Source organism: Lactuca saligna, chromosome 9, assembly GCF_052625555.1.
Source record: "Lactuca saligna cultivar CGN05327 chromosome 9, ASM5262555v1, whole genome shotgun sequence".
Classification (NCBI taxonomy): domain Eukaryota; kingdom Viridiplantae; phylum Streptophyta; class Magnoliopsida; order Asterales; family Asteraceae; genus Lactuca; species Lactuca saligna.
The window spans coordinates 170301362-170373450 of record NC_136425.1 but is presented as its reverse complement, the minus strand read 5'-3'; the positions used below and the strand labels follow the sequence as shown (position 1 = coordinate 170373450).

General features: G+C 39.2%; 2 protein-coding genes and 1 long non-coding RNA gene across 3 annotated transcripts; all 3 read right to left on the bottom strand.

The window, feature by feature from the left end:
- Window positions 1–33093: 33093 nt before the first annotated feature.
- LOC145018623 (protein disulfide isomerase-like 2-3) lies at window positions 33094–36098 on the bottom strand. Its single transcript, XM_078976496.1, has 5 exons — window positions 35943–36098; window positions 35746–35845; window positions 35520–35658; window positions 34883–35093; window positions 33094–33362 (listed from the first exon to the last, which is right to left on the bottom strand). Exons 1-4 carry the CDS (start codon window positions 36083–36085, stop codon window positions 34996–34998), a joined length of 480 nt encoding a protein of 159 aa, XP_078832622.1. The 5' UTR covers window positions 36086–36098; the 3' UTR covers window positions 33094–33362; window positions 34883–34995.
- A 6082-nt stretch (window positions 36099–42180) lies between these two features.
- On the bottom strand, window positions 42181–43057 carry LOC145017969 (protein disulfide isomerase-like 2-3). Its single transcript, XM_078975912.1, has 3 exons — window positions 42853–43057; window positions 42578–42677; window positions 42181–42488 (listed from the first exon to the last, which is right to left on the bottom strand). The coding sequence occupies exons 1-3, from the start codon at window positions 43017–43019 to the stop codon at window positions 42336–42338; spliced, it is 420 nt and encodes a 139-aa protein (XP_078832038.1). The 5' UTR covers window positions 43020–43057; the 3' UTR covers window positions 42181–42335.
- A 3002-nt stretch (window positions 43058–46059) lies between these two features.
- Window positions 46060–47421, bottom strand: LOC145014239 (uncharacterized). Its single transcript, XR_013665455.1, has 4 exons — window positions 47145–47421; window positions 46913–47059; window positions 46308–46412; window positions 46060–46166 (listed from the first exon to the last, which is right to left on the bottom strand). It is a non-coding gene; the product is annotated as an uncharacterized LOC145014239 (long non-coding RNA).
- Window positions 47422–72089: the final 24668 nt, after the last annotated feature.

The window sequence follows — 72089 nt, the reverse complement described above, 5'->3', positions numbered from 1 at the left end:
TATATGTCTTCTGTGCCATTTGGGCCAAAGCTTTATTGATGCATATCAAGTATTGAAATCTTTATGTCTCATTGAAAAGTATATCTTTGAATAAAGTCTTTGATTGATATGAACGCGTGTCACATGATCTCACATATGTCTTGTTACTCTTCTTTGCCTTTGCCACGTTGAAGTATATATATGGCATAACGTTATATTGTATCTATTATTGAACTCACTAAGCGTCACCGCTTACCCTATCAATGTTTAACAATTGCAGGTGATAAGTAACTTGTATGTTTACATACTATTGAAAGATTTAGAATAGTTTGTAATAGTACTTTTGTACTACAGATTATGTTTGTATAAATTATATGTCTTTTGTGCCATTTGGGCCAAAGCTTTATTGATGCATATCAAGTATTGAAATCATTATGTCTCATTGAAAAGTATATCTTTGAATAAAGTCTTTGATTGATATGAACGCTTGTCACATGATCTCACATATGTCTTGTTACTCTTCTTTGCCTTTGCCACATTGAAGTATATATATGGCATAACGTTATATTGTATCTATTATTGAACTCACTAAACATCACCGCTTACCCTATCAATGTTTAACAATTGCAGGTGATAAGTAACTAGTATGTTTACATACTATTGAAAGATTTAGAATAGTTTGTAATAGTACTTTTGTACTACAGATTAAGTTTGTATAAATTACAATATCCTGGGTAGTTATGTAATATGTATATATATATATATATATATATATATATATATATATATATATAACACTTTGTAATAGACGGTTTGTATCCAATAGTTTGTAATTCCCTTTTATCAATCTAAAATATTACTTTTATGAATATGCAAATAGCATGTTTTGTAGTAATGATATTGTGAAGTATGAAAGTTTGGGTCTTTCAAAAATACGAAAGTTGGGGTCTTTCATGTTAGAAGGTTGATGAAAGTGGTGGTGGGAGATTGACGAAATCAAAATTTAGGGCATGTATTTGTGTATTTTTTTAAGAACATAGATTGAAGAAATCAGAATTTAGGGCCTGTATTTGAATGATTGGTTTCCGATTTGGGATTTGGTCATTCCGACTATTGGCCTAAATATCATATGGCGAAGCTATAATCGTCGCCTCAAACCAACCCACAATCACAACACGATCTCCCTGTAACTTCCATCTCCTCCACCACCAACCCTTTCCGGTGACTTAACCTCATCTACCATTAACCCTTGAATTCCAGTTCATCGGCTTGGATCTCGTTGGCGAGATGGTATCGGAGGAGCAAGATCTTGCTTGAGGTTGTAGTGGTTGATGGCAGAGTAGCATATCTTTCTAGCCACCAAATCGATATTCGTTCTTCGTTTTCTTGTTTTAATTGATCTGTGTAATCAGTATATTACGAATTAACTATTGATTTAATTGAGGAGCCATCAAAATTGATTTCAGTTTCATGAAGGTGGTCTTGGTTATGTGGGTAAAAGAAATAACACTCACGGTTATGTGGGTAAAAGAAATAACATTGTCACACCCTCGAACCAAACGACAGAAACGTCCGAGGGCTCACGTGACTAAATTTGAATATCATCACAATGAATATACATGAATCATAACATAAACATCACCATGCATCAATATATTACAACTGGCATTGTTCACATCAAGGACATTGTTTTAACATTACAAATCCATAACATAAAATGTTTGATAGTTTTCAAAAGCACAACATACTAACATACTTGGTACTACTCCTCCGCTTACCTGCTACCTGAGAATACAAATTATTTTGAAAAATGGTCAACATATGGAATGTTGGTGAGTTCATAAGCAGGTTTGATATGAAAATTTTTTTGTGTAGTTTGAAAGAAAACAACCTAGAAAATCCGATATTTTCTTAAAAGACCATTGTTTATATAAAAGTGTGAAGATCCGTAAATATGCATGATGATTTCAAAACATGTATAATTGAAAAACTTTGTATTAAAAGTACCAGTGAAAAATGTTGAACTTCCCCAAAAAACACGATGTTTTCCGAAAATAGAAATATCATATAACGGTTCGAATTGTTATCCCATCACGTGAATGATTTTGACTTACCTTGATTACTTGATTTATATTGGATTTATTTATGTGACTCGTTATAACCATGCATGATAATGACTAGTTCGTCTGTCTTGGCACTCTGGTGAACGCCGTAATTGATCTTAAGATTTTGTCACCCTAGTCTGGCCGAGTCTAACTGTAGCGAACAGCTGAGGTGTGGGGGAGTCACCCCCGTATATATCTATACACAAACTTTCGCTCTCCCTCCAGGAGACTTTGATTATAACTACAAACTACGACCGACACACGTTGGTGCCACCCATTATTACTCACTAAATCCCAATTGACTTTGATTACTATTGATTATCGACCCGTATTTGTTTACTTAGATTGACGATAGGCCTAATAAACGAGGAGAAGAGGATTACAAGATCCTACTATTCCCGCATATTATTTATGACTATTGATTATACGAAGGACACGCTGGCACATTTCACATTTGATTTACTTGGACCTTACTAGCAATGCTAATGGGCCACTAAGGCCCAATAGCACTTAAAAGCCATTGATGGTCCCTTAAATATGAAATTGGGTCATAGAAGGCCCAATAACATTTATAATTATTCTTTGGGCCCAAAAATCATGTTAATGGGTCACAAAGGCCCAATAAGCATGTTTGGAACTTTCAAGCCCAAAGAATTTAATGTTTACTTATTTTAAGAATTGTATAATTGTTGGAAGGTTTGATTGAACGATTGTTCTTTTTTTTGTATCGACACTAGACCGGTCAATTTGTTTATAACGATATTTGGATTATACGTATATTCATCTCTCTATTTTCATGAGTTGTGACTTTTGGTATGTAACAACGCAAATTTTCAAACAAAATTTTCATTTAAAATAAAGTGATTTTATTCAACTGAATATGATTATTCCAAGTTTCATATCAAAATACAATCATAAAATCCCCAAGATCTCAAAATAACAACAGTGTGTACACATCACGCCGGCGCCTTCCCACGGTCCTCGCTAGTACCTGAAACACATACATAACAACTGTAAGCATAAATGCTTAATGAGTTCCCTAGTATACTACTTACACATATACGCCTTTCCAGGCCCTGACCTTCCGATCTTCAACACAACGCCTTCCGGCCCGTAACATAATCACCAGCTGATCCCGAACGCCTAGCGGCCGAACAAAAAGCTGATCCCGAACGGGTACCCTCGCCGTACACCGTAAGAACTCTCCCACTAGGGTCTCGTATAGTCACCAGCTGGCGCTCACAGTCGATGACAGCGCTGAATCGACTCAACCAGTCCATGCCCACGATGACACAGACATCACCCATCGCAATAGGAATTAGGTCAATCGGAAACTCAACCCCGAAAATCTCTAGTACGCACCCCCGAAGAACCTCCGTGGCACAAATCACCTTCTCGGCCGCTATAGAAACGCTCAGAGGCCGACTTAATGGCTCACGACTACTGCTGATATGCTGACTAAAAGCTAAAGATACAAAGGACCTACTCGCACCCGAGTCAAATAACACTAGAGCAGGCATAGAGTTCACAAGAAAAGTACCTACACATATATTAACATAAGCATAACATTTCGACTTTAGATAAATACATGAATTACAGCATACCTGCTACCACATCGGGCGCAGCGCGGACCTCCTCCGCAGTCAGCTGAAAGGCTCTCCCGCGAGCCCTCGGGGCCTCGACCTTCGTCGGTCGAGTCTCAGTAGTCCTGGTAGTAGGTGTAGATCCCTGACGAAGCTGCGGGCACTCGGCCTTCCGATGGCCTATCTGTTTGCAATGAAAACAAACCATAAACCCCTTAGGACAATCCCTGGCAATGTGTCCTTCCTTGCCACACTTGTAGCAACCACCAGCTCGACATGCTCCCTCATGACCCTTGCCGCACTTTCCGCAAGTGCGGCCCTTCGGACCTCCCGTCTTCAAATCAGCGGACTTGGTCCGCTTGGCTGCCGGCTGAGACTGAGCCGGCCGCCGGTCCACCTGCCGAGACTCGGCCTCCTCCCTGGCCTGGGTCTCCAACTCGATCTCGCGCTTCCTGGCATTCGCCTGAAGCTCAGTGAAAGTACGATAGGTGGAGTTTGACACAAACTCCCGGATATCCCTCCTCAAAACGCCTAAGTACCGGCTCATCCGTGACTGCTCTGTAGACACCAGCTCGGGGCAGAACATTGCCCTCTCGTGAAACTTCCGTGTGACCACCGCAACCGAATCAGTACCCTGCTTAAGGGTCAAGAACTCCTGAATCAATCGTTCCCTCTCCACTGGGGGAACATACTCGTCCCTGAACATGTCAGTAAACCTCTCCCATGTCACTGCTGTAATCTCCGCCAGAGTGAAGTTCGCCGTCACGAACTTCCACCAATCCTTCGCTCCCAGACGGAGCTGGTTCAAAGTGAACCGTACCCTCAGGTGCTCCGGGCATGAGCAAGTGTAGAAGCACCCTTCAATATCGGCGATCCACCTCATCGCGGCAATCGGATCCTGCGTCCCATCGAACTCAGGGGGTTTTGTGTTGCTGAATTCCCGGAATAGCAACGAATCGCCCCCTTGCGGCCTGGCAGCGGCCACAGCTGCGGTAGCGGCAGCGGCTGCAGCCTCAGTCAGTGCGGCGTACCGCTCTTCGAACGTCTCCATCAGAGTGGTCTTAATAGACCCAAACATCTCCGGGATCTCAGCCCGGATCGCTGCAGCTACCTCCTCCTGAATCATCTGACGAATATCCTCGTCGCTCACACTGCTCGAACTCGCCCCGTGGCGTGTGGTAACCATGATGTCTCTGAAATACAACATAAAATTATCAGAGACTCCATCAAGTACAATTGTACTCGATAACGCAACCCTACTCAGTCTCCGATATCCAGGAATTCTTACTTGGGTCTTCCACCGACCCGGTGTCTTCGGTAGTACGGGCCCAATACTACGGACCACACCGTATCAGCATTCGTCCCAAATCTTCCTCCCCAAACCCCGAATAGTGAGTACTCTACTTTTGATATGCACTATCTACCTGCACGCTACCAAATATCTCATATCGGCAAACTCCCTAGACTAAGGCATCACAAATCAGGCCACTCTAGTCCTATAATGAATACCTAGTCTTCTAGCATGCATAACAATTCATAATTCATTGCATAACATAACATTGTAAGGTATTCTGGGGATCTTTACCGTTCGGGCGCTGGCTGATCGTACACACTGCTTCTTTCTTGTTTACCACTTTACCATTTATAAAAGTTTATGCCTTTATTATTTCTTTTTAAAAGATTTTCCTCAAATCCTCGGTTTGAGTTCAGTTACACCCGAAGGTACACCCGAATCCCTCAAACCAAGGCTCTGATACCAATTGTAACAACGCAAATTTTCAAACAAAATTTTCATTTAAAATAAAGTGATTTTATTCAACTGAATATGATTATTCCAAGTTTCATATCAAAATACAATCATAAAATCCCCAAGATCTCAAAATAACAACAGTGTGTACACATCACGCCGGCACCTTCCCACGGTCCTCGCTAGTACCTGAAACACATACATAACAACTGTTAGCATAAATGCTTAGTGAGTTCCCCAGTATACTACTTACACATATACGCCTTTCCAGGCCCTGACCTTCCGGTCTACAACACAACGCCTTCCGGCCCGTAACATAATCGCCTTTCGGCCCATAACATATTCACCTTCCGGCCCATAACATATTGCCTTCCGGCCCATAACATATTGCCTTCCGGCCCATAAACATACACATCACATAATACATTTATCCTAACACATATAGCACATATATCATATATCATATCCGACCTTTCGGTCACATAACATATTGCCTTCCGGCCCATATAAACATACATAGCACGCATAGCAATTACCTTTCCATTTATAGCACTTATAACACATATCATATCCGACCTTCCGGTCACACAGTCAAACCCTTCCGGGTACAGTATAGTGAGAAGACTCACCTCGTGGGTAATGAAAGCTAGCGACTCCTGAAATCACTCGCACTCGATCCGCCGAGCTACAGACTCCCTATAATATCATATATCCCTTATTAATACTTTTATCTTTCAAAACAACTGACCCTAAGAAATCACATGTAGGTCAACTCTGGTCAACGGTCAACGGTCAACGGTCAACTCGACCGGACTCGGCGAGTGCTAAGGCGACTCGGCGATTCTAGACGTCCTCACCAAATCCTGATGTTCCCTTTCTACTCGTCGAGTATCCCTCTTGACTCGACGAGTTCCTCGTGGAAGAATCGCGGGGCCACCCCGACTCCACTCGCCGAGTCTGAAGAACAGCTCGACGAGTCCCAGTTATGCTCCAAGCTACTCGCCGAGTCTGTTCATTGGACTCGGCGAGTCCATGCCATGCAGTCGATCAAACTGCTTCCTGAGATCAGTATTGTCCCGACCATTCATAGGTTTGGTCCTCCTAAGTTGGTACAACACGTAAGGCCTTCATTTAGGTGCTCATGCTACACCCCAAGGCCTATAATTTACATTCTGACCTAAGGCATAAGGATTCCAATCCAAAACCTCTCTTAATTCCCGAAATACACAGGCATGGGACATTCTGGACCTCTAAAGGTCCTAATACAGGGTTATAATCGTTTGGGAAACAAGGATAACAATCAATCTAGTCACAAAAGGGTTCCATAAACCCTAAATCCATGCACACATCAACATAGCAGATTAAAATCTTAATTGTTACCTGAATAATGCACTCTCTGTGTCCCCAATCCTCAGAACTTGATTCCCTTGCTGTTCCTTTAGCCAAACCCTTCTCTTCCTTGCACAATAACTTCTTCAAGATCACCAATGGCCTTCAATCCTTGCTCCAGATGCACACAACCAATTAGGGTTCTTCTCAGTAGGCTAAAGACGGACAATGACGACCTATAAGTTCATTATATACGTTCCAAAACCAAACGGCTAGGGTTTCTGCTGAACAGTGCAGACTCGCCGAGTCCATATCTGGACTCGTCGAGTCCAGTCGCGAACCCGCGACCAAGTCTGTGGTCCTACTCGGCGAGTCTGGCTCCAACTCGCCGAGTCCCCTCCTAAAACACCCCAAAAACAATATTATGACAATACCTGAAATTTCGGGCTGTTACATGGTATTTTTTACTCAAATATCTTAGAAATAAAATGATTGGTTCAAAATGTTGGTTTGACCCCTTTTAGCCCTTTTTAATTAAAAATAACCATTTTTGGTCTTTTATACAAAAAGGACGTTTTAAACCCTTAAAGCATTTTCTTGACACATTTGACCTATAGGCTTCCTCAATTGATATTTTTAGCTCAAAACTTATTCTTTCGCAGTTTTAGCCCTTTCAGAAAAGTGATTTTCGGTTAAAGCCCAAACTTTTGCAACTTTTACAGTTTTGGTCCAAAATCCAAAAAGTTTACATTTTTTTTTATCCTTTTTGGAAAAGAAAAGCATTTTAACCCTTGAAATAGTTTTGTTTAACTCTTTATCCCCTGTTTTAAGGAATTTATCATTTCAGCCCTTTGAAAATCATGTTTTTCGCAACTTTGGGCTTAATGGGCCGAAAAGCCCAAAAATTGGCCCATTAGGCTAATATTTACATTTCAAGTCCTTTGAAGAGCCTAATTTTCCTAAAAACATTTATTTTAACTGTTTTGACTCTTTTGACCTTCAAGAAACCATGAATGGCAACTTTTCACCCAACTTTTGTTTATTTGACAATTTAAGCCCAAAAATTGGTTTTAGGTTATAATATGTTTATCATAATCTTGGATGGTAGTTTTCTGTACTTGTTTAGTGTAATTTATCTTAGTTCATGTTTGTTCTCCTACTTATGCCATAGATTTTGTGATTTCTTCTCTTTTGTTGCATAGTCACAAGATAAACACTTACAATCACACATACATGCATAAAATCATACATAACACACATATACACATAGATCTACACATTTTATTTGTATTCTCCCCCATAAAACTTGTAAAAAACGAAAATAGAGGGGTATGAACTCACCTTGAGTTTGTGGGTTCGGTTTTGAAGAAGAATGGAAGATGGTTGATGCTATTCTCGGCCTAGCAAGCTTCTTGGAGGATCTTTGGCTTAGATGTGCTCTAAGATGCAAGATCACGAGTTTAGATTGATTAGGAGGAGATTTTTGATGAAATGAAGTAGTTAGATCATGGATTTAAGCATCAACTTACCTTATATGATGACTCTTAGGGATAATCCTACTTGAAAGCTCTTAAATCTCAAAAATTTGATGAAGAAGTGAAGGAGTTGTAGTTTGTTCTTGAGAGTGTTTAAGTGAAAGAAAATTATGTGTGTGTGTTACTCTTGGATGAAAAAGAAAAATAAAGGAGAAGAGAGAGAGTTAAGTGATAGGTAATTGGAAATATGAGATGTTGCATGGATATCCTATGTGCTATTGTGAGGTGGCAAGTAGAAAGGTCAACTCCTTTCTCCCATATTTTGGCCTAATTAGATGATTTTTGTCCCAATTTGCCTTTGGGGAGGGTTCACGGCCCAAAATAAGTCAAGGAATGAGTTTTATGGCCTTTTTAAGTTAATTAGATTTATTATGGCTCATTAGTGTATTTTATTTCGTTCTAGGCCCATTATGGATCAAAATGTTAAAATAAATGAAGGTGGATCCAATTAGATCCCATTTAAAAGTTCTAAGCCCGAAATATTCAAATTGGAAGGTTATTGGTCCATTAGGCCCAATAAGAAAATCCTAGTCCAAAATGGACTTAAACCGGGATTTCTAGGGTTTCCAATTCTTTGTTGACTATTTGAAGTGCTTGTATAGAGTGTTTGATGGGGATTTTGTTGTTATTGAATAAGCATCATACATGCTTTCACATTTTTGGTTACCAAATGATATCATTGTTGTTGTTACAAAGCCTCAAAATTCCTAGTTGTGACATCATCCTCCCGTTAGACAGAATTTCATCCCGAAATTCTTTTGAAAGCTAGATTTGAGAATGTGTGAATAGGTGAGGGTACTTATGCTTTATCTGGTCTTCGTGTTCCCATGTGAATTATGGCCCACGCTTCACGTTCCACCGTACCTTCACAATCGGAATGCAACTTTGCTTAGTACACTTCACCTCCATGTCCATGATTTCGACTGGTTCTTCGACGAACAGGAGATTCTCGTTGATTTCCATTTCTTCAAGGGGGATGAAGAGGGTTTCATCGGATAAAAACTTTTTCAAATTGGAAACATGGAACACAAGATGTACACTGCCGAGCTGATTGGGTAGCTGCAGTCTATACGCTACTGGACCGATTCGGTCAAGAATCACAAAGGGTCCGATATATCGTGGATTCAACTTTCCCCATTTTCCAAAACGAATAACCCCTTTCCAGGGAGAGACTTTTAACAACAGTCGATCCCCAACTTGAAACTCCAAGGGCTTATACCGTTTATCAACATAGCTTTTATGTCGGTCTCGTGATGCTTGTAGTCGAGCTCTAATTTGAAATATCTTCTCCGTTGTTTCGCGTATGATTTGCAGTCCCGTTAATGCATTGTATGATGTCAGTCCTCTCGCTAGCTAGGTGTCACCTACCTCAGCCCAACACAACAGTGATCTGCATTTACGTCCATACAACGCCTCGAAGGGAGCAACTTTGATGCTCGAGTGATAACTGTTGTTGTATGAGAATTCGATTAAGGGCAAGTGGGTATCCAATGACTTTCCAAAGTCTATCACACACGCGCGAAGCATGTATTCAAGTGTCTGAATGGTTCGTTCGCTTTGCCCATCCGTTTGTGGGTGATAAGCGGTGCTTATGTCGAGATGTGTTCCCAGTGCTTGCTGAAGTGACTGCCAAAAACGTGAAGTGAATCTACTATCTCTATCTGAGATGATAGATACTGGCACTCCATGGAGTCTCACAATTTCCTTGATGTATATCCTCGTCAACCTATCCATCTTGTAGGATTCTTTTATTGGCAGGAAATGAGCGGATTTCGTCAATCTGTCGACTATTACCCATATGGTATCCATTCCATCCGTTGACTTGGGTAATTTGGTCACAAAGTCCATAGTAATCCTTTCCCATTTCCACTCGGGAGTTACTGGTTGCTGTAATAATCCCGAGGGCTTCTGATATTCTACCTTCACTTTAGCGCAAGTAAGGCATTTGCTAACATAGGTGGCAATATTTTCCTTCATGTTGGGCCACCAATAAAGTTTCTTAATATCCAAGTACATTTTATCTGAACCTGAATGGATGGAGTATCGTGTCTTGTGGGCTTCATTCATGAGTACCTCTCTGAATCCCCCAAGTTTAGGGATCCAAATGTGGTTCATGAAATAATATGTTCCGTCCTCCTTCACTTCGAAATTCTTGTCCATCCCTCGTAACGCTTCGCTTGCTTTGTTTTCCGTCTTCATGGCATCGGACTGGGCTGCTCTGATTTGTGAGGTCAGGTAGGATTGAATGGTTATGGAGAGAGTCTTTACACGATGATTTAAGTATTCTTTCCGACTCAAGGCATCAACTACCACTTGTAACATCCGGGATTTCAGGTATATTAATTATTCTTTTTATTTTAAGTTTTGTGGAAGGACTCGGCGAGTTGGTGCGTAGACTCGCCGAGTTGAGACGCGATTTTTCACCCAGATTGATGCCCGGACTCGGCGAGTCACCTTGGTGGACTCGGCGAGTCTGCGATGTTTAATGAAACCCTAATTTCTCGGGTTTGAGGCCTATTTAAAGGGCCTTAGGGCCGTCATTTGCGCTCATCAGTCCCCAAAGTGAGATCCTAGAGCATTTGAGTGATTCAAGTGAGGGAAGGAGCCATTGTTGATCTTGGAGTCATTGTCTAGCAAGGGAAGAGGAGATCTAGCCAAGAGGAAGCAAGAGAGGGGTGGATTCTTGAAGAACTGAGGTCCAGGACATCACAACTGAGGTACCATTTCGAATTCTTCTTTGTAATTGTGATGTTCATAAAGATTTAGGGCTTTTGAACCCATTTGTGGCTAGATCTAGTATCCTCATGGTCCCTTGGCGAGTTATGGCTCTGAATCTGGACCCATAGAGGTCCAGAGCACCTCTTTAATAAGCTTTATATGTATCCATGGAGGTTTTGGGTTGGGATCAATGTATTTGAGGCTAAAACACCATTAATGAGCTATTTGATGCTTAATGAGCACCAAGACTTGGACTTTACGTGGTCAATAAGCTCAAGGGGACTGGATCTATGAGTTAGTAGAGTGGATCTGACCTCAGAAGGTCGTTTGGGGTTGTGCATGGAATGCACTCGCCGAGTCCACTCCCAGACTCGGCGAGTTGGTGCGGGTTGTCCAGTGATTACGAACCAGGGGTTGAGTAACCAAGTCGGGTGAGTGACTCGGTGAGTTGGAAGAGATTCAGAGGGATCGGGTTCCCGTAGGGACTCGGCGAGTCCACACCAGACTCGGCGAGTCGGGTCAACCGTTGACCGTTGACTAGAGTTGACTAGTTTGACTTTGTAGTGTTAGTCAGCCAGGGTCAAGGTAGTATTAAGTAGAGATATGCTTGTGTTGTAGGAGGACGATAGCTCGGGAGATCGAGCACTAGTAGTTGTGAGATTTACGAGTTACCGAGATACACGAGGTGAGTCTTCTCACTATTCATTATCTTGAGTAGGTATTTCGAGTTGACCAGAGGGTCTCATGTTCTATGTATGAGTTTATGTGTTGTCTTAGAGATTTCGTGCTATGTGTTAATTGTATGCTGTATGGTTATATAGACCGGGTCGGAGGATCCAACGATTCTGACCGGGCCGGAGGGCCCAACGAGCTATGACTGGACCGGAGGGTCCGACGAGCTGCGGGATTGGAGGGTCCCATTGAGACATCTTGACCGGAGGGTCGGGTTTAGCCTTGAGTGGCGTATTTGTGATATGTGGTATTTTGGGGAACTCACTAAGAATTTATGCTTACAGTTGTGTGTTTGATGTCTCAGGTACCAGCGAGGACCGTGGGAAGGCGAAGGCTTGACTTGTACACACCCACACCGATGGAGTTCATGTTAGAGAGATCTTGGGATTTGTTTTGAAAACACTGTTGTTATGGATTTGAGATTTTGATATGTTATACATTTTGTGGTTTGAAAATGAAAAATTAAATTGGAAATTTTATGTTGTTACAAGTTGGTATCAGAGCCTTGGTTTGAGGGATTCGGATGCACCTTCGGGCGTATTTGAACTCAAACCGAGGATTTGAGAAATTTTCAAACAAAACTAGAATTTTCTAAAAGAAAAAGAGGTTTTGGAAACAAGCAGAGTGGAAGGTGTGTACGGTCAGCCAACGCCCGAACGGTGAATCCCTAAAATACCCTAACATTATATGTTATGAGTTATGAGATATTATGTTGTGCATGCTAGAGAGGCTAGGTATTCCTATTAGGACTAGAGTGGCCTGGTTTGTGATGCTTTAGCCTAGGAGATTGCTGCTGCTATGAGATACTTTGAGAGTGAGTCGGTAGCAGTGAGGAGCTTGTGAGAGGTCTACTGAGGGTAGCCAACGCATAGCGAGAGTAGAGTATTTACGACTTGGGATCCTAGGAGGAGGACTTGGGTTGTATATTGATTCGGTGTGGATGATAGTATTGGGCCCATACTATTGAAGACACCGGATTGGTGCGCAGTCCAATTAAGAATCCTTGGGGTACCAGAAGTTGAGGATGATTAAATTGTCAAGTGTGTGTATGTTCGAAAGTGTCCCTAATAGTTCTTATGTTGTATTTCAGAGATTGATCATGGTCAGGACACGCCATACCACCGAGGGCAGTGGGGTGAGTGATTAGGAGATCCGTCAGATCATTCATGAGGAGGTGGTTGCTGCCATCAGAGACGAGATTCCGGAGATGTTTGGGTCTATCAAGACCACACTGATCGAGACGTTTGATGAGCATTACGCTGCTTTGACTGATGCTGCTGTTGCTGCAGCCACAACAGTTGTTGCTGCTGCGAGACCCCAGGGTGGTGATTCGTTGCTGTACCGAGAGTTCAGCAACACAAAACCACCAGAGTTCGATGGTACACATGATCCGATCACCGCCATGAGGTGGATCTCAGACATAGAAGGGTGTTTCTATACGTGCTCATGTCCGGAGCACTTGAGGGTGCGGTTTGCACTCAACCAGCTTCGCTTGGGGGTGAAGGACTGGTGGAAGTTTGTGACCGCGAGCTATTTGACAGCTGAGCTGACTGCAGTGACCTGGGAGAGGTTTACTGTGATGTTTCGTGACGAGTATGTTCCCCAGGTGGAGAGGGAACGTTTAGCCTAGGAGTTTCTGACCCTCAAGCAGGTACCTGAGTCGGTGACAGTGATTACGAGGATGTTTCATGAGCGGGCATTGTTTTGCCCGGAACAAATGTCCACTGACAAGGCTCGCATGAGCTGTTATATGAGTATACTAAGGAGGGACATTCGTGAGTTCGTGGCGAACTCGACTTACCGGACATTTTCCGAGCTCCAGGCAAATGCCCAGAAGAGGGAGATTGAGCTTGAGACGCAGGCGAGGGAGGAAGCCGAGTCTCAGAGGGGTGATCGGCGACCGGCACAGTCGCAGCCGGCCGCCAAGCGGGCAAAGCCCGCTGATTCGAGGACGAGTAGTTTGAGGGGCCGTACTTGTGAGAAGTGCGGCAAGAGCCATGATGGATCATGCAAGTCTGGGGTATGCTACAAGTGTGGAAAGGAAGGGCATTTCGCGAGGGATTGTCCTAAGGGGTTCTCGGTTTGCTTCCATTGCAACCAAACCGGCCATCGGAAGGACGAGTGCCCCCAGTTTCAGCGGACAGTGCAGGGATCCGTACCTGTAGTTCGAGCTACTGAGACCCGGCCAGCAAAGGCCGAAGCACCGAAGGCTAGGGGGAGAGCCTTTCAGTTGACATTGGAGGAGGTCCGCGCAGCACCTGACGTCGTGGCAGGTACATATTCTTTATTTATTCATGCTGAGTTTATATTGTGATAATTATATGTTATGCGTAGGTACTTTTCTTGTGAGTTCTGTACCTGATTTAGTGTTGTTTGACTCGGGTGCGAGTCGGTCGTTCGTATCTGTGACTTTTAGTCGGCACATTAGTATTCTGAGGGAGGCGTTGAGTCGACCTCTGCAGGTTTCCATAGCCGATGAGCGTGAGGTGTGTGCTACCGAGGTGATACGTGGATACGCATTGGAGATCTTCGGAGTGGAGTTTCCGATTTATTTGATACCGATTGCCATGAGGGATGTTTGTGTTATAGTGGGCATGGATTGGTTGAGCCGTTTCGGGGCTGTCATAGATTGCGAGCATCAGTTGGTGATGATCCGAGATCCTAGTGGGGGAGTGCTGACAATTTATGGCGAGGGGACTCGTGGTGGTTCGGTATTCTGTTCGGCTGCCAGAGCGAGGCGGAGTTTGCAGCAGGGCTGCAAGGGATTCGTGGCCTATGTGACGGATGTACGAGAGGCCGTTGGGAGGCCAAGTTCAGTGGATGATGTGCCGATAGTGCGTGAGTTTCGGGACATGTTCCCTGAGGAGCTGTCGGGCGTACCTCCCGAGAGGCAAGTGGAGTTTCGTATCGATTTGATTCCCGGGGCCGCGCTTATCGCTAAGGCGCCATATCATCTAGCGCCGCCAGAGATGCAGGAGTTATCCTCACAGTTGCAGGAGCTGTTAGGGAATGGGTTCATCCGTCCCAGTAGCTCTCCCTGGGGAGCGCCGATCCTTTTTGTCAAGAAAAAGGATGGTTCACACCGAATGTGCATTGATTACCGGGAGCTCAACAAGTTGACGGTCAAGAACCGTTATCCACTACCAAGGATCGATGATCTATTCGATCAGTTGCAGGGGGCATCTTGGTTCTACAAAATAGACCTGAGGTCGGGATATCACCAGATGAGAGTTCGGGATGAGGATATCCAGAAGACGGCGTTTAGGACTCGTTACGGGCATTACGAGTTCGTGGTGATGCTATTCGGGCTCACCAATGCACCCGCGGCATTCATGGACCTCATGAACAGGGTGTGTAGGCCAATGTTGGATCGATCGGTAATTGTATTCATTGATGACATCCTGGTGTATTCGAGGACCAGAGAGCAACACGAGGAGCATTTGAGAGAGCTCCTCGGAGTTCTGAGATCGGAGAGGCTATTCGCCAAATTCTCCAAGTGCGATTTTTGGTTACGGGAGGTCCAGTTCTTAGGGCATCTCGTTAACCATAATGGGATATTGGTTGACGTAGCCAAGATCGAGGCTGTGATGAGTTGGGAGGTGGCGAGGTTACCTATGGAGATCCAGAGCTTCTTAGGGCTGGCAGGCTACTATCGGAGATTTATCAGGGACTTCTCCAAAATTGTTGTGCCACTTACCAAGTTAACCCGGAAGGGTGTTACTTTCTCATGGGGTCCGGAGCAACAGACCTCATTTGAGACCCTTCGCCAGAGATTGTGCGAAGCTCCCGTGCTTGCATTACCGGAATGGATGGAGGATTTCTTGGTGTACTGTGATGCATCGATATCGGGGTTGGGAGCGGTGTTGATGCAGAGGGGGCATGTGATCGCGTATGCGTCTAGGCAATTAAAGCCTCATGAGACGAGATATCCCACCCATGATCTGAAGTTGGGGGCTGTGGTTTTCTCCCTCAAGATCTGGCATCACTATCTATATGGAGTTCGGTGTACGATATATACGGACCACAAGAGCTTGAAGTACTTGATGGATTAGCCAAATCTAAATATGCGTCAGAGGAGATGGCTAGATGTGGTAAAGGATTATGATTGCGAGATCCTGTACCACCCGGGCAAGGCTAATGTGGTAGCCGACGCCTTGAGTCGTAGGGCAGAGGGTGCCCTGATGCGAGATATCTGTTTGAGGTTGACGGTGATGACCCCGATTTTGGACACCATCCGAGGGGCTCAGGCTGAGGCTGCGAGATTAGAAAATCAGAAGAGGGAGCGGGTTGTCGGTCAGGTATCGGAATTTGTTACAAATGGTCGGGGACTTATGACTTTTTAGGGTCGGATTTGGGTACCGTTTGTGGGCGGTGCGCGTACTATCTTGATGGAGGAAGTGCATCGATTGAAATTCTCGATTCATCCCGGGGCTACCAAGATGTATTTGGACCTAAGGAAAGAGTATTGGTGGCCCTGTATGAAGAGGGATGTTGCATGGTTCGTCGAGAGGTGCCTGACTTGTCGTCAGGTTAAGGCCGAGTACCAGCGTCCGCACGGCAAATTGCAGCCACTGGAGATTCCTGAATGGAAGTGGGAACATATTACCATGGACTTTATCACCAAATTTCCACGGACTGCGAGGGGAGTTGATGCGATTTGGGTGATCATGGATAGACTGACGAAGAGCGCTCATTTTCTAGCCATCAGCGAGAGCTCTTCTGCGGAGAAGTTGACGGAATTATATGTGAGGGAGGTGGTATCGCGACGTGGGGTTCCGATGTCGATTGTTTCAGATCGGGATGTACGTTTTACTTCCAGGTTTTGGAAGCAGTTTCATGAGGAGTTGGGTACGAGACTGCATTTCAGTACCGCATACTACCCACAAACGGACGGATAGAGCGAGCGGACGATTCAGACGCTTCAGGATATGCTCCGAGCATGTGTTTTGGATTTTGGAGGGAGTTGGGACACCTATCTACCTTTAGCAGAGTTTTTGTACAACAACAACCATCATTCGAGCATTGGTATGCCACCCTTTGAGCTGTTGTATGGGCGAAGGTGTCGCACCCCCATCTGCTGGGGAGAGGTGGGGCAGCGGGTGATGGGTAGCACGGAGATTTTACTCCAGACAACCAAGCAAATTCAGCAGGTCAGGCAGAGGTTGTTGACCGTGCAGAGCCGCCAGAAGAGTTATGCGGACAGGCGTCGATCCGAGCTCGAGTTTCAGGTTGGTGACCTTGTGCTCCTAAAGGTCTCTCCTTGGAAAGGAGTGATACGATTCAGGAAGAGGGGCAAGTTGGGACCCCGGTATATTGGACCCTTCAGGGTAATTGCTAGGGTAGGCAGGGTAGCCTACAGGTTGGATCTACCTGCTGAGTTGGGGCAGATCCATGATACCTTTCATGTCTCGCAGTTGAGGAAATGTATTGCCGACGAGTCGGCGGTGGTGCCGCTAGAGGACATTCAGGTGGATGCGAGCCTGAACTACGCGGAGAGACCAGTTGCGATTGTGGATCGGAAGATCAAGGTTCTGAGGAACAAGGAAGTGCCTCTGGTACAGGTTCAGTGGCAGCATCGGAAGGGATCCGAGTTGACCTGGGAACCGGAGCGGGAGATGCAGGAGCATCATCTAGAACTATTTCAGGAATGAGACTTCGAGGGCGAAGTCGGATTCTAGTGGGGGAGAATTGTAACATCCGGGATTTCAGGTATATTAATTATTCCTTTTATTTTGAGTTTTGTAGAAGGACTCGGCGAGTTGGTGCGTACACTCGCCGAGTTGAGACGCGATTTTTCACCCGGATTGATGCCCGGACTCGGCGAGTCGCCTTGGTGGACTCGGCGAGTCTGCGATGTTTAATGAAACCCTAATTTCTTGGGTTTGAGGCCTATTTAAAGGGCCTTAGGGTCGTCATTTGTGCTCATCAGTCCCCAAAGTGAGATCCTAGAGCATTTGAGTGATTCATGTGAGGGAAAGAGCCATTGTTGATCTTGGAGTCATTGTCTAGTAAGGGAAGAGGAGATCTAGCCAAGAGGAAGCAAGAGAGGGGTGGATTCTTGAAGAACTGAGGTCCAGGACATCACAACTGAGGTACCATTTCGAATTCTTCTTTGTAATTGTGATGTTCATAAAGATTTAGGGCTTTTGAACCCATTTGTGGCTAGATCTAGTATCCTCATGGTCCCTTGGCGAGTTATGGCTCTGAATCTGGACCCATAGAGGTCCATAGCACCTTTTTAACAAGCTTTATATGCATCCATGGAGGTTTTGGGTTGGGATCAATGTATTTGAGGCTAAAACACCATTAATGAGCTATTTGATGCTTAATGAGCACCAAGACTTGGACTTTACGTGGTCAATAAGCTCAAGGGGACTGGATCTATGAGTTAGTAGAGTGGACCTGACCTCAGAAGGTCGTTTGGGGTTGTGCATGGAATGCACTCGCCGAGTCCACTCCCAGACTCGGCGATTTGGTGCGGGTTGTCTAGTGATTACGAACCAGGGGTTGAGTAACCGAGTCGGGTGAGTGACTCGGTGAGTTGGAAGAGATTCAGAGGGATCGGGTTCCCGTAGGGACTCGGCGAATCCACACCAGACTCGGTGAGTCGGGTCAACCATTGACCGTTGACCGTTGACCAGAGTTGACTAGTTTGACTTTGTAGTGTTAGTCAGCCAGGGTCAAGGTGGTATTAAGTAGAGATATGCTTGTGTTGTAGGAGGACAACAGCTCGGGAGATCGAGCACTAGTAGTTATGAGATTTACGAGTTACCGAGATACGCGAGGTGAGTCTCCTCACTATTCATTATCTTGAGTAGGTATTTCGAGTTGACCAGAGGGTCTCATGTTCTATGTATGAGTTTATGTGTTGTCTTAGAGATTTCGTGCTATGTGTTAATTGTATGCTGTATGGTTATATAGACCGGGTCGGAGGATCCAACGATTCTGACCGGGCCGGAGGGCCCAACGAGCTATGACTGGACCGGAGGGTCCGACGAGCTGCGGGATTGGAGGGTCCCGCTGAGACATCTTGACCGGAGGGTCGGGTTTAGCCTTGAGTGGCGTATTTGTGATATGTGGTATTTTGGGGAACTCACTAAGAATTTATGCTTACAGTTGTGTGTTTGATGTCTCAGGTACCAGCGAGGACCGTGGGAAGGCGAAGGCTTGACTTGTACACACCCACACCGATGGAGTTCATGTTAGAGAGATCTTGGGATTTGTTTTGAAAACACTGTTGTTATGGATTTGAGATTTTGATATGTTATACATTTTGTTGTTTGAAAATGAAAAATTAAATTGGAAATTTTACGTTGTTACACCACTTTAGCCTTTCCTGGGTGGTACTTGATTTTCACAATCATAATCGTTTAGTAGCTCAACCCACCTTCGTTCCCTCATGTTCAATTCTTTTTGATTTAGGATATGTTGGAGACTCTTACGGTCTGCAAAATGGTGCACTTGGTACCATAAAGTTAGTGCCTCCAAATTTTTAAGGCGAAGATCTCAACTCCCAACTCTAAATCATGGGCCGTATAGTTTACCTCGCGTGTATTTAGTTGTCGGGATGCATAAGCTATCACTTTCCCATGTTGCATGAGTACGCAACCTAAACCCTGATTCGACGCATCGCAGTAATCTACGAAGTCCTCCATTCCTTTTGGTAGTGATAATATTGGTGCGCTGCAGAGTGCTCACTTCAGAGTTCGGAATGCAACCTCTTGCTTATCTATCCATTCGAAGGGTACACCTTTTTGTGTAAGCATGGTAGGTGGCTTGGCGGTCTTTGTTGGGTCAAAATATGGTTTATACTTTACTTTTCTGGGCAATTGTATTTTACTGTAATATTTATGAATTTATGGTCTAGTTTACGGCTGAGTTTACGGCCGTAAACACCTTACGGCCGTAAGCTCATTTACGGCCCATTTGTTTCCTGCCCATGTTCCCCTAGTATAAATATAGGTATTAGGGTGTGAGGAATAATTTGATGAACCCTAGAGATTTTACGGCCAGAGAGAAACATGAGTTTTTATGTGTGTGCGAATCTTTTGTATCCGGATCTTCATTCATATCAATACATACAAAGATTCATATTCTTCTTCTTCTTCTTCTTCTCTTCTATTTGATCTGACATCATCCGTTTGATTGAGATTTCGCACCATCAAACGGATTTGATTGATACACAGGCAAATTAGGGACTTACAATTGGTATTAGAGCCTGGTTGTATCAGTCAAAAGGATTTATTGTTTCGTCTGGAATCTGAATAATTGGTGTTTCCGGTCCAAGCTTACGGCCGTAAACACCGAGTTTTTGGGCCATAAACCCTATTTTGGAGCATTATTTGATCTTATTTTCGAAATATTTTTACGTTTTTGGATAGATCTCGCAAAAATAAGGGGGGTTTGTTCTTCGTGTTTTTCATAAAAAAGGGTTTTTGATCGAGTTTTGGAGCTTCAAAGTCGAAAAATCGGTGTTTTTGGTCGGAGTTTGCGGCCGGCAGCTAGGGTTTCGGAGGTTCACGGCCCGAGCTTGCGGCTCGGAGTTTACGGCGTCGGCTTGCGGTCCTCGGTGGTTTACGGCTCGTACGAGTTCAGACCTCGTCCTCGCAGCACAACAACTTCCTCACCTCGCCTTCGCATATCAAAATGTATTAAACATAAGCGGAGGTGCCTGGGTTCGAACTCAGGACCTCTGGTTCATTACATCAGCGCTCTACCCATCTCCTTTAGCAGCGCTTTTGTTCCTCCCTTCGCAAATATAATTCAAAACCACTCCCTATCGCATCCAGTTTCTAAATTTTGTCACTCTTAACCCCAAAACTCAATTTCTTTTAATTCAAATTTTTTTATCCATAATAATAATAATAATAATAATAATAATAATAATAATAATAATAATAATAAATAATAATAATAATAATAATAATAATAATAATGATAATAATAATAATAATAATAATAATAATAATTTGTTTTTATTTTTGACTTTTATTTTTGACTTTTTATTTCAAATTTTGATTTTGTCTTTCAAGTTTGACCTTTGACTTTAAACTTTGACTTTTTCGTTTAACTTTTAAATTTTCAAATTTAGCTTTTCGATTTGACTTTCAAGTTTGACCTTTTCAAGTTTGACTTTTGAGTTTGACTTTTGAGGTTTATAATCAAAGGGTTTGACTTTTAAGTTTGATTTTGGTTTTTAGTTGTGCTTTTTAATTGGTTTTTGAGGTTAATAAGGGATTTGAAGACATGAAAGAGAATCGTTAGGATATGTTAAGACAAAATTTCAACATTTTCGATTATATCCCAGGAGAAACCCTCGAAGCTCAGCTGCAACGATTTACCACACTCACTACTGAGATGAATATAGCTGGGATCTTCTTATCCAAATCTGAGATAAACAAAAAGCTATTGAATTCACTTCCAAAATCGTGGGATATGAACGTAGCTATCATCAAGAAGACAAAAGATCTCAATCATCTTAGTCTTGATGATGTAATTCAATAACTTGATGCTTTGAAGTGTAGAGAAACAATGAGTTCTGAAAATATTTCGGTCACTGAAGTTACATGTACTCCAGCTTGTGAAGCCACGATTAAATTTCTTCAGGAACAAATTGATATATTTAAAAGAGAAGTTGAGGACCTGAGATATGAAGGATATCAACTCAGGAAACGACAGAAACCCCTGAAGGCTGAGTTAGAAGCAAAAACCAAGGACTTTAGGAAACTTCAGGAAGAGTATAGCAGCAAGTGTGAAAATTATGATTATGTTAAGAGACAACTTGCTGCTGTAACTGAAGAACTTGACGCTTTAAAAATTAAGTGTGGAAAAACTGATGTCAGTTTCAAAAATTATACTGCGTCAAGTCAGACAGTCGAGTCCTTATATGAAACCCAGTTAAAATTCAAAGAAAATCAAAGCAAGGGTCTAGGGTATGATAGTGTACCTCCTCCTTATAATCATAACTACACATCCATCCCTATGACGAAGAAAGAAATTGACAGGGAGGCACATCTTCAATATGGCAAACGATCTGGATTTGTGTCAGGAGGAGTTATTAATGTTGAAAATACTGATGCTTCTGTTACATGTGCAGGTGAAGTAGCAGAGGATGAGAACAAGGAGAGCTCTTCTGAACAAACAAACGACCCCTTGAACTCTAAATCTGTTGCTTCTAATCAACCTACCATTGGTAAATACAAGCCACCAATTCCAATGCAACAGAGTTCTTGTGGCAAGTGTGCATGTGGGAACAACAAGAGACAAGGAAAGGATATGCCACCAGGGGCATGAATAAATAACTTCACGGTGAAGAAAAATACTTGTTTTCACTGTGGAACACCTGGACACATTGCCAGAAATTGTCCAAATCGCGCATACGTTCCCTACTATGCACAAGGCTGGCAGAACGCGCCAAGAGGGAGATATTTCAAAAGAAACCCCCCGAGATCACGATCAAACATTGACGAGTGGAATGCCAAGAAGGTCAAGAATTCAACTCCCAAGGCCAAGAATCAATCTTCCAAGGCCAAGAATCCGAATCCCAAGGGGAAGAAGGGAATGTCGGCCAAAAAGTCAAATCCAAGAGATACTCCCGTGAAGCCAAAATCAAAGTCATCTCAACGGCCGACATCAAGTTCAAAAGCAAGTATTGAGCCACCCATCAGATCGAAAAAGGAATGGTTTAAACCCAACTACAAATGGGTTCCGAAGGCTCAATCTCCTAAATCAACTAACGACTCTAATATTTCAACATCTTCTATTTGTGATAAGCAGGACATGTCATGGGAGAGAGTATCATGCAAGGATTACAAAGGTCGACCCAGTTTCAAAATGGACTGGGTTCCAAAGACCAACTGATCCCACTTTGTGTCGGAGTAGCTATGGAGGCATATCATCATACTTCGGTTTGTTGGTAGTGGCTGCTCCTGGTATATGATTGGGGACATCTCTCAACTGTACAACACCCAGAACATTATTTGAGAGTATGTGTCCTTTACGAGAAGGGAAGAAAGGAAGGGATCACTCATGGGGATAGTACTTAACGATGTTAAGAATTTTTGGATCTGTTCTGAGATTACGCGTGCTATTCTCAGACCTTCTGGATGCAAATTCAATCGATGACTTACAGTTTGAGTTTTTCTTCTCTATACTCCTAAGTTTTTCTTAAGCTGATTTGCTTTAAAGACAAATTTTTGTTTTAGGATAGTTTAAATTTGCGCATTTACTTTCGTTTCTCTCCTATGCACAAATTTAGGGGAGAAATAAAAACAAAACAAAAATTAGAAAATTTTAAAAAATCCAAAAACATTAGAAAATCAGAAAATTAAAAAAATATGTTGGTTACGAAATGTGCTTGAGGGAGATGTTTTGGGAAGTGACATTATCAAGTGATAACAGGCAATCTGAGTCTGCGTAACGTACCCGAAGTTGAAGGGTCTATGCTCTGGTTTGATGCGTCGGTAGGCACGAAAGATTCTAAATGGACTTGACTAGGCAGAGTTGAACTTAGGAAATTTATAGACTTGACAAATTTTGACCTAGTTAGATACGTTCAGCCTAACAATATGATGCTCGGATAGGTTGAGCAGGGAGATATATATGGGAATCTACTCGTCACATTAATTGAACCCGTACTTGGAACCGTGGTTTAACTTTTCCTTGATGTGCGGATTCTGTCCTTAATTTTGGTTGGATGGGGCGACTGGTAAATTCCGATAAATTAGGTCAGTAGAATATCATTTTCTTTCTTTCCGTCTGTTAGTCATATGTTGTCTCCTTTGCGTGACTTCAAATCCGACCTGGTACACAACATATGCAACTCTATTTCTCTGCAGGTTATATATGTGAAATACTTCCTATCTATTAGCCACATGCTGTCTCCTTTGCAAGACCTCAAATCCGACCTGGTACACAGCATATGCAATCTTCTTCTTCTTAACCCCTCTGAAGTAGTAAGTAATAGAATTCTGAATCTCTTCGCTCTCTGAATGATTGTCTGCTTACCCGGTGTAAGGAGTACTCTGGAAGTTCTTGATGGCTGGGGCATATCAGGAAGCGGGAAACACATTCTAGTACAATTAAAATTGAACACATACAGATTGTTTATAGATTTCGCTGCTCAATTTAGGTGGACAACAATATCCCTGGTCGTCGTCAGCTGAATGTTCCTTAAGATATAGTATCGAGGAACTTAGGATCAGATATAATATCTAGGAACTTAAGTTCACCTTGTCTTGTAACAAATAGTATGTCCTAAATTTGTCACAATTTTTCGTGTTTAAGTGGACAACAATACTGACGATCGACCAGACAAATATGTGAATATGAAAGATACCGACAAGTGGATAAAGGTTGTCTAAAACTTTGACCCCAAATCACTCTTAAAGTTAGATATCATTTTTATTTTTGTTAAATTTGTCATAGTTTCTTCTAATTTAAATATTAGGGGAGAATTAAAAATTAAAAATAATGAAAATAAAAAAAAAATCAAAAATTAAAAAAAAAATCAGAAAAATTAAAAATCCAAAAATAGTGTTATTTCTGTTTAATTTCTTGTTCAGAAAAATCAAAAATCCAAAAATATTTTTGCTTCTGTTTTAATTTGTGTGCTAAGGTTTCTTTTAGTTTTGTTTTGTCTTGAAAAGTGATTTCAGGTATAGATAAGACTCATGGAGTTTATGTTGAAGTTTTCTGAGCCAAAGCCTCATCCGTGAGCATCGAAGAATTCTCATTCGAAGGAGTAAGAAATGAAGAATATTCTTTCAAATTCAACCTTTCAACCCCAGAAGCAAGGTGAAGCAGAAATTGAAGATTATATAACGGATTGCATTGAAGCCTCCTCAATCAGTCTGCTGCTATCATTGTACCTGCTGAAGTGATCTAGAAGATTTGTTTTCTCTGAAGATTCTCAAGCTGAAAGCGTCATCTTTCAAGAATCAGTATATCAAGCATCCTCACCCAATGTGCGTTCACTGTCAAATTCTGAAGAAAAGCCCAAGTGCTCCAGATGAAGTCATTCATTGAAGACTAATGCTGAAGCCAATCTCTCATTGAAGATTAACAAGAAAAGCCAACTACTTTTAGGGGGTAGCTTGTTGGGTCAATTAAGAAAAGAAAGCTATAAACCAAGGGGGAGATTGTTGGGTCAAAATATGGTTTATACTTTACTTTTCTGGGCAATCGTATTTTACTGTAATATTTATGAATTTATGGTCTAGTTTACGGCCGTAAACACCTTACGGTCGTAAACTCATTTACGGACCATTTGTTTCCGGCCTATGTTCCCCTAGTATAAATATAGGATTAGGGTGTGAGGAATAATTTGATGAACCCTAGAGAGTTTACGGCCAGAGAGAAACATGAGCTTTTATGTGTGTGTGAATCTTTTGTATCCGGATCTTCATTCATATCAATATATACAAAGATTCATATTCTTCTTCTTCTTCTTCTCTTCTATTTGATCTGACATCATCCGTTTGATTGGGATTTCGCACCATCAAACGGATTTGATTGATACACAGGCAAATTAGAGACTTACAGTCTTAGAGAAGTTTTGGATGAAACTCCTGTAATAACCTGCTAGACCTAAAAATTGACGAATTTTTGTGGGTGTCGTTGGGGTCGCCCATCCTTCAATGGCTTTGACCTTAGAAGGATCCACGTGTATCCCTTATTGACTAACAACATGACCCAAAAAGTTCACACTATAGAGCCAGAACTCACACGTAGAGAGTTTTGCGTATAGTTTCTCGGTTCGCAGGGTTTCTAGGATTTGTCGGAGATGTTGGTCGTGCTCCTATTCATTTCGAGAGTAAACTAGAATGTCGTCAATGAAAACGATGACAAAGTTGTCAAGGAATGGTTGGCAGATTCGATTCATTAGGTCGATAAATGCGGCAAGGGCATTCGTTAGACCGAAGGGCATTACGACGAATTCATAGTGTCCATAATGAGTTTGGAAAGCGGTTTTAGGGATATCCTCTTCCCGGACCTTGATTTGACGCTATCCAGATCATAGATCTATCTTGGAGAAATAGCTCTTGCCTTGAAGTTGGTCAAATAGATCGTCGATTCACGGAAGTGGGTAGCGATTTTTGACAGTGAGCTTCCTTAGTTCCCTATAGTCAATGCACATCCTAAAGGATCCGTATTTATTCTTAACAAAGAGAACCGGAGCTCCCCAGGGTGAGAAGCTAGGTCGGATGAATCCTTTGTCCAAAAGCTCACTGAGTTGGCTGGACAATTCTTGCATCTCCGCAGAAGGCAATCTGTAGGGCGATTTGACGATGGGAGTAGCTCTTGGTACAAGATCAATTCGGAACTCGACTTTTCTTTCTGGGGGTATTCTTGGAAGATCATCAGGGAAGATATCTGGGAACCAGCAAGCTACTGGAATGTCTCGAATATTGACCTCTTCCTTGGATTTATCCACTATATGAGCCACGAACGTCAAGTCTTTCTTTTGTAGATACTTCTATGCCTTAATGCACGAGATAAGATGAAGGTTCGTGTTGGGTTTGTCTCCGTATATAATTAGGGTTTCGCGATTTGGAAGGTGAAGGCAAACGGACTTCTCGTGACACATAATTTCAGCATGGTGGGGGCTTAACCAATCCATGCCAACAATCACATCGAAACTCCTAATGGAAACAAGCATTAAGTTTATTTGAAAGACGTTTTGGTCCAAGGTTAGGGTACATCTGATATAGATTTCCCTAGTGGATTCTGTTTTCCCATTGGCCATTTCCACCGTAAAGGTTTCATTAAGCTTCTGGGGTTGTTATTTTAACAAGTGTTTAAATCTATTGCTCACAAAGCTTCGTTCTGCTCCGATGTCAAATAGGATGCATGCATAAGTGAGGTTTAGGAGAAACGTACCGGTGACAACAGTGGGGTCCTGAACCGCTTCTCCCTAACCCATGGTCAGCACTCTTCCTATTCCTCTATTCCCAGGGTTGTTGTTGTTGGGGCAGTTTCGACAGAAATGCCCAGTCTTTCCAAATCCATAACAGGTGTGGCTCGGTCCTGCATTGTTGTCACTGTTGTTGGTGTTGTTGTTGTTGTTGTTGTTGTTGTTGCGGTTGTTGTTGTTTCCTTGTTGCTGATTCTGGGGAGGATAGGTCCTGCAATACTTTGCCGTGTGACCCTTTCGATTGCAACTGGTACAATGCATCTCTCTGCACTCTCCATTATGATGGAGACTTCACTTGTTGCACTTTGGGAGATTACCGGAATACTGTCTAGGAGCACTTGGAGTAGCTGAGACTGGAGCATGTGGTGCAAAGGGAACTTGAGTGGTTGCAGCATTAGCTGTCACTGTTTGTTGCTTCTTGGATGACTCCAAGCCTTGTAGCCCCTTTCTCTTGTTATTCTTTCTCTTCTTGTTGTCACTCTCCTTCTTGCCATCAATTTCCACTGGCTTCTCGCCCTTCTTGTTGTTGTGGTCGTACAGTTTCTTGGCCAAGCTCTTGGCACTATCGAAGGTTTCAGGATTTGCAGTTATCACATATCCTTGGATTGGGGAGGTTAGTCCCTAGATGAATCGTTCGATTTTCTTTCCCTTCGAAGTAATTATGCCAGGGCACAATAGAGACAGTTCGCTAAACCTTGATATGTATGCATCAATGTCGGAATTTCGGACGGTGAGATTCCATAAGTCCTGTTCCATTTTCTGAATCTCGCCTCGCGGACAATACTCGACCATCAACATTTCTTTCAACTCTACCCAGGGCATGGAGTTGGCTACGGGGAGAGTCACGGCTTCTACATGTCCGTTCCACAAGTGAGAGCTTGATCAACGAACGTGCATGCAGCAAATTTCACCTTCATCTACTCAGGGCACTTGCATATCTCGAACACCAATTCCGCCTTCTCAATCCATCTTTTTAGGGTTATCATTCCCCCGGTGCCATTAAAGGTTCGCGGCTTGGCATTGGTGAAATCTTTGTAGGAGCATGTCTTGGTAGGTCCTTGATTTATCCCGTTGTTCGAACATCCAGCCCCTTGTCCATTGACTCCACCATTGTTCCCTTAGTGGATTTGCACCATGGTTGCAGTAACTGTAGCAGATACAGCTGCTTGGAATGCAACTGAGTTGACTTTGGGTGGGGTTGGCCCAGGGTTTCCATAGGCTGGTCGTCGAGGCATCTTTCTGTCACGAAACGGAAAGATGTTGAGTGCCTAAGTTTTGTGGGTTTGTGGACTAATGACTAGGTTTATATCATGTATTTAAGTAGGTTCACATATCAACATGTAATCATAGAAGCATAGCACATAACAAGTAATAACATCACAACAAAACGCATATATATTTCCATTAATAATGTCCGTACTTTGATACATGAAAATTTGCTCAAAAGAGCATACATAAGGATATAAGTTCAGCAACATAACGACTCTACGAGTAGTGTAATCACTTAAACATAGAGTCGATGGTAAATAGCATAGATCATAGTACTAGCATAATACTAAAGATGGATACAGCTAGCCCTAGTCATGATGGGATGTGCCAGGGGGTGGTGCTGAGGAAGTGGATGCTCCCTGAAGGCGAGCCACCTATCGTTCCACATCTTGGAGTCGAGCCTCCCACCTTACCTGCCTCATGTGGAACTCTCGGATAACCTCTTGTGTCTCCTGCTCTGCATGCTCGACCCTGGTCCGCGTCTGGTGCATCTGATCAGCGGTACCTCGAGCTAGATCGCCAGTGTTCCGCAATCATCTCACCATGACCGGAAGTGCGCGATCAGCCGGTCCTCCCTCCCTCAAGTCATAGAACTCGCGTGACATGCCGAATGGGGGTTGCTGTCCCTGCTGTCTGCTCCACCTCTAAAGGTTGATACCCCAGGGGGGTGTAGGACCAGTGGGGCCCATCCGATGAGCGGGCACCCTAATCGGATAAGGGGTTGATGACTTTGGACTTCGCGTCCGAATCACCGTCTTCGTCATCGCTGTGTTCCTCCTCGAGGTCTTCTTCGACTTCCTCTTCTTCCAGGTCCACCACTGGCTCAGCAGGTCCACCCTCAACTTCTGCCTCGGGTTACTCTTCCGATTCCTCCTTGGGGTCTTCTTTAGGTTCCTCTTTGGACTCCTTCAACCACCCATTATTCCCCTGATCAGGGAAATACGGATCTCCGGGGTGATGGAAATCGGCCATGCAATCTGCGAGAGTGTATAAATATGCTAATATTATTCCTAAGATGTTTTAACTATTGTATAAATCGAGTTGATGTTCTCTTCTTGGTAATAAAGGGGTATGTTTTAGGTTTACCTGCCATCGCGATTTCCTCGGGGCATGTGATAGTTTTACCTCGGAGGAAATGTAGTTGATCAGACTACATTCACCCCTTAATACGACTATGAACAGTCCCGGCTTAACCGAGATGCTAGCATTATCTTATTTGATTTGGTATTATGTTATTTTTCCTATATCGTATAAGTAGGGGTGTTTTATCGTTGTGTTTTATTTGTTTTGTTTTGATCAGAGTTGTTTTGTCCCTCTTTGGTTTATAGTTGCATATCAATGTGTGGTTAGATATGCTAGTTCACTATAAACAGTGCTCTGATACCAATCTATCACACCCCCGAACCAAACGGCGGAAACGTCCGAGAGCTTACGTGCCTAAATTTGTTTTAACATTACAAATCCATAACATAAAATGTATACAAATCCATTGTTTTAACATTACAATGAATATACATGAATCATAACATAAACATCACCATACATCAATATATTACAACTGACATTGTTCACATCAAGTACATTGTTTTAACATTACAAATCCATAACATAAAATGTTTGATAGTTTTCAAAAGCACAACATACTAACATACTTGGTACTACTCCTCCGCTTACCTGCTACCTGAGAATACAAGTTATTTTGAAAAATGGTCAACATATAGAATGTTGGTGAGTTCATAAGTAGGTTTGATATGAAAAATGTTTTGTGTAGTTTGAAAGAAAACAACCTAGAAAATCCGATATTTTTTGAAAGACCATTGTTTATATAAAAGTGTGAAGATCCGTAAATATATGCATGATGATTTCAAAACGTGTATAATTGAAAAACTTTGTATTAAAAGTACCAGTGAAAAATGTTGAACTTCCCCGAAAAACCTGATGTTTTCCGAAAATAAAAATATCATATAACGGTTCGAATTGTAATCCCATCACGTGAATGATTTTGACTTACCTTGATTACTTGATTTATATTGGATTTATTTATGTGACTCATTATAACCATGCATGATAATGACTAGTTTGTCTGTCTTGGCACTCTGGTGAACGCCGGAATTGATCTTAAGATTTTGTCACCCTAATCTGGCCGAGTCTAACTGTAGCGAATAGCTGAGGTGTGGGGGAGTCACCCCCGTATAGATCTATACACAAACTCTCGCTCTCCCTCAAGGAGACTTTGATTATAACTACAGACTACGACCGAAACACGTTGGTGCCACCCATTATTACTCACTAAATCCCAATTGACTTTGATTACTATTGATTATCGACCCATATTTGTTTACTTAGATTGACGATAGGCCTATAAACGAGGAGAAGAGGATTACAAGATCCTACTATTCCCGCATATTATTTATGGCTATTGATTATACGAAGGACACGCTGGCACATTTCACATTTGATTTACTTGGACCTTACTAGCAATGCTAATGGGCCACTAAGGCCCAATAGCACTTAAAAGCCATTGATGGTCCCTTAAATATGAAATTGGGTCATAGAAGGCCCAATAACATTTATAATTATTCTTTGGGCCCAAAAATCATGTTAATGGGTCACAAAGGCCCAATAAGCATGTTTGGAACTTTCAAGCCCAAAGAATTTAATGTTTACTTATTTTAAGAATTGTATAATTGTTGGAAGGTTTGATTGAACGATTGTTCTTTTTTTTGTATCGACACTAGACCGGTCGATTTGTTTATAACGATATTTGGATTATACGTATATTCATCTCTCTATTTTCATGAGTTGTGACTTTTGGTATTTTTTACTCAAATATCATAGAAATAAAATGATTGGTTCAAAATGTTGGTTTGACCCCTTTTAGCCCTTTTTAATTAAAAATAACCATTTTTGGTCCTTTATACAAAAAGGACGTTTTAAACCCTTAAAGCATTTTCTTGACACATTTGACCTATAGGCTTCCTCAATTGATATTTTTAGCTCAAAACTTATTGTTTCGCAGTTTTAGCCCTTTCAGAAAAGTGATTTTCGGTTAAAGCCCAAACTTTTGCAACTTTTACAGTTTTGGTCCAAAATCCAAAAAGTTTACATTTTTTTTATCCTTTTTGGAAAAGAAAAGCATTTTAACCCTTGAAATAGTTTTATTTAACTCTTTATCCCATGTTTTGAGGAATTTATCATTTCAGCCCCTTGAAAATCATGTTTTTCGCAACTTTGGGCTTAATGGGCCGAAAAGCCCAAAAATTGGCCCATTAGGCTAATATTTACATTTCAAGTCCTTTGAAGAGCATAATTTTCCTAAAACATTTATTTTAATTGTTTTGACTCTTTTTACCTTCAAGAAACCGTGAATGGCAACTTTTCACCCAACTTATGTTTATTTGACAATTTAAGCCCAAAAATTGGTTTTAGGTTACAATATGTTTATCATAATCTTGGATGGTAGTTTTCTGTACTTGTTTAGTGTAATTTATCTTAGTTCATGTTTGTTCTCCTACTTATGCCATAGATTTTGTGATTTCTTCTCTTTTGTTGCATAGTCACAAGATAAACACTTACAATCACACATACATGCATAAAATCATACATAGCACACATATACACATAGATCTACACATTTTATTTGTATTCTCCCCCATAAAACTTGTAAAAACCGAAAATAGAGGGGTATGAACTCACCTTGAGTTTGTGGGTTCGGTTTTGAAGAAGAATGGAAGATGTTTGATGCTATTCTTGGCCTAGCAAGCTTCTTGGAGGATCTTTGGCTTAGATGTGCTCTACGATGCAAGATCACGAGTTCGGATTGATTAGGAGGAGATTTTTGATGAAATGAAGTAGTTAGATCATGGATTTAAGCATCAACTTACCTTATATGATGACTCTTAGGGAGAATCCTACTTGAAAGCTCTTAAATCTCGAAAATTTGATGAAGAAGTGAAGGAGTTGTAGTGTGTTCTTGAGAGTGTTTAAGTGAAAGAAAATTATGTGTGTGTGTTACTATCGGCTGAAAAAGAAAAAGAAAGGAGAAGAGAGAGAGTGAAGTGATAGGTACTTGGAAATATGAGATGTTGCATGGATATCCTATGTGCTATTGTGAGGTGGCAAGTAGAAATGTCAACTCCTTTCTCCCATTTGTGTAGTTGGGTCGAGAGAAGGAGAAGAAAGAAAAGAACCCAATTGGATGATTTTTGTCCCAATTGGTCTTTGGGGAGGGTTCACGGCCCAAAATAAGTCAAAGAATGAGTTTTATGGCCTTTTTAAGTTAATTAGATTTTTTATGGCTCATTAGTGTATTTTATTTCGTTCTAGGCCCATTATGGCCCAAAATGTTAAAATAAATGAAGGTGGGTCCAATTAGAGCCCATTTAAAAATTCTAAGCCCAAAATAGTCAAATTGGAAGGTTATTGGTCCATTAGGCCCAATAAGAAAATCCTAGTCCAAAATGGACTTAAACCGGAATTTCTAGGGTTTCCAATTCTTTGTTGACTATTTGAAGTGCTTGTATAGAGTGTTTGATGGGGATTTTGTTGTTATTGAATAAGCATCATACATGCTTTCACATTTTTGGTTACCAAATGTTATCATTGTTGTTGTTACAAAGCCTCAAAATTCCTAGTTGTGATAAACACTCACGGTGGTGGTTTCTTTAAATTTTAAAAAGTTAAAAGTATATTGTTAATTATCTAAGTGGATTATATGACGTGGCTCACAAAGAATAAAGATAAACTAATTATAAGTGCCACATCAGCCTTGTAATTTGGTAACTTACTAAATTTGAGCAAAATGGTTTAATTGATAGGTAAAACATGACTTAATTGGCCTCAAGTGCAAAAAAATTATATATGATTTATGATCACATATTCCGACGGGAAAGTCCACAAATGGTGGTATAGATTAACTTTTATTAATCTTGGACTTCTTATGGATCTTTCCTTATTCCCCTGTAGATACTTAACTCATTTATTGGAAAGTACTAAAGTTATAATGGAACTTCATATTTTATGAGATGTATCATCTTATTATGTCATGTGTGGTGTAAGCTTTAATACCACAACATAGATGAACTCTCCACTTCAAAATTATGTTTGTTCAAATTATCATTAGATGATATTAAAGATTCCAAAAGTGGTTGTTGAGTTTTAATTAATAAAGGTATCCCTCCAAACAACCATGTGCAATATATGGGAATTGAAACCACTAGTTACATCATTGTATCAAAACATAAAAGTATAGCCAAAATTCGCTAACTTAGATACAAATAATAAGTTTCAAGTTATACTCCATACATAAAGAGTATCACTAAGATTTAAACAATAAGTACCATCTAAAAAGATATAATGAAAGTAGGTTAGCACTTCTTTGTTTAACTCTTCATCATTCCCCACTTTCATTGCTTTTTCATTCCTATCAAGTTTTCAGATAGTATGGAATCCCTGTAATGCAATGAATATATATACCGAGGAGTTGAAGTCAATTCATTCTATATTTATAATGTATTTATAAAGACATCAAGATTAAGGGACTCATATATCATAAATATATATAATTGTATTTGTTATGATATGATTCAAAACAAGGTTGACCCTGAGGCTTACATTGGTCATCTCCTATATTAACCAATTAGTTGTACCTGTTGAAAGTGATTATTCAAATGATTTATGGGGATAACAAAATAAAGCATATCAGTATACCTATTATTAACACCAAAATAATAGGTTGTATATACACCTTACCCAATTATTAGTTTAGCTTTGGCTAGACTAACAATTGAATCTTATAGTGTCTTAAATATTGTACTAGGCCACATAAATATTGCAATCACCTTTGGACAAAAATACAATACTTATGTATATTATCCTTAAAATTCATTATATGAGTAATCATTCAATTAGCCTTTGGATTCATTGAATAATAACTCAAAACAAATTTTTAATGTGATATTTAATAAACTTTAACGCCAAACTTAAACAACCTTTCTTTGGTCGAGTCACTTAAGTCCAACATTAAAGTTACCACTAATCTTTGAGTAGGCAAGTTTATTATGTTTATAGATCATGGGCCAAGTTAATAAACAAATATGAAAACAAAATCCAATTTAGAATATTGATTGATAATTTTAATATTCAAGGATAGTATCCACAGAAAGTAACCATTTAAAAATGATAAACTAGGGACGGATGTAATAAACTCGATTTGTAATGAGTTTTCAATGGACTAATTTAAGTTCTTATGTCATAAAAGCATTTCACTAAATGAATTCCCATGAAAATCCCATCAACCACCAAACGCTGGCTAGATTTAAGACATGGTAATCCATAGGTGAACATAAATCCAAATAAAACATAATGAACTATTGGCAACATTATAAAAATTATTTATGTTGGTAACAAATCATTCTTGAATGCCTTTTGAGAGTTTGAGAAACAAGTTTCGCAATCATGGTAATTACAGTTTGAGCTTTATATTTCAACTGGGTAAGTAAGGCATTAATAAAACACTACTAACCGTGACATCTTTTATGGTTAGAAAATTAGATCACTAAAATTGACTATTTAAGCACTCTTGTCTTAGCAAATCTTAATATACCAACTCCTTAGTTTGTGATTATGAAACAAAAAACTAACTTGATTTATATCATACAAGGATTATAATTTTATATTAACACAATTTCGGATTGAAATCACCCTTTATTTTAATGTACATACAAACAGTTTTAGAAAACTTAGTGCACATATTCTTTTACCATCATTTAAATATAATTTCAAAACCAATAAAGACTTAAGGGTTCTGTTTTAAAATCTTGACAACCATAAGTGGGAGCAACACACTAAAAACAGTGGATAATCATACATAAAACCGCTCTGATACCACGTATTGAATTAAAAGGAATAAACCAAGATCAATCTCATACATAGCTAATAAAATAATGAATCAAGAATGAAGCTGTACTTACCTGGTATTTGTTAATTTTGTTGAGGATGATGACATTGAGTGATTTCTTTGTTCTTCCCATAATGGTGTTGTTCCAATGATCCGATGGATGGACCCATAACGTTGATACTAATGCTAATGGTGTTTTATAGAGAGCTCTTTAAACGTAAATAAGAGCGATTGAGTATCCTTTGATTCTTCACTTCTTGGCTGATGAAATTCATCCTTAACACCTTAAGGGAAATAGAATTAGAACCACATATAAACACATATAAACAGTCCCTCAAGTTACAAAGATATATCATATCCATCATAGTACATACGTGCATTCAAGTCTAGGGACTAAATTGTCATTATGGCAAATATTGTGGTACAAGTTATAGTAGTACCCAACATATAATAAACGTTACGAAATAGTCCTAAGGCCACATTACATGTTATTTTCCAATACATAATAATAAGTAGCGATAGGACATAATATAAATTGTCCTTAATTAGGTTTTTACATCAAATTTACCACCGTTATAAAGATGCCATTATTTCACAACGATAACAAGTCAAAAAAAAAAAAAAAAAAAAACTAAATCATATTCCAACACAATATTTACTCAGAACTATTGTTTAGGATATTCTTGTTTACAAAAATTAATATCCTTTACCTTCTAACTTAAGAAGTGCAGCTTCTTCAATTCCTTTTGCTGTTCTTTCTCCTGTGTATATGAAAGCTCCCTTTCCTTTATCTTCAGCAAATACAATAATCGTTGGGAACCCTTGTATCTTATAATTTACATATAAATCCTGAGAAAAAAATTAAGAATAGATTAGTAATATATAATAATATTAGTTTGAATTTCAAAAAAAGTTTAAAAACTCAGAAATTAATACATAGTTCTCTTGACAGTCCACTTCACCAAACTTGACCTTTCCTTCCAATTTCTTTGAAACCTTCTCCCATTCCGGTTTAAGCGCTTTAACAGCTCCACACCTACAAGAAAACGTACATATATAGATACAAACTTTTATAATTTGTTATGAGAAAGTAAAAAGAATAACTATATGTAGAAATTAAAATAATTAATTACTTAGGTACTCCGAACATGATAAACCAAATATCTTTGCTTTTCATAACCTTTTCATCAAAATTACTTTGAGTCAATGGTTCAGCATCAACGCGATTTAAATTTGAGGTGAATGATAAAAAGAAGAAAGAGATCAAGATCAACATATTTCCCGATGGATTCATGGTTGCGTTGTTGTGTTTGATTTATAGGTGATACGTGTTTTAAATAGTGATGACATATTGCCATGCAACGTACGTAATTTGTGGAAACATGGATGGTCTAGCAAATTATTTGCTGGGTCTTTATTAGCAATTAATTTGGTCACGTTAATTAAGCATACGTTAATGGAGTACCAAAGGAATGGATAGTTGTTTAAAAACCGTAAAATTTTATATCAAATAAATCTAATGATGAAACAAATATATTAATTTGAGAGTATGGATGCTTGTGCTAAATGGTTTTCAAAGGTTGTCAAAGAAAAGATTCATAAATTTACCAGTGTCATCATCCTTTTCTAAGGTTGATAACATGGAACATATTTGAAGCAATAATGTTTCCATTCAACATTCACAGGAACAAGACGAATCCAAAACAATATCGAAAGGGGTAAATTAAATCACATTATTACATCATTACAAATCATGATTACATATCACGTTATGATAGCAGTTAAGATAGCTGCTAATGTGATGCACATATCATATTCTAACAGATCTTAAAAATAACGATTCTAACTCTAATATAGCATTAGGTAAACATTATATGATGACAGATAATTGTTAGTGGCTATACACATTTTTGATAAATTCAAGTGAAGATCAATCCAATCAGTGAAGAAGATATGTGTTATTACTTAATCGAAGCTTCAATTGAACAGTTGGAGCGTCACACTTGGAGCACGATACTGAAGTGAACAAGGGAGAGAGTGGTGGTCGTTGATGCAGTAGCAGCGCCGACCAAATGTAGCGCCGATGGAAGACGGTCTGTGCGTAATGGAGACGAGACTACAAATGTAATTAATTTAAGGGCATTATTGTCAAATTACATATTGTAATGTATTAAATAAAAAGCCTTAAAAGTAAATCATATACTAGTATTACTTAGTCTAATATTATATTTGTATTCAAATTAGTGTTTGGTAAAATTAGCTGTTAGCTGGAAGCGGGTAGTGGTTAGCTGGTAGCGTGTACTGTCTAGCTGGTAGCTGGTAGCGGGAAGCTGTAGCTTTTATTTGTTATATGAATGTTTGACAAAAATAACCGAAAACTTTTGAAATATATAAATTTACATAAAAGTACAATTGATTATAAATAAATAAATATATAAATATATTTTTAAGGGTAATTATGGAAATTGATTTCAAAAGCTCATGAGCGTTTTGTTAAACGCTACATTAAGTAGCGTTTTGTTAAACGCTCGTACTGCCAAACGAAGTTTTTTGTTTAAACTAGAGCGTTTTATCAAAAACTAAAAGTTAGAAGCTTTCAAACGCTTCTAACAGCTCCGTACCAAACACGCCCAAAATACAAAATTGCAAAAAGACTAAGAAATAGTGATCTTATGGTTGTTGGGTAGAATGGGGCTTATGCCCTTTCTGTGGTCTGTAACATTATTCCCTTTTGTTGCTTTGCTCTTACTACTTCTTTGGCTAGCTGCCGGCTATTTTATCATGGTGTAATATATATATATATATATATATATATATATATATATATATATATATATATATATATATATATATAGCGCGGTTTATTGGAAGTTTAATGGATTAATGTTGTTCAGTGTTCAATATAACTATATTTTGTAATTTGTTCACATTCTAATAATTTAGTGTTTTTAGAAATAAAATAGGGTCTTCAAAACATAAATATTGACAATATACAACAAAATGAATAGTTTCTATGCAATACTTGCCCATCATTGGATACAAATCCTTAAAATAAAAAAAATCAAATAAAAATCAAACTAGGTTAGATAGATTGGTGTGTATAAAGAAATTACCTTAATATAATTAATTGGAAATATTTTGGTTGGTATAAAGTATAATGTTTATTAATGCAGTTTATCCCAAATTAAGGATGTTATTTTTAGTTTTTGAAATGTAATTAATATTTCTTTAAATTTATTAATGTGAAATTTAATGCAGTGACCATATTTTTATAATCATAAATATTTTTCCATTTTCAGCTAACATTGAAAGAGAGTTAGATGATCTGAGATTAAACTTTATTATAATGAGATTCCACCTTCAAATTCAATAAATTTGAAGTTTAATTACCATTAAACCCTTTAATATGGAAAAAGAAAGATTTTAATTCTTAAATATATATTAATATAAATTTTATGTTGTAGATTTTTATTTAATCTTATAGAGTTCATTGCATTTTAGAAAAAAAAAATTGATAGAGTTGAACAAAATATAAAAAAATTATATGACAATCCATTGAACTCTATAGAGTTTAATTCATTGTGAATGTTCACAAGGTGGATCTTAGGACCTACCTTTTTTTAAATATAACATATATATATATATATATATATATATATATATATATATATGTATATATATATATATATATATATATATATATATATATATATATATATAATTTAGAATCTATCTTATTTTTTCTAAAATTACTACACTTTCATATTTTTTCAATTTCATTTACATAATTAAGAAACACGAGGTTTTTGGTTTTTTTTTTCAAATATTTTTTTCAGTGAATTTGTTAATAAATTTGCGATTTTTGTATATATAAAGTGTAACGCCCCGATTCTCAAGCATTGTTAATATGAGTTTTTGGATTAGGCCCTACTTGATGAGTTGGTTTACCTACTCGTCGAATAGCAGTGAGAAGGATCGCGGGTTAAGTGACCTACTCGACGAGTCCATATTGAGACTCGACGAGTAGGAGCTGGTAAGTGAAACCCTAATTCCCGAGGTTTGAACCCCTATTTAAAAGGAACCTAGCCTCCTTTGGACCTCCTTACAGTTCCAAAGAACCCTTGAGAGCCTTATTCGTGTGAGTGTGCCTTGTATGTGTGTTTAAAGCTTGAAAGAGAGTTCTTGGAGGGAGAAGACTTGGAGGAGAAGGAGGTCGAAGCAATTGGAGTGTGGGAATCAACACTCATCTCAGATATCAACTTCAAAAGATACCCAAATAGTCATTCTCCTTATAGATCTCCTTTATTGGGTGAGTTTTAGGGTTTTCATGGAATATCAAGTTAGTATGATGAGCTATGGGCTAGATCTGAAGTTGTAACTTCAGATCTAGACTCTCTTTGGATTCTAGAAGCATAAAGTTGTAGCTTTTGTCGTGATTAAGGTCCCCTTTGTGCATAAAGACCCATCAATAGATTAGATTTGCCATTTTGAGATTTTAAAGCCATGCATGCACGTAAAGTTTGCAACTTTACGTGATAAACATGCCCTTGGAGCTTGGATCTGTGATTTGTAGTCGCTGCATGACTCAAAATGGATTTGTATGGAAGAGGACTGAATAAACTCGGCGAGTCGCATGAAGATGGCCATTGAACTCGACGAGTTGGTTGAATAACTCGGCGAGTCGGATGAGTTTTAACCAAGAATATGTTCGCGAGTATATTCGTCGAGTCGTAGGGAGGGAACTCGATGGGTGGCCCTAAGGTCTGATTCAGATTCGAAGGAACTCGACGAGTCACCTTGATGACTCGGCGAGTTGGATTGTGCTACAAGGGACTCGGCGAGTAGCTGGGTGTACTCGGCGAGTTGAGGTCAACATGGACTGTTGACCTTGACTGTGGACTTTGACCTTGATCAGTGGTTGACTATTGGGTTATGGAGTACCTTATAAGGTTAAGGACTTATGCGTATATTGAAATATGGTTATAGGTGGTGGGCCTGTGTGGAGTGATCCGAGAGTTGGAGTTTACCTTCCGAGTCGACATCTGCGAGGTGAGTTATCCTCACTATATAGATAGGGTCTACGGCACCAAGGTCGACCCTTTAATTGTTATTTTTATGGTATGTTGCATGTGGTCAGGATTTGTTAGTTCGGAATCGAGGTAAACAGTATGTTATGGTTTTATGATCCGTAAGGATTGGTGTGATAGTGACCTGCTAGCTCGGTGCTCTAGTTACATGAGAATTCAATGATTGTGATCAGTGAGATAGATATGTTTGATGTTTGTATATGCCAGTATATGATAGCTATGCGCAAATGGTTATTTGCTTGTTGGTTGGGTTGAGGCGGCCCTGCTTTGTGCTGAAGGCCATCATACCCTATGAGCGGTCCGGGGAGACTGTAGGCCCACATGGCGGACCAGTCATGCCGAAGGCTCAAGATAGATCCAAACACACTGTAGGCCCGGTAAGGCGGTCCAGTCAGGCGAATGGCCCAATATGCATGTTGATTGATTGATTGATTATTATTGTTATGGTATTTTCAGTGTGGTGTTGGTATTTTGGGGGTAGCTCACTAAGCCCTCGAGCTTACAGTTTTCAGTTTACTGTTTCAGGTACTTCAGGAGATCATGGAAAGACGAAGGCGTGACCGTATCGCTCCTCATCCTTATATTATGATTTTTGGGGCACTCTAATGGAAAATGATTTGAAAACATTTTGTAAATTTTGTTTTTAATTTTCTTTTTGTTATTTTGTTATTTTTTAAAATAAAGATTATGTATGAGAGGCCCACCCCCATCCCCTTATTCTCACTTCCTACTCTTTTTCTCATTCCAAATCTCTCTGTCACACCTCTTACCTTGTCGGGCCACACACCTCATCGTTGTATCAAAGCAGAAAGTAGTCGGAAAAGGCAAGGCAATCGATGGTCAAAAAAACCCAGAAAACATGCCTAGAACAAACCCTAAGTTACTGCACGTAGAAACGTTGGAATCCTCCATCATCGGCAACCTTACACTCTCCGGTGACTCTTATCTCCTTCCTCTCCCTCTTCGAGAACTCCACAGATAGTTGAATGATCTGCTTGCCAACGAGAATTTAATTGACCATTGTGTTGGTATATGGGTTCGTTGAAGCATCACAACCGTGTGAAGTAAGACCGATTTCGGAACACATTTTTTTTTCTGGAACATCGATGCGGGTTCAATTGTTTTCTGGATTCATCCTTTCTATGCCCCCGATGACTCCTAGAACACAATTTTAAGGTGTGATTTGATTATTTTTTTCTCGATTGATGCAGGTTTTCAGAAATCATGTTTTAATTTTTTGGTTGAAATACTTAATTGAAATCATGTTTATTTTCCTGGATTTGATGGAAGTTTAGATAAAAACCAGTTTTTGTTTTTATTTTTCTGGTTGAATTCATGGATTGAAACGATTTTATGGTTTCTGGTTGAAAAAGTGTCGATTTGATGTACGTTTTGTTAGAAATCATGTTATGATTTATGATTTCATGATTCATGGAACCTCGGACAGCACATCCGTTCAATATTTTTCTAGTTTGATTTTGATTTTAGCTACAGGTTTACGAATTTTATTTTTTTTGGTTTGATTTTGTTTTGATTGTACATGGGGTTTTTTGTTCTTTATTTTTGGTTCAGTTTCAATTTATTTGGTGTGTTGACTGGTAGTGGTTTTCGGTGGTGATGTTGGGAGTTTGACGGAGGTGATGCCTAAGGTTATGGTGGTGGTTGATCACAGGTTGATGGAGGGGAGGGGTGGAGGGAAAGGGAAGGGAGAAGGAGTGTATTTGTTGGTGGGCAATATATTTATTAATTCATTTTTTATTTAATAAATAATAAGTAAATAATATAAAAACTGAAAAAAAAAACGAAAGGTAATATAGTGTTTTAAAGTGTCCAAGAGACGAAAAACATAATAAAATCAAACTATAAGGATGATTCGAATGCAAAAAAAAAAAGTTAGGGATCAAATACGTAATTTTGACCAAACCATACGAAGGATTTTAATAATTTGTTCTTTTAATAAGAATAAATAAAATTGTATATACATTATCCAACAAACAACCGTTGCTTGCTGTAATAAACAAACAAAATTGAATAAATTTCCATTGCTATTTTTAGAATGTAGTAAATTCTTTCAAAACACAAACATATTCTACACCCAAATGAGATACAAAAGACATTTTATTAGTGAACTACTCAACTAAACTTTTACAACATATACACATTACGTAACAACGGTTCCATTGTTTCACAATGATAAAAGCCAAATCGAGTCAAAGAAAAATCTTATTCCAACACATGTACTCCTAAGAGTGCAATAATTTGGATTGTAAATAATAACATAGGCTTAAAATATAAATTGTCCTTTATTAGGTTTTTACACCAAATTTACCACCGTTACAAAGGTGTCATTATTTCACAACGATAACAAGTAAAAAAGAAAAAAAAAAAAAACTAAATCTTATTCCAACACGATCTTCACTCAAAACTCTTGTTTAGAGATTAATATCCTTTGCCTTCTAACTTAAGAAGTGCAGCTTCTTCCATTTTAGGTGCTGTTCTTGTTCCTGTGTATTCGAAAGCTCCCTTTGATTTATCAGCAGCAAATGTTATAATAGTCGGGTAACTTTTTATCTTATATTGTACGTATAAATCCTGAGAAAAAAATAATAGATTAGTAATAATATGGAATAATACTATTTTAAATTTAAAAAACAAAAGTTTAAAAAGTCAAGAATTAATACATAGTTCTCTGCAACGTTCACTTCACCAAGCTTGATCTTTCCTTCCACTAACTTTGAAAACGCCTCCCATTCAGGAAGAAACGCTTTCTGTGTTCCACACCTGAAAGAAAACACACACACACACACACATATATATATATATATATATATATATATATATATATATATATATATATATATATATATATATATATATATATATACACAATGTTTATAATTTGCATGTTATGAGAACGTAAAAAAGAATAAGTATACGTAGAAAAAGAATTAATTACGTTGGTAGGCCGAACATGATAAACCAAACATCTTTGCTTTTCATAACCTTTTCATCAAAATTTTTTTGATTCAATTGTTCAGGAGCAGCATCAACGAGATTTAAGTTTGAGGTGAATGATAAAAAGAAGAAAGAGATCAAGATCAACACATTTGCTGAGCGATTCATGGTTGCTAATGTAGAAATGGAAAACCAAAAAAGCCGTTGTTGTGTTTGATTGATAGGAGATACCTGTTTTAAATAGTAGAAATGCACGTAATTTGTGGCAACATGGACGGAGTAACGAATTATTTGCAGAGTCTATATTAGGAATTGATTTGGTCATTAGGCCTACATTAACGGAGTATCACTATATGGAATGGATAGTCTACTTTTGAAATATGTATTGTAGAGTTATTTTGACGGTAGATTTTTATATTAAATAATCAAAACTGATGATGAAACGCATATATATTAATATGAAATTTTTACTCAATAACTCTTTTATATTAATATAAACCTTTTAATTACTTAATAGTTTTTAATATATATTCGCTACAAGAAATCTGCACAATAAAAGTGTGGAAGGGGATTAGTGGCGACCCGCTAAAGCCGATGTCGCCATAAAAAATGTCACCGCTCACTGATAACATGTTGCTGCTAATGTTGACAATTGGTGGTCATGATTTGTTGTCAATTATAGGAACGATATGTATAGTGGCGACTATTTATCGCTGGAAAATTCCCCTCAATATGTCGCAATTGATGGACTTATTTGCTTTGATTTGAACAAGGTTAATTTTGTGTTGATTGTTCTTGTTGACTAATAAGCTACTGATTTCATGTGTATAATGCGTGACCGTGCTTAATGTTGTGTTAGTTCGCTCGGATTTGTGATTTTTTTTTTCTTTTTGTATATTTTTAGAATTTATGTATGTACACTACAAAAAAAAAAAAAACCAATTAGTGACGAAAACGAAATGATCACTAACAATTGAAGGAGTCGTCACTATATCACTTTGTGACCAGACTTTTGGTCGTCACTTGTGGTCACTATAGGTCCGTCACAAAAACTAATTAGTGACCAAAATATAAAAGCGGTCACTAAATAGTGACCAAAATATAATGGTCACTAAATTGTGACAACGGGTTTCGTCATTAAATATTGTCACTAATAATGAAAGTTGTCACTGTGTTATCTAATTAGTGACAATAAAAAGTCGTTACTCTCCTAATTGATTAGTGACCATAGAAAATCGTCACTGATTAATTTAATCAGTGACTATAAAAAGTTGTCACTCTCATCTGATTTGTGACTATAGAAAGTCGTCACTAGTTTATCCAACTAGTGACCATAAAAAGTTGTCACTAATTTATTTAATTCGTTATGAAAAAAACGTCACTATTTTTTGTTGCAATTTCTTGTATTTAACCAATTTAAGTAACTTTAAGCGAACCTACAATATAAAATACTGAAATGGTTAGAACATCATATGAATCTTAGAACAAAGTTAAGAACAAAAACCACCAAAATAGATTTCTAAAAGCAGTAACTTTTCCAATTCTAACCAGCTTACTCATTATATAAACTGTACACAAATAATAGTTACAAAAGAATGTGATATAGATTGTTATCAAGCCCTTTGTTTGGAGGCCTTGTGACTAGCTTCCTCTAAGGCCATTTTTAATTGACTTTTGCATCTCTAACTGCCTACTTGCCTACAAAACAAAGACATCATTTAGGTTTTTCGTTTAATGAAAAGGGCATTCTTTTGTTTTGCACATGAAATGGTGGGGATGGGGGGTGGGAGTGGGGGTTGGTGTTACCTCGATTTTTGCTTCATAAGATGCAAATTCAGTGAAATCTTTTCTCCTTCATCACTAGTATTTTGGTCATCATCAATTTGGAAACTTTTAACCCTTATTTGAAACTCAGAGATAACACCCTCCACAATGCTTGAACATCTTTATTTAACAAAAAAACCATATATGTGTTACCTGTAGGCATACAGTTGCATCCTTTTGCTTTCCATCCTCTTTGATCTCACCACGAAGCCCCCATTACTTAACTTGAATGTGAAAAACAAAACATGTGTATCAATGTATCATACCAATTACTTATCAAGCTTCAAATTACATTTCCCTATATAAAACTAATGTGCTGGGAACTACCCGTCCAGAACCTTTAATACACTCAAGGGGAAATGAAACACACCCATTTTTACCTTTCATGCACTTAAGGGTTAATCAAGAAGTCATTAGAACAAACAGTGAAATTCACCAATTTTCTTCAATGGTAGATCCATTTTCAATCTAAACACCAGTAACATTTCCATAAGAACCAGATTCCAAGCTTTTTATAGAAGCACCCTGCAAATGAAACATTATGTCAACAATTTAAGCATGTGTTGGTGTGGGGTAAAAGGGAGAACCCTCATGTGTTGGCTCAGCAAAGAATTGAACAACCTTGATAAAAGATGATTTTTTTGGAAATATGACTTATTGTTTGGATAAACGAGTTTTAGTTATGTGTTATACTGAATATTTTTATATAAAATAAAATATTTTAATGTGATACATCATCTGGGCTAGAAAATGATTACCTAATACTCGTCTAAAATCAAGTACACCTTTTAACAAATCACAATTAAGTCTTAGATATAGAAAATAATAGTAAACAAAACATAAATATTCATTATATCAAAAAAGAAAAACTGAAGTACCTTACAGAAGTTGAAGACCAAATTTAGTTCACAGATATTACTAAAGAAGTGATCGAGTATTATAACGAAATGGTACCATCAACATAAACTAGAGACCACATCAACATCACTGTGCAAAAGATTAATATTTTGTATATCATGGGCCATGACCATGTGCCTGAACAACGATACTATACACCACAAACAAGAAACCAAGTAAGCAACTGAAGAAAATAAATTAAACCCAATAGTATTCATATAAATCATTAATAGTAAGAGTTAAATAAACTAACTCTGCAGAGTACTAGAAAAGGTTGATGAAGAAAATCTTAATGTTGTCCAGTAATGTGTTATCAACATCAACCACAATTCTTGCAACTTTAGAGCCAACTTGTGATAGCCAAAAGAAATACAAGCATCAAAAAGACATGAATGCCATCCTCATCTTCATACTGAAAATAATACAGACTAAAAAAAGTATTGACAAGGGTAGAGTAGTCATTAGTCATTACATTGATTAAGTTTGACAACATTGTATAATCAGGTTCCTCTCTGTAAGCACCCATCAATGTAAGCAAAGAAGATAAAGGCAACTGGCCAGCCATAGACAATGCAAACGAGTCATCTAGAATTCCTATCAGTAAAAACAAAAGATTATAATAATAATAATAATAATAATAATAATAATAATAATAATAATAATAAATATATTATTTAACAATGTTTAGTTTTTAAATAAATTTGAGGATAATAATAATAAAATAGCAAAGATTACCATATCGATCCATGGCAGATAACTTTTTACTTTCAATGGCAGATCGTAATTTCCACTAACAGTAACTAGTTATCAGCTGCCATATCATGGGCCATGACCATGTGCCTGAACAACAAGAATGTACACCACAATCAAGAAACCAAGTAAACAACTGAAGAAAATAGTAATAATTAAAGAAAGAAGCACCAAAAGATTACATGTGTCATTTGTATGTATCATTAATCATGTCAAGCACATACAAATCATCCGTTTAATGTAGGACCAATGTCGCCCTAATCGTGCACACTCAGTTTATCAAAAATACGATCCAATTCCAATGGATACCATGCCTATTCAACATTTTGTTGATTTTTATAGTTCATTTGATGTTTGAACATGTAAAGATTTTGTTCACATAGAACTACAAATGTGAATCAGAAGCCCATCATCCCAAGATTTTAAATTGAAGTTTTCTTCACATATACAGTAATATGCAATCTCTTTACCCAATGAATTATATCTATAACATGATAAGAAACTTGACTAATGCACAATTAGGATAAGTTTGTTACACCTGGACTGAGTAAAATAAATTAAAGAGAGAGAGAGAGAGAGAGAGAGCTCACAAATTATGAACAACTGGAGATAGATATACTCATAATGCACTCCCAGTTCATGTAAGCATTTCATCAAACAGCTGTTGTGCACATTCTATTGAATAGGGAGAAGATGAATTGTGTCCCTAGATGCTGATCACAAGAACATACATTCACCTGTCCATGTAACCTTCTTTCAAAATCTCATCCAATCGATGAAATCACAATGGGAAAACGGATTGAAATAGAGAAAAGAAGATACCAGAGGATATGGGGAAGGAGGTGGCGGCGCCAGTCGGTGGAAAGGGGGCGTAAGGACAAACATTGTCGTAAGTAAGAAGTAAGGCTTTCTCCAGGACCATGATTTTTGATGAATTCTTCTCGGACTTTGTTGATAATGTGATGACTTAGGTATAGACAATGTTGGTTGCCAAGCTTGCCATTCTCCAAATCCTTGAAAATCTCATCTGACACAAAAACCCTAGGTAGTAGAAATTGGATTTGGCGATGATGAATTGGAGATTGGGGAAGGTTTAGGGCTTGCAGATGGTGGATGAGAACGACGGTGAAACGATGGGAGAGATTCGTTTGATCCGTTTATACGTGAAATGGTTTGCCTATCTTGTATTGGCACTCATATTTTAGGGTAAGTTACGTTTTTACCCTTGTAGTTTGATGACATGTGTTGCCGCTATGAAAGTAAATATAAGCTGGTCATTTTTTTAGAGTTAGGTGCTATGAATAAAAATTATATATAGTTGGTGACTGAACCTTTTTTCATTTTGTATTTCAATAACCATATTGTTTCGTCACAGTCCCTCCACATGACGTTTAGGTGGGTTTGAAAAGAGAAAAGTATTTAGTGACCATAATTTTTGGTCACTAATCCTCTAATGAAGTGATCATTTTTTTTTTGTCATTAGGCCTCCAATGCAGTGACCATTATTTTTGGTCACCAAACTAATTATACTATTAAAATATGATTTTTTTCTACGGTTAGTGACCGGTGAGTGACGACCATGATAGAATTGGTCACTAAACTTGTAGCATTACAAACATTCAGTGACGACTTAATAAATGATCACTAAATGATGATATTAGTGACTATATTTTAGGTGGTCACTAATAATTGGTCATTAAAAAGGAGTTTTCTTGTAGTGGTATCATCCACAACAGTAATATGTTTTTATTTATTTATAATTTTTTAAATTTATTATACAGGGAAAGTGACACAAAAGTCCTACAATGTTTATGGACTTTGTCTAATCTGTCACTAAACTATTTTGTTGCTTTATAGAAGTATAAGGTGAGCTTTTACCTGTTTATTTAGTCTTTCTAACCTAAATATGAATTGAGCATCAAGTTCATGGAGCATTTGGATCATATTCATGGAGCATTTGGAGCACTTGGAACTCGATGGAGTACTTGAGGTTCATGGAGCATGTAACAAAGGAACGAATCATCTAAGAAATGAATGGATCGTCTGACAAAGGAACGAGTCATGTGCCAAAGGAACAGATTATACAGAAGGGGGTTTGAAGCACCTAAAAGAGGTTTGAAGCACTTGGGAGTGATATGGAGAAACAAGGGAACCTTGGTGCAACATATGTTGAAGGGATGGTACAAGAAAGATGTTGTTGCACTAAGGGCATTCATTCTTGCACCATTAAGGGTTCCTTTTGCACCATAGGGTACTCCTATTGAGCCATGGAGTATGCTCTTGCACCATGCATGACCTTGTTATGCCATGTATGTTCCTGTTGCGCCAAGGTGATGTTGTTCCAATCCTGAAGTTCTTGCACCACACTTGAAGTCTGTTGCACCATCCATACACTTGGTGCGCCATCATGGTGCAAGTTGGACCATCTTGGTCCTTGATGAGCCAAATATGCTATAAAGCCCACTATGATGCTCAAGATTGTTCAAGGATGCTCAGAAGTTGGTATTGCTCATGGATTACACCATGATGGATATTAGGCCATTTGTTTTCATGATGCGCCATTTATATGTCTTGATGCTCCACTGTGGCACAAGGTGCTCCATCATGTGTGTTGCTGATGCCCATGTAACATATACAAAACATGGTCCCAAAAATTTCGTACTTAAAATTATTAATTAAACATGAGTCAAAAAGTCCTTTCATGAGTATGAATCAATGTATCTATAACAATAAAAATCAGAGTAAACATCCCAGGTAAAATTATCATGGTGTGTGCAATGCAATCATCCCGAACTCTTCCTTTTGCTACTGGAAGTACCGAAAACCAAAACTGAAAACCATAACCACAAAGCTTAGTAAATTTCCCCTAATCTACCACATACCATACATACAATAACATATATCGGGCCCCGCCCGGTCATCGGACCCCATCCAGCATCGGGCCCCGCCCGGTGAATGAGCTAAGCTCGACGAGCATACAATAGATATCAAATACCACATACACGCATGCAATAATCACATACATACACTAATCATTGGGCCTTGCCCGACATCGGACTTCAGCTCGAAATCATAATGGCACATACACATGCGGGAGTCACGAAGACAACTAGCATTCTAACATAGCATAAAAAAGGGCCGACCTTAGTGCCTTCGACCCGATAAACCTAGTAAGGAAACTCACCTCGAGTGTCAGATGATAGCTGAAAGCGCCTCTACTCCAGAATCAGCTCTACTCAGCCCCTACATAAAACAACCTTTTAGATACCATTCCATACTCATAACCCCTATGGGTCAACTTGCTCAAAGCCAAAGACAAAGTCAACATCCAAGTCAAAGTCAACGCTCCGATTTGACTCATCTCGTCGAGCTACCATTCAACTCAATGAGTTTCCGCAAATCATAGAATCGTGATAACTCGAATCGACTCATCGAGTTTTCCCTTAAATTGTCAAGTTCTTCCTTTTTCAATAGAATCGGGACACACCCAAATCAACTCGTCGAGTTTACCCGTGAACTCGTCAAGTTCTTAAGTTAGCTAACCCACTTAATGCATTAATCCATTATCCTTCAAATCCAAGTCTTATTTTCCAGATCTAGAATGGAAATGCCTCTAGAAGGGTAAAGTTTCCAACTTTACCCACTAATACCCATACTTAATGGGTTTAATCTCAAACCCTAATCCTTAAAGGCTTAAGACTTAATCCAAAAACCACAAAATCTTCAAGATGGAGCAAAGGAATAAAGATCTGGAACTTAAAGACTAAAGGTTCATGTAAAGTCTTCAGCTTTATCCACATGCATGGCCATTTGAAGCTTAAAATGCCAAACTAATAGCTTAGAGTTTTCATGGAGCTCCTAGGGCCATAAAGTTGGCACCTTTATACCATGAAATCCCCTCAAGACCCTAGATCTGAAAGGGTTGTTCATTTGGGACGTCTAACTCTCAAGGACCACATCATTTGAATAAAAACCAAGCAAAAGACACAAGAATGAAGATCTAATCAACTACAAGGCAAGTTTGGGACATGCTTACCCGTAAATCATGAGAATGAAGCTAGGTTCCTAGATCTAGCACCTCCTTCTTGAGTCCTTAAGCTTCCCTTTCCTCCAAGAAACTTCAAACACACTCAAAATGCTCAAAAGGCTCACAAACTCTCGAATATACCTTAGGGTTTCAAGATTAGGGTTTAGGATAGCGGAGGTTGGAAATAAGGCCAACTTATGGGGTTTAAGTTGTTTAAAAAGGGTGCAAAACCCCAGAATTAGGGTTTCATTTCTTTCATCCAACTCATCGAGTTGATCACTTGAGATATGTGGTCCGTAACATTTCAACACGATGAGTTGAGGGTACCAACTCATCATGTTGCTCTACAGATTTGAATAATTTAGAAGTTTAAGTAAATACCGGAAACCAGGCATTACAATTCTTCCCCACTTGACCCATACTTCGTCCTCGAAGTCCGCCACCCCAAATAATCATGGATAATGCTCCCTCATCTCCTCCTCTGGCTCCCATGTCCACTCCAATCCCTTGCGGTGCAACATTGCACCTTCACTAACTGTACAACCTTGTTCCTCAAGGTCTTACAATTTCGATCTAGAATTGCCATCGATCTCTCAACATAGTTCAGGAGGTCGTCCACCTGAATATCCTCCAAAGGCACAACTGTGGAATCATCCACTAAACACTTCCGCAGCTGAGAGACATGAAAGGTGTTGTGGATCTGACTAAGATCGATTGGCAGATCTAGTCGATATGCAACCCGGCCCACCTGATCCAAAACCATGAATGAACCAATGTACCTGGGGACCAACTTGCCTTGCTTTGTAAACCGGATGACACCTTTAGGAGAACCATATCCCCCAACTAAAACTCTAGGTCCGAACGACACTTGTTGGCGTAGCTTTTCTACCGAATTTGAGCTGTTTAGAGCTTGCTTCGGACCTGCTGGATTAACTCAATAGTCTTGAGTACCACTTTGGTACTCCCTATGACTCGTTGACCGACCTCGCCCCAACAAATCGGGGTCCTACATTTCCTCCGGTAAAACATCTCGAAGGGAGGTCGATCAATGCTAGCGAGATATCTATTGTTATATGAAAATTATGCTAACGGAAGATACATATCCCAAGTCTCACCAAAATCCAATACACACGCGCGTAGCATATCTTCCAAGGCCTGGATCGTGCGTTTACTCTATCCATCTATCTGAGGGTGAAAGGTTATACTGAAAAGAAGACGAGTGCCCATCTCATCATGAAACCGCTTCCAAAATCTGGAAGTGAAGCGAACATCTTGGTTTGACACAACCAAAACCTGCACCTCATAACGTGCCACCACCTCACGAACGTAAATCTTGGCTAGCTTCTTAGCCAATATACTCTCTTGGAACGGGATGAAATGTGCACTCTTGGTCAACTGATACACGATGACCCATATCGAATGCACTCCACGTGAGGTCCTGGGAAGATTTGTGATGAAATCCATAGTGATGTCTTCCCATTTCCACAAGGGAATTTCCAATAGCTACATCTTGCCGTGAGGTTGCTGATGCTTGGTCTTGACTTTCCTGCAAGTCAAGCACCGCTCCACAAACCAGGCCACATCCTGCTTCATGCAGGGCCACCAGAAATCAGGACAAAGATCCCTATACGTCTTCGTTGCCCCGGGATAGATGGAGAACCTATACTTGTGGGAATCCTCCATCAGAACCTGTCGTATACCACCCAGATATGGCAACCAGACCCTCCGATGCAGGGTCAATAACCCATGGCTATCATAATCGAAGGATGCTACTTGACCCACAACACGCTCACTCTTCCGGTGCTCTTCCTTCAAGGCCTCTGCCTGTGCCTCTCGGATCTGCTCCAACAATGGAGTAATCACTATCATCCTCAAACATACGTCCCTAATCGGATCCGCAACTGCCTAGCGGCTGAGAGCATTGACCACCACATTGGCCTTCCCCGGGTGATAAAGGATCTCATAGTCGTAATCTTTCACCACATTCAACCAACAACGCTGTCGCATGTTCAGATTCGGCTAATCCATTAAACACCTCAGGCTCTTGTGGTTTGTGTTAATGGTACAACAGACCCCATAGAGGTATTGCCGCCAAATCTTGAGGGTGAAAAAAATGCCCCCCAACTCCAATCGTGCGCCGGGTAGTTTGTCTAATGAGGCTTCATCTGCTTGAAGCGTACACAGTCACACGACCCCGCTGAATCAAAAATGAATCCATAACCATGATTAAAGCATCACAGTAAATCACAAAATTGTCGACACCCTCCGGAAAAGTTAGAAATGGTGTCTCGCACAACCGCTGTCTGATAGTCTCGAAGGCTGACTGCTATTCAAGACCCCAACAAAATATCACTAACTTCTTGGTCAGTCAGGTCAATGGAACAACAATCTTGGAGAAATCCTGGATGACTCTCTGATAATAACCCACCAGACCAAGAAAACTCTGAATCTTAAATGGAGACCTCAGAACCTCCCATTGCATCACGACCTCTATCTTGGCCGGATTGACCACATTACCCTTCTGGTTGAGAAAGTGCCCCAGAAACTGCACCTTGCGCAACCAGAACTCACACTTAGAGAACTTCACGAAAAGTCTCTCCCTCCTCAATGTCTTCAACACCTTCCTCAGGCGTTCCTCATGCTGCTCCTGAGTCTTGGAATAAACCAATATATCATTGATAAAGACTATCACAGACCGATCCATCATCAGTCTGCACACGCGGTTCATGAGGTTCATGAACGTGGTAGGAGCATTGGTGAGCCCAAATAGCATCACCACGAACTCGTAATGACCATAGAGAGCCTTAAAGGCTGTCTTTTGCATAGCGTCGTCCCTGACTCGCATATGGTGATAACCCGATTGCGGATCAATCTTGGAGAACCAAGATGCACCCTAAAGCTAGTCAAAAAGATCGTTAATCCTTAGGAGGGGATAACGGTTCTTCATCGTTACCTTATTCAACTCCCACTAGTCTATACACATACGATGAGACCCATCCTTCTTCTTTACAAACAGTATCAGGTCTCCCCAAGGCAAACTACTCGACCTAATAAATCCATTGTCTAACAGCTCTTGCAGCTGTGTAAACAACTCCTGCATCTCGGAAGGAGCCAATCGATATGGTGTCTTGGCTATTGAAGCCGCACCCAAAACTACGTCAATCCTGAACTCCACCTGTCTCTCCAAAGGTACCCCAGGAAAATCCTCCGGGAACACGTTCGGATACTCCCGAACGATCGGCAGATCATTTACGGTCGCCGTACCCTTACCTGGGTATCCATAACATAGGCGACAAAACCTATGCAACCCTGTTGAAGGTAGCGCTTAGCCCATGTTGTTGAACACAAAGTTGGTCCACACTACGGTCTCTAGCCCCGAATCACCAACCCTCCCTCACTAGGGGTAAGAACCTGAAGTAGCTGCTGCTCGCAGGCAATCACTGCTCCATTGGGGCTCAACCAGTCCATGCCCATGATAACTGAAGAGTACATCCTCGATGAACCCTCACAACCCGAACAGTCTTATCATCTGCAATCTCGACATTAAGCGGATAGTCCAGCTCCCTCGGAGCTCCATCAAATTGCTTTCTAAGTGCGAGCGATATAAAGGATCAGGTAGCCCCCGAATCAAATAATACTAGAGCAGATATACCGTTCACAAGGAACGATCCTATAATGAAACACATAAATCTAAGTGGCAATTCAATATAAATAAAGAGATAAGGATAAAATGCATACCTGTCAAAACATCAGGAGCTGTACGCACCTCCTATGTGGTCAACTGGAAGGCCCTGATCTTTGGCACTGGCGTATCTACCCGACCTAGACAACCGTCAGTAATCCTGAAAGTCACAGGAACGGGTGCTGACACCGGTCCTATTGCTGCTCACAAAGTCGGACAATGGGCCTTCTTGTGGCCCCTCTGATCGCACTGAAAGAAAATATGACCAGTTTGGTTGCACTTAAATAGCCAGAACACCCCGCTCTGCACGTACCCTCGTGCACCTTGCTGCACCTGCCACAACAACTATGACCCTATTGGCCTTTCGGCCTAACCTCATCTACCTTGGGCCTCTTACCCTGACCCTCAAAACTCGTCACCGAATCTGGCTTCCTCTTCCTTTCCATCTCCAGGTCAATTTCCCTCTCCCCAGCTCTCGCTATCGTATCCTCCAGCGTCTTGCTACTGTATCGACTAAAAAACTGCTGAATATCGATCCTAAACATCTTGTGGTATCGAGCCTTCTTCACCTCATCATCCACCACATACTGTAGAATGAGGAGGGCCGTCACCCTAAACATGGTGGTGATCTTAGTCACCGTCTCAGTAATCTAGCGGAGATCCTGGAACTCTTGCGCCAGTTGTTGCAGCTCAATCATAGGTGCAAACTCAGCCTTGAACCTAGTTGAGAAATCAATCCAGGACATTGAATCGATAGCAACATCATCTCCAATAGTACGTCCAAGAACCTCCCACCAATCATGTGTCTTGTCCTTCAGCAGATAGGAAACAAGTCAGACCTTGTCCCCTTCGGGACAACGACTGGTATGAAAGGTGTTGGCGACATCTACCAACCACCTGTTGCTAGCAATGGGGTCCCTAGCCCCATGATAATCTGAAGCTCCACAAGCTCTGAACTCCTAGAATGTCAATGTACGAGTCACCATCATAGAAACCATCTCAGTGTGGAATGCGCTCATCCTCTCATCAAGGATCTAAAAAATGCCCTCCTTGACCAAACCGAAAATCACAGGAGTCTAGTCAATGATACTACACATAATATTAGATGAGATGAACTTTCTCATCTGATCATCAAGCTTCCCGGCTCCAAAGCCCAATCCAGATCCATCACCGACACCAGAACTGCCCACTGGTCTACCACGTAGCATCACCATACTAAAAATACACCTTAACAATCATCAGAATACTCATCATATATCTAGGGTTCGTACATATACACTACAAGTTTCCTGGCCTTATCTTAGCCCTCCTTGAATTGAGTACAAATCCTCTGCTTTCAGTAGTATGGGCCCTTACTACCTTCTACATCTATCTGTATTTTCCTCAAAGATTGCCTTGACTCCACCATGTCCCTTTCACTACTACTGCCCTCTGCACTAATCTCATCCTAGGCTTACCCTAGGGTAATCTTCCGCCCACTCTCTTCCATCAGTTGCATAAGAAGTCCCTATTACCTCCCCTAACTAACTCTCGAATACCATTACATATCACTAAGACCAGATAATTCGTCGAATGAGAGGTCTCACATTACAACGGTTAGGACTCAAACAAGAGCTGCGTAATAGCTTTAAAACCTAACCTTCTAAAATTATTTAGTCCTCATAATATGTAACTTAGCATATTTTTTACTAGTTAGCTAAAGATAACTAGAACTCCTAAAAGCATAAAGCAAGAAACATTCATGCATTCAGTAACCAAAACCAAGCATATCCTAATTAGGACATAATATTACTAGCTAATTAGTACTAGCATTTAGCTCAAAAATATCATACAGTAGGAATATAAGACATCCTTCCTAGATCCTTATCCCTAATCTAGCATGCGGTTCACATATGCACAATTCATATCATAATATAACATGTATGGGTAATTTAGGAGAACCTACTTGAGCTCAGCTGACCGCATGCACCACACCCTTTTACTTTTAAAAATCCTTTTTATAAAAATGATTTTCTTTTTTGAAAATATTCATACCAAATCCTCAGTTTGAGTTCAGACACACCTGAGGGTGTGCCCGAATCCCTCAAACCAAGTCCCTGAAACCAACTTGTAACCTACATAAAACATGTTCCCAAAAATTTCTTTTTTAAAATTATTAATCAAACAACATGTGTCAGAATATCCAATCTTGAGTATGAATCAACATATCCATAACAAAAAAAAATTAGAGTAAACATCACAGGTAAAATCATCATGGTGTGTGCAATGCAATCATCCTGAGCTCTTCCTTTTGCTACCGGAAGTACCTGAAACCAATGAATCAATATATCCATAACAATAAAAATTAGAGTAAACGTTACAGGTAAAATCATCATGGTGTGTGCAATGCAATCATCCCGAGCTCTTCCTTTTGCTACTGGAAGTACCTGAAACCAAATATAATGCCCAATTCCCTGGTACGCATTTAAACATTAATTTATTCATTTTTACAAGACAACTCGACGAGTTGGTAGCCCCAAACTTGTCGAGTATAGACCAAAAGGAGATGTGTATTTTGAAGTCTACTCGACAAGTTGGGAAGCCCCGACTCGACGAGTAGGTCTTCCAGAAAAATCCCTAATTTTAAGGGTTTGGCACCCTATTCAAAGGAACATAACACCCATTGTGGCCTCCTTTATCACCTCCCATTCTCCAGAAAACCCTAAATCGCCATTTTGAGCTTTGTGTGTGTGTGTGAGTGCCATTTTTTAGTGTTTTGGTGTAATTAAAGCTTGTAAGAAGAATAAGAAGCTAGAGGAGCTCAAGAGGAAGAGAGTGGATCTAGAAGCTACAATCCATTTGCTACATTTTTAGGTAAGCAAGATCCAACTTGCTCAACAGTCTCCTATATCTCTTCCTTTCACCTTTATGGAGTTTTTGGCCCAAGAAGCATGAACCTTGGGAGATGGATGTCCCAAGTGTTTTACCTTTCAGATCTAGAGACTAGCAGGAGTTCCATGGCATAAAGGTGCAAACTTTATGACCATGGAAACCCCATGCATGCTTAAGGACTCTATTATGGCCTTTTTAGCCCAAAATGGCCATGCATGGATGTAAAGTCTGAGACTTTACATGTTCATTAAGTGTTTAGGACCTAGATCTCAGTTTCTACGTTTTGGTTTGGAGTAATAATGCCTTTGGACCAAGATGTTCAACTCAAGGAACTAGGGTTTGGGGCTAAAGCCATTAAGATGGATTATAAACAAGTAAAGTTGGAAACGTTACCCTTAAGAATACAGTTCCAGCATATAGAAGTAGTATGGAGCTTGAGCCTAGAGTTTAGGGGCTTACTCTGCTAAGATGGCCCAAACAGACAAAGGGACTCGTCAAGTCCATAAAGGAACTCGACGAGTAGAGATGTATTATCCTAATTCTGATTATGGTAGAACTCGACGAGTCTGAGGGTGACTCAACGAGTTGATTCGCTAAATCACGATGAGTAGTAGCCTGATAACTCAGCGAGTTGGATCGCAAAATCAGGATTATTAAGCTTTAGGACTCGGCGAATTGATAGGCTGACTCGGCAAGTTAGGTCAAACATAATGCTGAGTTTGACATAGGGTAAAATGGTCATTTTATCCTAAGAAAGATTATCAGATTTTGACTAATTATTATTGTACAGTGATAGCCGGGGAGTCGTGGGAGCAGCCAACAGGGATTCCTCACGCAAGAGTTCAACACCCAGTTCTAGAGGTGAGTTTCCTTCGGTAGGAACGGGTCTACGGCACCATGGTCGACTCGCATATGCAGCATGTTATTAGCTGAGTGTGGGCAGGGCCCGAATCTCATAGTAGCCGAGTATGGGCGAGGCCCAAATCTCGCATTATTGTTTTAGTATGCTAGAGATAGAGATACTTATTATCTGTGTGATACCTATATGCATATTAGTAGCTGGGTGTGGGCAGGGCCTGAATCTCGTAGCTATGGATGAGCATATGGATCGGGGAACCGTCTGGAATCGGTACCGGAACCGGAATCGGAACTCGATGGAACCGGTCGGGCCGGGACCAGGATGTTATTTTTGTGGATTTTGGAACCGTGAACTGGTAGGAACCAGAATTGATATAACCGGAACCGATAGAACCAAAAAAAACTGGTAGAACCGGCAAAAACCGGAACCGTATGATGCTATTTTTCGAGGACCGGTTCCAACATTTGAAGACACGACAAGAATCGGTAGGAACTGAGAACCGGTATAATCGGAACCGGTAGAACCGCCAGGCTGATTCGGTTCTTGATTTTGGCCGAAGCCGGTTCCCGGTTCCGGTACGGTTCAGGCCGGTTGCAATCGGTTCGGTCCTTTTGCTCATCCCTACTCGTAGTCAACAGAGTGTGGATGGGGCCCAAATCTCCTAGACAGCGGAGTGTGGGCAGGGACCGAATCTCTTAGACAGTGGAGTGTGGATGGGAGCCAAATCTCCAAGCGAGTGGGTGGGGCCCTTATCTCCTAGTTGGATGTTATACGTATGGTATGTGGTAGTTTGGGGAGACTTATTAAGCTTCGTGCTTACAGTTTTTAGTTTTGGTTTCAGGTACTTCCATTAGCAAGGGGAAGGGCTCAGGATGATCGCATGGCACACACCACAATTTTACCTTGGGATGTTTAGAATCTGATATTTTCTTACATGATTTTGATACAATCGTTGACATGATGTTTTTAAGATACATGATTGATGATTATCTATATGATGATGGATGAATTATGGTTTCCTTATAAGTTTTTTTAAAAAAAATTGGACCGTATTTTTGGGATCTTTCACCAAAACTGAAAACCATAAGCATAAAGCTTAGTGAATTTCTCTAATCTACCACATACCATACATACAATAACATATATCGGGCTCTGCGTTTCATTGGGGCCCTACCTAACAGTGGACCCCGTTCGGCATTGAGCCCTGCCCGGTCATCGAGTTAAGCTCAACAAGCATACAACAAATATCAAATACCACATACAGTCATGCAATAATTGTTGGATTAGTGTCTAAGTCCATAACTATTTTGGTATGTACTTGACCCGATGGTGCATGGTCCTTTTGGGTTGCCTTCACCAAAGCAACTTGATAGCATGAATTATGGAGAGTAAGGATTAAATATGATTTATTAATATATTATGGGAATAATATATTAAAGGAGAAATTATATTGTTTAATTAATATTAGTCAATAATTAATTGGTAATTAGTTTTGTGACTAAAAGAGATTAATTAAACTTAAGGGACTGGAATTGTAATTATAGGATAATTGCAATTTGGGCCATGGATTGCCTTGTATTAAGGGATGGACGAATTCTAATGGGAAACCCATAAGGAAATCGTCCATGGGCTTAATAAAAGGAGTCTATGGGTTGCTTAGGGCTTAAGCATCCAAATTAGGGTTTCCTTGTTAGATAACCCCAATAGCCCAACTATATAAAGACCCCTTAAGGCTCAAAAACGTGGCTAAGGTTCTTGTAAGGGTTTACACACGTTTTTGGCAGCCTCCAACCTCTCTCCTCTTCATCCTCTTGCTTATGGTGTTTGTGAACCATTAGAGGAGTGACACTTGTGACTCTAAGCATTCCAAAGTCAATTCAAGGAGATTTGTGATTGTTATTGCTACATAACAATCAAGGTAACACTATAAACTTATTCTCATGTTAATATGATTATATGTATGCTAGAATTAGGGTTTATAGTCTTGGATTCAAAGCATGTACAATAGAGAAACCTAGATCCAAGCATTAGGGTTTGTATGAGCACATAGGATGTCTTATGACCAAAACCCATCAGTGGTATCAGAGCCTAGATTGGTTTCAATTGTATTGATGCATATTTGATCGAAATAAGCACTGAAAATCGATTTTTTGAGTTTCTGAATGTTTGACTCGCCGAGTCACTTGGTGAACTCGCCGAGTCAGCTGTACTCGACGAGTCCAGGTCCAGACTCGACGAGTCAAAGGGTCTGACAGCTCAGATTCGCGATTTTCTTCCTGTTTTGGTTTTGGATAATTACCATAAACTTGTTTTTGTGATAAAATCCGATTTTTTTCATTATTATGTGATTATCCTTACCAAAATAGAAGATAATTGTCAAAATTTAGATAATCACTTGTTTTATTAGATAAAGTTTGATTATTTGTAATTTAGATTTGAATTATCTTGTGAAATAGTTTCAATTTATCCCTTTAGGTTTTATAGTTTAAATTTGAACCCCAAAAGTTTTGTTGTTTTGAAATTTAAATAGTTAAAACCCTAATGTTTTGAAATGTTTCAAAACTTGCCCTCAAGTTTTGGAATTTAAAGTTGATTAAAAGGTTAATTAGAAATGTTAAATTCTAAAACTCTAGTAATGTTTTGAAAAAGTTCAAATCACACCCTTATGGTTTTATTAATTAATTAAGGTGTATAATTAAAAGAGATTTAATAAATCCATAAAAGTTTAGGTTAACCTTTTAATTGAATTAAAAGTGTAATTGTTAAAGTTAACCATATAGTATTTTAAAAGTATAAAATACACCCTATACTATATATAACATTAAAAGTCTAACATTATATATAAGTATGAGTAAAAGTCAGTCTTACCGTTAGTAGGCCTCATTCACGAAGCTGGTCTATAAGGGGTGTTTAAGGAAATTGCCTATAAAATGGCGATTGAATGGGTATCCACTCTTACCCACCGCACTCTTGACTAGTGGAGGGTCGTTAGCTGAACGGGTAGGATAGGACGAAACCTTCCATTATAAGTATAATGAAATACCAAGTAACTAATTGTTTTTTTTTTTTAAATTCCCAATCTTAGTTACTTAGGCAAAGTGAATTGATGCAATTCCATGAAATTATACTTTGTGCCCTTGCGAAGACGTTAGTGGAGCGTGTGTGGTTTACCGGCACACTAAATGGTTCTAAGCAAAGGTAGCAAAGGGTGACTCAATGTTTGTCATAGTTCGGTGGAGCGTGTGTGGTTTACCGGCACATCGAATAGGTGATTGTAACATGTGAGGGCACCATGTAGTTTGCATGGTTATTCACACCCGCTTTGTGATCCTCGGCATCCCAGTCACAAACAAGAGGGGCATATCGAGATTTAAACATGCCATTGAAATGTTCAATGAATCTCAAAGGATCTAGGAGTTTTCATAGATTTAAGACTTAAATTTCTTTTTCGTTTTTCATGGTGGAAATTAGTGAATCGTCATTCACTTACCTTCAAATGTTCTGCAATTTGGGTTACGGCATCCCTCTCCCGAGTTGTAGGATATTGTGTTGGGTCCTAGCCTTGGAATTTCATTTGGGTGATTTACCAAGGACTCAATCAATCAACTAACCTTAATTCGTTTTTCTCCCGATGTCAAAGTTCGACAACTATGGTCTTCTCAAATCCCGTGGAACAAGCATTCCACATGAAGATGATATTCCACGATTCGATCGAGGAACAAGAAATCATGCTTCACTTCCTCCTCCACCTCCAATTATTCTCCCTAACCCACAAGATTGTAAAATTGAAAGGTTCAATATCACTCAAGCCCTTTTGGCAAGTAAACATAAAAAGGAAAGTCCGTGTGTGCACACGTCCTAGGGATGAAGTCACACATTGATAGATTAAGAATGTTGGGATCCGTTGTCTGTGAGGAAATGACTGTTGATTGGGTTCTTCAGTCACTTCCTAACTCGTATAGTGAGTTCGTAAAAGAGTACTATATGATGAACCACGACGTGACACCTATAGATCTCACCTACATGCTTATTGCTGCTGAATCAGCAATGGTTTGGCGCAATAGAAAAGCAAAGTTGATTGGTGATTCTGCCTTCAAGACCTCTATGGATATAGACAATGGCAATGAAATACATGCAATGATCGAAAAGTTTGATCATAAGAGAAAGGCGATGTCTGAAGTAGTTCCATGTGTTGTTCCAAAGGAGTCAATTTGCTTTTATTGCCAAGAGAAGGGGCATTGGAGACGAAGTTGCCGTATCTACCTAAGAGATCTAAGAGATGGGAGAGTCAAAAGTATGACTACGCTTTAGGTAAGAATCCACTATCTAACTCCATTAAGTTCCTATTCATTGATTCTTAATACATGATGTGATAAGATTGCATTTGAATGTGTTGAAGGATCGGTGAAAAGAAAGGAAGCTTGATAAGAGAGCAAGATGAATCTAATCACAAGAGATGGATCTCGATCTCATGGACTCGAAGATTGGATTTTGAGCTTAAATAGTTATGATAGAGTTGTTAGAAATTTTCTTTTTACATAGTTTTCAATAGATTTTGCATTGTAAGGACAAATGTTTTTCCGCTGCTTTTATAAATAAAATAAATTTTGTTTGACTTATTTATTTGTTTACTTCCTTGCAATGAAATCGTTATGTGAAAATTGATGTTTGCATATTTCTACAACGAATGGATATGATTGTTAGTTATGTTATTTATGGAAATGTCGAGAATTTACCAAATAGGGAGAGTTTCTCATCGCCCAAGTTTCAATTGGACAGAAACTTGGAATCATGCAACTTGGTTGCATGATGAATGAGAAATTTCGTATTTGGAAATTGGACTAATTCATTGACAAAGTGTCAAGTGAAGGACTAGGAGATCGAGTACACAAAGTTGTGTGTTGATCGAGTTCACCATAAGAGTAACAAAGATATTCGTCATGATTTACTAAAGGCTTAGTAAATATGATTACACTTACAAGATTAAGTGTAATTTTGAATTGATTAAAGGGTTTAGATCAATAGCAAAACGAATAAGAAGAATCAAGTAGGCAGAAAGATAAAAGTTTCTCCATTCTAAGAAGAAGGGAGAGTAGCTTTTATGCTTTATGATAGGTCTTAATGATTAAGAACCATATCTCAATTGATCCTCTAAGTGAGTCTTGGTACAATTGTATGGCCAAGAAGAGGAATCAAAGATTGAAGAAATGGTCAAATCAAGAAGTCAATCATACTTCGTTCCAAAACAAGTCTTAAAGTCAAGATTGTGACATTGAGTGAATAGTATTACAAAGGTTTATAACATTCATCAATTGTGGAAAGTTGTGATGTCGTGGATAAGACAGAGACCAACTAAGACCAATTTATGAAATTTTTTGATAAAAGCTACACTAACTCTTGAATATTTGGTTGTCAACAAATGTTTATTGATAAGAGAATCTTATATGTCAAGGAGTCAGTGGGAGTCTTAATGGTCTTGAAAGGTTTCACGAACAAATCAAATAAACCTTATTGATCATCACTAGCACACGAGTTGAGGTTTACAACCTATCGTGAAGACATTATTTTGTTTCTGTGCCAATCCAATCGAGTTAATTATGTATGTGAGTCCTATGAGTTCTCATTTGAATGCGTAAAAGGCAAGGACCTTGATCAATGAAAGGTGCATTGATAGGAAAAGGGTAAGATGCTTAACTACTTGGAAGACGTGGTGGGCAGCTGTGCTACCATAAGGCAAGAAATCAAGATTAAGGAAGTTCGATCCATATGAGTTTGAATTTGTCGTAAACTTTAGTTTTAACAAATTCACATGGATAGGAACACATACACCGTTTAAATCTAAGTGTCATAAGAATTCCTCCTTCATGAAAATGATTGTGAGGAAATGCTTTCACTAAGAAAGATTTTAAAAGATAGTGATTGTAAAAAAAATTGCATTCTCGAATTCGATCATGGTTACGGCATCCCTTTCCATAATTTGAATTGTGAGGTTTGGCAATTAGTCTTAATTGTTAAGACACACATATGAACTATCTAAGGCAAGAGTGTATAAGTTCAAGAAGCCCTGATAAAAGATTATCAAAACACTAAGTATTAGAAACATGGACTTAAGAAATTCAATAGGTATTGTTTTTCTGAAAGTTAAGATGTTCAGGAATACATGTCGAAGCTAGTGGGAGCATAAGTGTTATGTTTTATAATAATCATCATGATAGTGGGAGCATAAATGTTATGATTGTATGATTATTAAGACACGTATTGCAAAGTTAGCAATATTAATTATAGAAAACAAGAGTTAAACCTTGCAAAGTAGTAAGGGTTATAAAGTTGTTTTGCTATAATTAAGGGAGAGAATATTATGCTTCATTTCAAATCTAGAGGATTAGGTTGTGGAATGTTAATAAATTTAGTCAAGGGTACATAGTGTGTTCTTAAAATTTCGATTATGATTACGACATTCCTCTTCACAATTCGAATTTTGAGAACATAGCAAATAAAACATTATGCATCATGTCCCATACGCTTCGAGTATAGGATCGATTGCAAATGATTTAATGTTTGACCATTCTAAAATTTTCCAAATATCTAGTGCATTTAGAGGGAAAAGGGACTAGAATTGGTTTTGACTAAAATAATTAAACAACTATCAAAGGACAATCCAAAGTTCGACGAGGATTGGTCGCTTGTGAAGTAGTTGGAAGTATAGTATTGGAAATTATGGAAATGTTTCCATATTGGATGGACAATATCGACATAATTACGAATAGATAAGATTCTATTAAGAATGAGTTGTCATATGGAAAATATGGAAGCGTGTCCATATTGGGAAGTAAATATTGAAAATCTATGACTAGATTAGAAACCTTTATGCAAAAGGATGTTCAAAGGAATGTACCTTGAGAGAGAGACATCATATCTAAGGAAATGTCTAGTAACAATCTATGTTAGAGGAATCTGTAATATCATTGGCAATAGTCTTTGTGACTTTCGTGCAGTGATATTATGAAAGGATCTTTGCATAAAGTGTTAGAATCTAGCATATTCTATAAGTAGCAAGAATTTGATATTCTTACACTTAAGAAAATGGATTTGGAGTTGTAAAATGAGAATGATTGGAAATGTGTTCAATTTGTCTATTTCACAAAAGTAAGAACCATAGGTAAACATTGTGTGCATGCTAGGAGCATAGGACAAGTGTAATAATTCAAGTAAGAAGTTGATTATCCGAAACGACAAATAATGAGTAATCGATATGGTGATAAATAAAACGTGTTTTGTTTATACTCAAAGGTTTGAGGCCATATGGGATTAGTATTATTCTTGTGTTTCACCTTGCATGTTTTGACTTCCAGAATAATTGATTTTAATAAGAATAATCGAATTATTCAAACGTGCCACAGTCGTTCATATGTTGGAAGTAGGTATGAATGAAGATTGTCGTGAATTGGTGTGTGGATTGTCTAAAAGAGTATTAGACATAAGCAAATGTTTGCTGCAACGTTCATGAGTGCTTATGAATATGATTTGAGCATTGGATTAAACCCACGCTCACTTGGATCACTATCTCGAGTGATTGGTGAGACGATAACATCTTATATTCTTGAAACCGAGATGTGTGAGTTGTATCTTGTTGATCGGTTGCACATTGATAATATGTAAACGCACCAGTAACTTGGTGTTATAAAACATATTGTTGTGTGTAATTCGGTGAGTGAGTGCAAGCGAGCATTGTATCAAAGTTTATCCGTTCCTTTTATCCAAGGTAGGATAGAAGCGATATCTTTGGGCCCCTTGATGGTTTAGTGATGACATACGTAAATGCTCGGCCGGGCTAGGGCTAATTTGATTTGTTCAATTAGTCTGTCGTCATAAATCGAAAATCGAGATATAGTACAAAGAGAATGATTTGAAATCATATCTCATACGATATCTAGAATGGAGGAATATATGATCCCTTATCTAAGGACATACGTATCTGATATGATCAGAGTTGACAGCGGCTTTGGAAAGCTACGATTGCAGATCGGGATCTGAAGTCATACGCAGAGTAGTTGTTAGACTTATCCAAGTGGGAGACTGTTGGATTAGTGTCTAAGTCCATAACTATTTTGGTATGTACTTGACCCGATGGTGCATGGTCCTTTTGGGTTGCCTTCACCAAAGCAACTTGATAGGATGAATTATGGAGAGTAAGGATTAAATATGATTTATTAATATATTATGGGAATAATATATTAAAGGAGAAATTATATTGTTTAATTAATATTAGTCAATAATTAATTGGTAATTAGTTTTGTGACTAAAAGAGATTAATTAAACTTAAGGGACTGGAATTGTAATTACAGGATAATTGCAATTTGGGCCATGGATTGCCTTGTATTAAGGGATGGACGAATTCTAATGGGAAACCTATAAGGAAATCGTCCATGGGCTTAATAAAAGGAGTGTATGGGTTGCTTAGGGCTTAAGCATCCAAATTAGGGTTTCCTTGTTAGATAACCCCAATAGCCCAACTATATAAAGACCCCTTAAGGCTCAAAAACGTGGCTAAGGTTCTTGTAAGGGTTTACACACGTTTTTGGCAGCCTCCAACCTCTCTCCTCTTCATCCTCTTGCTTATGGTGTTTGTGAACCATTAGAGGAGTGACACTTGTGACTCTAAGCATTCCAAAGTCAATTCAAGGAGATTTGTGATTGTTATTGCTACATAACAATCAAGGTAACACTATAAACTTATTCTCATGTTAATATGATTATATGTATGCTAGAATTAGGGTTTATAGTCTTGGATTCAAAGCATGTACAAGAGAGAAACCTAGATCCAAGCATTAGGGTTTGTATGAGCACATAGGATGTCTTATGACCAAAACCCAACAATAATCACATACAAACACTAATCATTTGGCCTTTCTTGACATCGGACCTCATACCGGAAGCATAAAGACACATACACATGCGAGAGTAACAAAGACAACCAGCATACTAACTTAGCATAAACAAGGGCCAGCCTTGGTGCCTTCGACCCACTAATCCTAGTAAGGAAACTCACCTCGAGTGTTAGATGATAGCTAGAAATGTGTCTTCTCCGGAATCAACTTTAATCAGCCCCTACACAAAACAACCCCTTAGATACCATTCCATACTCATAACCCCAAAGGGTCAGCATGGTCAAAGCCAAAGACAAATTCAACATCCAAGCCAAAGTCAACGCTCCAAGTTAACTCAACTCGTCGAGTTACCCTTCAACTTAGCGAGTTTCCACAAATCATAGAAACGCGATAAATCGAATCAACTTGTTGAGTTTTCCATTAACTCTTTGAGTTCTTCCTTTTTTAGTTTAATCGGGACATACCCAAACAACTCGCCGAGTTCACCCGTGAACTCGTCAAGTTCTTTAGTCAGCTAACCTACTTAATGCATTAAGCCATTATCCTTCAAATCCAAGTCCTATATTCCAGATCTAGACTGGAAATGCCTCTATAAGGGTAAAGTTTCCAACTTTACCCACGACTACCCACCCTAATGGGTTTAAGCTCAAACCCTAATCCTTAAAGGTTTAATACTTAATCCAAAAACCACCAAATCTCCAAGATAGAGCATAGGAACATAGATATGGACCTTAGAGACTAAATGATCACGTAAAGTCTTTAACTTTATTCACATGCATGGCCATTTGAAGCATAAAATGCCAAACTAATAGCTTAGTGTTTGCATGGAGCTCCTAGGGCCATAAGTTGGCACCTTTATGCCATGAAAGCCCCTCAAGACCCTACATCGGAAGGGTTATCCATTTGGAAAGTACAACTCTCAAGGACCACATCATTTGAATAAAAACCAAGCAAAAGACACAAGAATGAAGATCTAATCAAATACAAGGCAATTTTGAGACTTTTTTACCAGAAAATGACGAGAATGAAGCAAGGTTCCCAGATCATGCAACTCCTCCTTGATTCCGGAAGCTTCCCTTTCCTCCAAAAGGCTTCAAACATACTCAAAATGCTCAAAATGGCTCACAAACTCTCAAATATGCCTTAGGATTTTGATATTATGATTTACTAATTCCACCACGAAAACAAAATTTTAAATGAATTAGGTTTTTAAATGAGATTCCTAGATCTTTTGAGATTCATTGAAAATTTCAATGGCATGTTTAATCTCGATTATGCCCTTCAAGTTTGTGGCTGGGATACCGAGGTGATGGGTTTTGAGCAAAAGAACATTCCTATGTGAACATGCAGAACCCTACAGCTTTGGATCTAGGTTTCTCTATTATACATGCAAATTAATCGAAAGCTTGTAAACCCTAATCTAGCACACTATAAAATCGATATCTACAACTAAAACAAGTTTAGATGATTATCTTTTGATAGTAGCAAGATTCTTCAACTTCAAGAGCTTAGTATCACAATTGTAATACCTCTAATGGCTTACAAACACCAAGTGAAGAGAATGATCTTGAAGAGAGGGAATGGAGGATTAATTTCGGCTCTTAGAACTCTAGGGTTTATTGGGGTAGCCAAAATATGAAACCCTGGGGTCCTTTATATAGGTGTGCTGCTACGTTTCAATCAAAACCCTAATTGGATAGCTTAGGCCTTAAGCTATCCAATAGAACTCTACAGACAAGGCCTTGGACGATTTCTAAGTGGGCTTCCACCTTAAAATCATCCATTCTATAATTCTAGGGATCCACAACCCAAAATCTAATTATCTTATAATTGTAATTCCAGTCCCCTTAGTTCAATTAATCTCTTTTGATCACACAATCAATTTCTTAATTAATTCTTTATCAATATTAATTAACTAATATGATTAATCTTTTAATATATTACTCATATAGTATATTAATAAACCATAATATCCCCTCTCTTCATAAATCATCCTGTCACGTTGCTTCGGTGAAGGCAACCCAAAAGGACCGTGCTAGAACTGGATCAAGTACATACCAAATATAGTTTTGGACTTAGGCACTTATCCAACAGTCTACAACTTGGATAAGTCTAATATAAATTTGCAAGTACGACTTCAGGATCTGATTAGCATTCATAGCTCTCGATCATAAGCTTTTATCGAACTCTGATCTTATCAGTAACCTGTCCTTTAGATAAGGGATCGTATAGTCCTCCGTTCTCAAGATATCATGCAAACAATTACATGGAACATAGTCATACTTATTGTCCAACAGTTCGTTTCTCGATCTCTTATTTGTCTGACATAGAACTTAATTGAACACATCAATTCATTCCTGACCGGGCCCGATACATAAGTCAAACCACATCATCGAGGGGCACAGATATCGCTTTTACCCTCTTAGGTTAAAAAGAACATATAAACATCGAATTATATGCATTTACTATTCACTCATCAAATCATGCACAACAATGTGTTTTATAACATCAAGTTACTGATGCGTTTACGCATTATCAATGCATAACCAACTTGCAAACAACAAACCATATATCTAGGTTTAAACACTATATGATATTATCGTCTTGTGATCACTCGTGATAAATTCCAGGAACTAATTCCAGCAAGCGTGGGTTTAATCCAGTGCTCAAATCTTATTTCATAAGCACTCATGAATGTTGCAGCAAACTTTTGTTATGTCCAATACACCTTTAGTCAGTCTACAAACCAATTCATGATAGTCTTCTTTCATATCTACTTCCAACATATGAATGAATGTGGACCGTTCGAATAATCTTATTATTCAGGAAGTCAAAATATGCAAAGTGAAAGAATAGGTAAATAGTTAACACAAGATAGTAACTTTACGTATAAATAATACTTATTTATTTAATCATGAAATGTTAATTACAGTTTGTCTATTACATGTTTTGAAACTATCTAATCTAAACTAATACCGTCCTTCAGCCCGACGTTCCTAGCATGTTGCAAGTGCTGAACCCTACCTAGTCCCCTCATAAGGGGATCTGTTGGGTTATCCTTTGACGATACCCTCTTCACTACGAGAAGTACCTCTTTTACCCGATATCTAATGAAGTGATATTTTCTGTCGATATGCCTGGATTTGCCGTGACCCCTCAGTTCCTTAGTTAAGGCAACCACACTTTCATTATCACAGAAAATATCCATGGGTGCCTTTATGGCTGGTGGAACTCCAAGGTCTCCATTGAAGTTCTTCAACCATATTGCCTCCTTCGACGCTTCGCTCGCTGCTATGTATTCTGATTCACACATTGAATCAACTACAGTTTCCGACTTGGAACTTTTCCAAGTCACTGCCCCTCCATTCAGGGTAAAGACCTAGCCCAACTAAGATCGATAATTATCTTGGTCTGTCTAAAAGCTGGCGTCACTATACCCTCGCACCCTTAAGTCATCACTCCCACCGAGGACTAGAAACAATTCCTTGGCCCTCTAAAGGTACTTAAGAATGTTCTTGAATGTAGTCCAATGCGCTCTACCAAGATTCCATTGATATCTGCTAACCATGCTCAAAGAGAATGCCACATCAGGGCGAGTACAAGTCATAGCATACATGATCGAGCCAACTGCGGAAGCTTAAGATACTCGACTCATTTCTACTATCTTGTCCTCGGTACTCGGACTTTAAGTCTTACTCAACTTGGTATTGCTTTGGATTGGTAACTCCCCTTTCTTGGAATTCTCCATACTAAAATGCTTTAGTACCTTTTCCAAGTAAGTATTATGACTAAGTCCTATTAGTCTGTTACTCCTATTTCTCACTATCCTTATTCCCAGAATATAGGCATCTCTTCGAGGTCCGTCATAACAAAACACTTCCCAAGCCAGGACTTAACCTCCTGCAGGGTCGGGATGTTGTTTCCTACAGAATAATCATCCTCAATTCGCAGGAAGGTAAACTCTTTGACTTTCTCGTCGAAACAAATATTCCATCTTTGAGATGCTTGTTTCAATCCATAAATAGATATCTCAAGCTTACATAGTCTATTAGGATGCTTCGCATCAACAAAACCCTCTGACTGACTCATGTAAACATCCTCAGCCAACTTCCCATTGAGGAAAGCGGTTTTGACGTCCATCTTCCATATTTCACAATCATGAAACACAACTATGGCTAGCATATCCCTTATAGACTTTATCTTTGCAACCGGTGAGAAGGTCTCATCATAGTTAACTCCGGGAGTTTGAGTAAAGCCCTTCGCAACCAATCACGCCTTTTAAGTGTGTACTATCCCATTAATGTCGGTATTCTTCTTGAAGATCCACTTGCACCTGATTGTCTTACGACCTGGCACATTGTCAACCAAATTCCAAACTTGGTTGTCATACATGGACTGAATCTTGGTGTCCATGGCCTCTTTTCATTTTGCAAATTCCGGGCCTACCATGGCTTCCTTGTAGCTGCTAGGTTCATCCAAATTTACTAGTGTACTATCACTAATAAAACATATCACCCTCACTTGTTATATGAAAACCATATAACACAGGTGGAACACTAACTCTACTGGAACGTCTAAGAGGTAAGGACTCATCAATTGGTTCAACAAAAGTTTCCTTCTCATGTTGAGTGCCATTCTTTGAGGTTCCTTCATCGTTTGATTCTTGAAGCTCTTCAAGATCTATTTTCCTCCCACTATCTCCTTGGATTATGAGTTCTTGCTCTCGGAAAACCCATTTCCTCGCAATGAAGACACCATTGTCACTCGGTCTATATAAGAGATATCCAAAGGACATCTGTGGATAGCCGATGAAAATACACCGCTCACTATTAGGTTCAAGCTTTTCGTGAGTCACTCGTCTTATGAAAGCCTTGCAACCCCAAGCCTTGATATGTGTCAAAGAGGGAGCTTTCCCTATCTACATCTCGTGAGGTGTTTTGGCAACCTTCTTTGTAGGGACTAGGTTAAGGATATGGGCGGCAGTCTCTAAGGCATACCCCTAGAATGAGATAGTAACGAAGAACGACTCATCATGGAACGAACCATGTCTAGCAAGGTTCGATTATACCTCTTAGCCACACCATTCAACTACGGTGTCCTAGTCGGCATCAATTGAGAAATAATTCCGCATTCCTTGAGGTAGTCGTGGAACTCAAGACTAAGGTACTCTCCACCTCGATCGGATCGAAGCATCTTGATTTTCATGCTCAACTGATTCTCCACTTCCTGCTTGAACTCTTTGAACTTTTCAACTGTTTCTAACTTGTGCTTGATTAAGTAGATATACCCATAATTGCTATAATCATCAGTGAAAGTCACAAAGAAGCGGATTGCATCCCTTGTGGTTGATCTATAGGGCCCACACACATCGGTATGTATGAGATCCAATAAACCCTCACCCCTTTCACAAGAACCAGTGAAGGGTGACTTGGTTATCTTT

Excerpts from the sequence above, each read along its gene's own strand:
- LOC145017969 (XM_078975912.1), bottom strand. The coding sequence starts at position 43,019 with ATGAATCGCTCAGCAAATGTGTTGATCTTGATCTCTTTCTTCTTTTTA. Across the intron at positions 42,678-42,852 it reads ATCATGTTCGGCCTACCAAC|GTGTGGAACACAGAAAGCGT; the intron begins GTAATTAATTCT and ends GTTTTCTTTCAG. Across the intron at positions 42,489-42,577 it reads TGAACGTTGCAGAGAACTAT|GATTTATACGTACAATATAA; the intron begins GTATTAATTCTT and ends TTTTTTTCTCAG.
- LOC145018623 (XM_078976496.1), bottom strand. The coding sequence starts at position 36,085 with ATGTTGATCTTGATCTCTTTCTTCTTTTTATCATTCACCTCAAATTTA. Across the intron at positions 35,846-35,942 it reads ATCATGTTCGGAGTACCTAA|GTGTGGAGCTGTTAAAGCGC; the intron begins GTAATTAATTAT and ends GTTTTCTTGTAG. Across the intron at positions 35,659-35,745 it reads TGGACTGTCAAGAGAACTAT|GATTTATATGTAAATTATAA; the intron begins GTATTAATTTCT and ends TTTTTTTCTCAG.